Source organism: Haemaphysalis longicornis, unplaced genomic scaffold, assembly GCF_048455015.1.
Source record: "Haemaphysalis longicornis isolate Haplotype H1 unplaced genomic scaffold, Haemaphysalis longicornis Haplotype H1 scaffold_67, whole genome shotgun sequence".
NCBI classification, from domain to species: domain Eukaryota; kingdom Metazoa; phylum Arthropoda; class Arachnida; order Ixodida; family Ixodidae; genus Haemaphysalis; species Haemaphysalis longicornis.
Genome location: NW_027526419.1, coordinates 841628 through 913716, shown reverse-complemented (window position 1 = coordinate 913716; position 72089 = coordinate 841628). Strand labels below are relative to the sequence as shown.

The window sequence follows — 72089 nt, the reverse complement described above, 5'->3', positions numbered from 1 at the left end:
CAACTTGCCCAACAACTTGTTTTACTGAACCTCCTGCGGGTGTTTTTTTGTTCGACCAATTCAGCGAATTCGTCATTTTAACGTATGGGAGAGGTCACCGCACGGAGTTGTGCACGGAGTTGTGTAATAGTAAAGAGCATCGCATTGCCATACGTAAGCTGACACAAGTGACGATTTTTGCCATTTTGATGAAAAAAAAATGAAGGACGCTCACACCAACGCGTAAGACTTCAAGGTAGAGAAGCTGCACGCATCCTTCACGACCATCACAAAAGTTTACGTCCACGATTGCAGCCGATTTGCTACTTCTCCGTTACCGCAATCACCTTCACTCCGTCATTGTTGCTATAAGTGTGAGCTTCTGTCATTTTTTGGAAGGGATAATCCTTGAAGATCACCTCGCAGTGGCGTACGCTATGACGTGTATTTGTCGTTCCGAGCAAGTGTTACCGCGATTACAGAGAAAGCTGGAATCTTTCTAGTTCCGAGCAAGTGTTGTCATGATTACGGCTAACGCTGCAGTCCTTTTGGCAAATGTTCTGAAATATCCCTAAGTGGGTTTGCTTGGCTTGACAGACGTGCGCCGGAGAAACTGGGCGGTCTCCGAGATGCACGCACACAAGCGCACTCGGCATTTTCTTGGTTTCTTAACTGTCAGGTGGTCGCCGGAATTTTGGTCAATCTCCTTAAGGTGGGTATGCTTGGCTTGAAGAACATGCGCAGGCGACGCTGGGCAGTCATCGCGAGGCACGCATACACCAGTGCTCGGGATTCCTTGGTTTTGTATCGCCGCGAGGCACGCACACACGAGCCCTCTGCATTTTCTTGGTTTTTGAACTGTTGGGCGGGGGCTGGAATCTTGGCTAACCTCCCTAATTGGGTATGCTTGGCTTGATGAAGGTGAGCAGGGGACGCGGGGTGGTCGCCGCGAGGCACGCACACACAAGCCCTCGGCATTTTCTTGGTTTGGTTAACGGTTGTGCCGTCGCCATGAGGACCGCGCTCACGTGCACGCGCTTGGCAATTTCTCGGTATTTTTAACAGCGGACACGAAAATTACAATTTCCTACGCAACTTCGCTGTTAAAACACACTTGTGGGCGTTAATATAGATCGTCCACGTGTGGTTTATAAGCGCGAATCTAAATCGTCGTCATGTGGTTTTTTGCAATAAAAGAGCAGTTTGCTTCGAGTAATAATAATCTTTATCTATAGAGACGAGACTGACTGACTGATCAACCGACCGCCTGATTGACCGACTAAATGACTGATACATCAACTGTTAAGCAAAAACCTTGCACCTATATGGATGTGAAATTTTCAGGAAACATCAATGTCATGGCGTAGGAGCTCACAGACTGGATGTTTGGTAATTATACGCGTAAGGAAGTAATACGGGGTAGTTGAGTTTCCACAAAATACCTAATCCCCTCACCCTTTGAGATATCAACCTCGTTCTTGCTGATATATGTAACCCGTACAAATATCTGAAAAGCAGTTTAATGGTTTCTCTTTAAACAAAGGGCTTTAGAAGTCAATCAGGTAAGGTTACTCCGTTCTCAATATAGGGCCGGCCCCTTGAGGTATCACATTTGATTTCGCTGAGAGAACACATGTTAGATATAGAATGCTAAAAATCTAAGAATTTCAACTTAAGACTATGTTGAAAGGGCGAGAGGGATTTCTTGAAATTACTGTTCTACCAGAATAAAAGGCCTAACAGGTAATATCAGTGCACAGCCAAACTGATGGTCCTGGAGCAATGAAACTACTGGAGTACACAACTGTCATTATGTAGAATATCTATGTGGCTGCATGTAAAAAAACATTCTTTAAACAGCGAAATATATTTTTTGTTAATACCTCATTACACCGCAGGCCACTTCAGTTATCGACCTGGTTGTTGCTGGTGAAGGTAGTCCATATACGAATGTATAAAAACTATTTAAATGTGCTTCTGATGATGAACTCGTAATGGCGTGAATCAAGATTTTGTGCAAATTACATGTTTTTACGTATTGCTCAAAGAGTGTTCAGCCGGTTGCTTTATGCAAGTGACTTGGCTGAGACAAGTTACCCAAACGAATGGCACCCAAATATTTCCATACAATGTCTAACGAACATGTAAAAGGGCGAGCAGTATTTTACAATAAAGAACTCCTTAGTGAGCCAACATGGTTAGGACGCATTATCAAGGCCAGCCCCAAGCGCTGTGCCGAGAGCTTTCAATCTTCGTACTTCATTCATATTACGTCGTACGTGCTCTCTATTCCCTGTGCTTCTATTTCTATTTTCTCTCTCTCCCATACTGCGGCATTTTATATAGATAGACGCGAACTTCTGAAACTGCATCCCTTGCTGCATTTATATGCATCTCACTTTTATCTCACCACCAAAAGTCAAGTGCAATGCTCAACAGCCTTGTTGTGGCAAATTGTTAGCTATCTGCATTCAGTATCGCTTTTTGTGTACTTTCTTTGTATATTCTTACCCCTTCTGAAATTTATAGCGTTTTTCTGCCCGCCGATCAATCCCCGATTGTAATGACAAGCCCTTTTCTCTTGCGCTTTCCTCTTTCTTGATGTATCGGGCTTATATGACATTTTGAAGTACGCATCTACTCTGCTCTGATCAAGGCAATTCCTCTTGCCGAAACGTTATGTAAACGTCGTTGCTATTGTTCTTGACGTGTGTCCTACTTTTCAGTAACATTATTTCTGCGCCCTGTTTGGAAGTTATTTCGTTCCTTGGTTTTATATATACTTACATTCATACATACATACATGCATACATACTTGCATACATGCATACCTACATGCGTACATGCTGTAGGGACGCAGCGCCTACGTGCGCCCGCGGATGGTGATTACACTGCAGTGAGTGCCGGACGAACACTGATAGTGGCGTCAGTGCGTCATGGTGCCCGTGCGCGCGTGTGCGATTAACAGTGAGCCGCAACGGACACGTGTAGTGCAACAGAACCCGGAGCATGCGCACAACCAACAGAGTGGCTTAAAAGCGGCGCTCACAGGAGCAGCTGGACAGTGCGCACCGAGGGACACGCGAGAGCAGCTGCGGCCGCGGGCGGCTGCGAGCCACGACCATGACGCCCGGACCGCGAGGAGCAACCAGCGTCCGAGGCGGACGCTCTTCACCCGACGTCGGCACAAGTGACTGAAGACGTCGTCGTGAGTGTACAGCACCATGCTGTACCTTTCTGGACAAGCAGGGTTTCAACCACCGCAATGTTTTCTTTACGCGCTTTCGGCGCTTGCTTGCTGTGCTCTCTTTTTGTTGCCTCCCAACCTGCCTTGTTTGTTTTTTCCTGTTTTGGTTTTCCCGGAATAAACCGGTGATTTGTTCTCATGCGGATCGGCGTTACTTCGTCGGGCAGGTTCGGGCTCGCGAACCCTTTACGCTCGAAGGGGGATCCTTCAATGCATACATTCATACATACACACATACATACATGCATACATGCATATATACATAGTGTACATACATACATACACGCGTAAATACATGCATGCATACACACATCCATACATACATACACGCGTACATACATGTATACATACATACATGCATACAAACATGCATGCATACATTCGTTCATACATGAATGCATACATACATGCATACATGCATGCATACATGCATGCATACATGCATACATACATATACATACATACATACATACATACGTGCGTAAATGCATGCATACATATATATATTTATGAATACATACATACACACATGCATCCATCCATCCATCCATCCATCCATCCATCCATCCATCCATCCATCCATCCATCCATCCATCCATCCATCCATCCATCCATACATACATAGAAACATGTATTCATACATACATGCATGTATACATGCATGCATACATACATACATACATGCGTACATACATGCTTACATATATACACATGCATGCATACACGCATGCATCCATACATACATACATTTGCACATGCATGCATGCATACATACATACATACATACATGCGTTTATGCATGCATACATGCATATGTATGCATATATAGACGTACATGCATGCATACATGCATGCATGCATACATACATGCATACATACATACATACACACATGCATACATACATACATACTTCGCACATGCATACATACATACATACATACATACATGCATTCATGCATGCTTACATGCAACATGCATGCATGCATGCATATACACATACATGCATACATACATGCATGTATACATACACACATACATACATACATGCTCACATGCATGCATGCATGCATACATACATACATGCGTTCATGTATGCATACATGCATACATACATGCACACCTACATACAAACAGAAATTCAATACATGTATGCATGCATACATATATGCATCATCATCATCATCATCATCATAATCATCATCATCATCATCACAACCAGCCTATCTACGCCCACAGCAGGGCAACGGCCTCTCCTATTATTCTCCAATTACCCCGGTCCTGTGCTAACTGCGACCAACTTATTCCCGCAAACTTCTTGATCTCATCTGCCCATCTAACTTTATGCCGCCCCCTGCAGCGCTTGCATTCCTAGGGATCCACTATGTTACCCTTAATGACAAACGGTTATCTTGCCTTCGCATTACATGCCCTGCCCGCATCCATTTCTTCTTCCTAATTTCTACCAATATGTCGTTAACACGCGTTTGTTCCCTGACCCACTCTGCTCTCTTCTTGTCCCTTAATGTTACGCCTATCATCTTCCGCTCCATTGCCCGCTGGGACGTTCTCAATTTAAGTTGAACCATTTTAGTGAGCCTGCAAGTTTCTTCCCCGTATGTGAGTACCAGTAAGATGCAGCTGTCATGCACTTTCTTCTTCAGGGGCAATGGTAGACTGCCATTCATTATCTGAGAATGCCTGCCGAAAGCACACCACCTTATTCTTATCCTTCGGATTATCTCTGCCTCATGGTTGGGATCACAACTTGGCCAAAGTAGATATATTCGCTTACTCCTTCCACTCCTTCGCCACCTGTCTCAAACCGCTGTGCTGGCCCGAGGTTATTAGATGCGAAGCATCTCATGCTCAGAGCTGTGTCCCTCCCTCCCTTGTTGTTGTCCGCCGTCCGCACTCTACTGCGCATGCGCGTGTCTTCAGCCCCGTCAGCGTTTCGGCTGACGTCAGCGCAGTTCACTATAAAAAGAAACAGGCGGCGCCCGGTTTTGATCCCACGACTCTCTGGCCACAACGGGAGGTGCATGGCGCTCTTCCCACTGCGCTACAAACCGAGACGGGAGCATGTGCTACGAACGCGCCTTAGGTCCTTCACTCATTTTTAATATGCATATTGGCGAGAACTCTAAAGCACCAGCCGTACTTGTAACGCTCTCTACATGCACTAAAATGAGAATCTGGTTAAGAATGCTAACGTGTTAGAAGAAAGTTCTCAAAATAGCTGTATATTTTCGTTTATAATTAAACGGCGTCACCATGAACGGGAATGGGGCATGTCCTTGGACGCCGCCGAGGCTCAAGGGCTACAGGCTGCCGTCTGATGAGGGGAGGCGTTTGTGGGATCTCCATCGCCGTGCGTCCCTTTCTGAGTTGGGAACCAAACAAGGTTGCTTATCATCACCATCATCATCACCATCATCGTCATCATCGTCGTCGTCGTAGTTGTCGTCATCGTCTTTATCATCATCATCATATTCTCGTGTCACCACGTTTCCACCGCATCATCATCGCCAGGACAACTCGCGCCCAGGCACGCGAGCTCCAGAAGCGCGAGCAGACCGAGAATCCGCCGTTTTAAATAAAGAGACAAGAAGACACTCGTTCATACCGGGGTTCACACTACGTTCCCATTCGTGCTCCGATAAATGAAGCAACATAACGGCAACACAATGGAACCTCCACGGAACCCCCATGATGCTTCGCATCCTTCTCATGGTTCCCCACGGGAAGATGGTGCAATTTTTTATCATTACTTTGGTTTCGGCATATTAATTTTCAGGCCCACGGTTTTAGTGTTTGTCCAGGGCGGAAAGCATGCTTTGCAATTCGTTGCTCGAGTTACTTAGGAAGGCAACGTCATCTGCAAATCTGAGGTTACTGAGGTATTCTCCATTAACCCTTACTCCCACCTGTTCCCAATCCAACATTCTGGATACTTCTTGTAAACATGCTCTGAATAACATTTTTAGAGATTGTGTCTCCTTGTCTGGCGCCCTTCCTTATAGGTACTTACTGCTCTCCTTATGGAGGATGATGGTAGCTGTGGACCCATTGTAGATATCCTCTATTATTTTTGCATAATGCTCATCTACCCCCTGGTTCGGTAACGCCTGAATGACTGCTGAGGTTTCGACCGAGTGAAATGCTTTCTGATAAGGCCGTGTCTAGAGTGCCGTCCGACGGTAATATAAGCACTCCACTGTGTCGACGTCCACCGGCGTTTTGTGACAAAATTTTCGCGTCTGGCACTACATCGCTCTAGATAACGTAAGGCTAGGCAACGTAACCTAAACATAAGATAAGAAAACCTAACGCACACAAAGAAATAATTTAAAACTCGAAAACTAACCTAAGGCATAAAAATTATAGTTCAATATATAGTTAAAATAAAACAACCGACGCAAGTGGCGGTGTTGAAGCACCGACCTTGGGATGAAGAAGCTGAGACGGATCCTCTAGACTACAAGGACAAACGTTTTGGCTTGTGCAAGCTTAGTCTTAAATATTCGAATGTCGTCGGACGGCACTCTAGCGATGCCTGCAGCGATCAGCTAGAGTGCTGTCGGACGGCACTCTAGACACTGCGTCCTCATAATCTATGAAGGCTATATATGGGGGTTTCGTATACTCCGCGCACTTTTCAATCCCCTGATTGATCGTGTGAATATGGTCCATTGTTGAATAACCTTTACGAAACCTTGCTTGTTCTTTAGGTTGACAGAAATCTAAGGTGGCAGAAATTCTGTTAGCGATTACCTTGGTAAGTACCTTGTAGACGACTGACTGACATATATGCATACATGCGTACATGGATACATACACACACACATACATGCATACATACATATATACATACACACACGCATACATACATGCCCGCATACATACATGTATACATACATGCATAGATACATACATTCATACACACATGCATACATGCATGTATGTATACATGCATACATACGCGCACACACATACATACATACATACATGCGTACCTACATACATGCATACATACAAACATGCATACAGCGTCCCCAGCTTTGCACTAGCGGTGCAGGGCAGGAGATACAGCAGAGCTGGCGCCCCCTCTCCCTTTGTCGGAGACCCGGCTGTTGCACCTCACATGGATTTTCGAACTTGCCGCTGAAAGTTCTTCACGACTGGTAAGCCGACGAGCAAGCCTGGACCACGCCGGGCGCGATCCATGCGCGTGCTCTCGTGCGCTCGGTTTTTTTTCTTTGTATTTTTTTTGCGAACAGATTTTACGAACGCCATCAGACCAATTTAAAGCTCAAAAAGGTCTGCTGTTAAAGCAGTAATTGAATAAAAACAAACTTATCAACTTTAAAATATGCATCGTACACATCTTCCCCCAAAACGAGTGCTAAACTGGAAAGACCCGGAAAAGAACGTTCTCAATAAGGAAGAAATGATATTGAAATGGAGCCAACCATGTGGCGCCCTGAATTTTCCACAACAATGCCTAATTGGCGGAACTAACACATTTAATACCTATAACGGCGTAAATGGAAATACCTGGTCGAACGAAATTTGAAAAGAAAAACGGGAAATAGAAAAAAAAAATTATACAGAACCGAAACGACCAAATCAAAATTATGCATCTTATCCGTCACTCCCGCAAAACGAAAAATAATATAAAAAAGTAAAAGTAAAAGTAATTTCTTTCTTGGAGAAACCAAGGAAGAAATTGCGAAAATGAGCCAACCCTCCTTTTCTGCTAAAAATCCATAGCTGCCGGAAGTATTGATTGATTGTGGGGTTTAACGCGCCGACGCAACGTAGGCGATGAGGCGCGCCGTAGTGGAGGGCTCCGGATTAATTTTGACCACCTGGGGATCTTTAACGTGCGCCGAAATCTCGTACACACGGGCGTTTTTGCTTTTCGCCTCCATCAGAAAAGCGGCCGCCGCGGCCGGGAATCGAACCCGCGACCTCGTGCTCAGCAGCGCAACGCCTTAGCTGCCGGAAGTAACGCATTTATCAGCAATAATAACGTAAATGGAGATAGTTAGCCGAGCGGAATTTTTATGATCCAATAATTACAAAAAACAGGAAAAAAGTGCACAGAAATGCACTCACAAAAGAAAAAAATATGCGTGTCATACATCTCCTCCGAAGATGTAAGACGGATACAAATAGCCTGAAAAAGAACAACAAGAAAACGCGACATCCCGGGCAACAGCGCGAAAAAAGAAAAAAGAAGAAAGCCAAACGTCGATTGCGCTGTGGACAAAGAATATGCGTACTTGGCTAGCCCATGCCGTTATTCTTGATGTTCTGATGTTTTTTATCCATGTTATCAGCACCGTGTGGCCCTCTGTTCATTCTTTATGAGTTTCATGTTAAGGTGTTGAGTGCTGACGATGTGGGGGAGGGGGTACGAGGGAGTGTGTTGGATTTGAATGTTTTGTTTCTCTCTCTCTCTTCGGTTGTAAACGTTTATTTTCCGCGCGGATCGCGTGAATAAACTAGTTGTGAGTTAGCGCTCGTCCATTCCGTTCCCTTCGTCCACGTCTTTTTTCGCGCTGTTGCCCAGAATGACGCCATACCAACTTGCCAAGCTCACCACTCTGTTACAAAGAAAACAGCAAGGAGAAATCGGGAAAACGGTCCAACACAGCACTACACCTTAGATCGGCGGAAAAACGCATACCTGACGAAGTAAAGGCACTTGGTCACTATACGGGAGTAAATTTACACTTTGGCGAATAGATACAAAATAAAACGTACAAAAAAAAACGAATGAAGCTTACAAGCAATAAAATAAAATAACGTATTCGGGAACCTGTAGCCAAATCTGGTGGTAGAGAACTCACGATCTAGACAAGCGGCATAATAATGCTACGTGTTAGTAGACAGTTCTCTATACTTCTGTAGGGTTTTTTTATACCTATTACGCTCTAAGGCACCTTTCGTATCGTTCTACGCAGCGAAGTCGCGGGATAGTTTTAACTGAATTTGCATGTATAAAAATACCGTTAATATTTTTGTCTGAGGCTCACCGGCACTAGCAAAATCTTCGGCGTAGACACAGTGGTGCATTCGTACAACGCTTTTGTTAAAATTAATATAATGATATATTTTAGCGTAGTGCAATTTGGTCTTCACTTGCTTAAAAACCAACATTTACAAGCTATCTTTGTGCTGTAGCAAGTCAGTAAAAGCAAGAACGAGCTGTTTGCGTTCGTGTTACTCTTTTATATAATGGGTGACCCGGTAGTGTTTTTATGTTTTGATTATTGTTTTGTGCTTTAAAGCGTATATTGCGTTTCCAGTTCGGCACTCAACAGCATCATTTATGCCCGTCTGGTGGCATAATTTGAAGTCGTATGATCGAATGCGACATAGCCAAGTGGCTATCTCAAAAACCATTTATACTTCATTCGTGATTCAGAGTGCGGTACCGACACAAAGTTTTTGTTTCCCAATCATCCCAATGCTCGCAGGGCGGTGATACCAAGGACGGCCTAGGGAAGAATTCAGTATTGAAGTGGCGAATTTTCTTCTACGGAACACGGCGGCGCAGAAATTCGTTCGTGGTTTATTCAAACCGCTCCGGTCGTGAATACGCAGCGGCCGCGCCCTTCCGTCGAAGTATTCTTCAATTTTACTTACGAGCACTTCAGAAGAACAACGCACCCAAGTGGATATTTATTTTCATATACAACAAGGCTTTGGTGGAGTGTAAGCACAGTCGAGCACCATGGAAGAGATTTTTAACAACGGAGCTGTTGTACAAGCCGTAAGTTTGGTGTTGCAGGACAAAATACCAAGAAAATGCGGCGCGCTCGTGAGGGTGTGCCTCGCGGCGACCGCGGAGTCCCCGGCTCGCGCAGTGGGTTTAGAGAGTGAATGAGTGAGTGAGTGAGTGAATAAACTTTATGACACGCGGGTGGCGTCGGGAACGAGGCCGCCCACGCGTGGGCGAGCGACGAAGCATACACCCTGTTCCCCCAGCACGGCACGACCGAGACCCTGCGGACGACAGAGCCGCTGCCAAGAGAGAGCAGGGCGAAGCTCTATGCCGCTACACCCCATGACCCACGACAACTGCCAGGAGGACTTAACAGGGGGGCCCAAATCCTGCTACACAAAATAAGAGCAGGTGCTGCTCTTACGGAGGACGTGCTCGCAAAATGGCGGGCATACGTTCCCCGACGCTCATGACACCTGAAAGAACCCCTCGAGAACTCCAGGGAGACTACCATCGTGACCTGCTTCGCGTGTCACGCGCCAACAAGGCCCAAAATGCAGCACATGCTGTGGGAGTGCTCGCAGCTCGCGGCAGAGAGAAGAGCCCATCTTCCGCCGTACATCAAGACCATCCAGGAGTGGGCATCGCCTCCTCTGGGCCGGGCTCACCCAAGAAAGACTGTTATGTCCCTGTGGACTTTCGCTTGTACCACGGGGATACACAAGAGAGTATAGACGCTCTCACCTCCTTTACCGCCTTCCCCATCCCTGACTAGACCTTGAGTCTCCCCTTCCGAATAAAGAATAATAATAATAATAATAATTAAGACGAGCTTCAGGCACTGATGGTTGAGCGCCCGGCAGGTTGGGGGGGGGGGGGGGGGGGGCGCGGTGCGGCTTTCTCTAGTCCGGGAAGTCCCGGTCCGCGGTGGCTGCCCTAGCCCTCTCCACCAGGCTACGCTGGACTGAGAAGTCGGTGCTGGCCAGCTGGGCCGCCAACTGCTCGTACGTTGGGTGAAGATTGGGGGCAAGGGATGGGGTTTTCGGACACTCCCATACCTTGTGGTAGAGGGTGCCAGGTTGGGAACAGAACTTACAGGTAGCGCAGTAGTAGTTGGGGTACGTCGCATGAAGGAGAGGGGCGTGAGGATAAGGATTTGTTTGAAGTCGGCGAAAGGTAGTCCCCTCGGCTCTGGATAAATGGGGATGTGGTGACGGGAACTGTCGTCGTTCGTGGCGGTAATGGGCCACGATGTCTGTGTAGGCACTGAGAGTAGCGTACTTGGGAGAGCGAAGGGGTTGCATGTCTTAGCCTTCTAGAGAAACGGCTCGATGTGTATGAAGGGGCGGGCAGCAGCGTGTGCCTCATTCCCCTCGAAGTCGAGAAAAAAAACACCCCAGGGCTGTCATCAAGCGCTACCGTCTGTGTAATGCTTAGCATGAGAAACGCGACGATATCGCTGCATATGGCGATGACTACTGCTAGCACAGCGAAAAGTAACGACGGAACGTGTAAATAAAGATTTTTAAACCTGTACAAATGCCTGGTGATGCGTACTTCAGTGCTCACGTATAAAGAAATCCTGCAGCTGCGCTCTGGTTCAAGCCTTGCACGACTTAGTGGAAGCTTCACCAGTTGAGCCCGCGGAAGTCTACAATGCTGAGGAGGACTTTGCATCCACCACTCACCGCGAAGAAGACGACAACGTCTTTGATGCACATGATGACGATTACTAGCACCACAACTATGCAAATAAACAATGATACTGAAACTTAACTATGTGTCCGGCAATCCTCACCTACAACAGGTTCGCCATTCAAGTCTTGCGCGTGAGTGCAAGTTTTCCTGAATTTTTTTATCGTAGATTAGTTACATGTCGCCAATGCCTCAGTATTTAGACGGGATGCAGCGTGGGTGACAAAAGTCGCGGGCATCTGCGTCCAGTGGCGGATCCAGAGGGGGGGCGGTAGGGGCGATCGCCCCCCCCAAAGCCTGTGTCAACATCTACCCCCCTCCCTTCAGTGCCGGTGGCCTGGTCAGGTTGCCCCGACACGACTGCCCTAACCGCAGAGGAAGCCGAATGGCTAGAACGGCTGTTATGATCGGCCTTCACGGCTTGAGAGGTAGCTACACGGCAGGCATAACCGAAGTTAGTCTCCTAACCGTGGTTATCGCAAACCGAGCTACGCAAGCACGGTTTACCCTTACAAACCGAGGAGCTGCAGGTGCACCAGCCGTGAACCGGCGCAAGTTAATCGACAGTTTCGCGAAGCGGCGGGGGAGCAGCCGTGCTTGGGCTTCCTCTCTGCCCGCGCTTTCGTCGCGCATGCTGTCGTTCAGGTATATTCTAGTTCACTCTAATTGAAACAAAAAGAGCAGTGACCTCCCACATTTTTGTGTGTTTTTGTATTTATTCAGACGGTGCAATAAGCTGCGGCCGCCACTTCGTAGCCGGGATTGCTACAGCCGCTCTGACCGCTCAGTTTTTTTTTTCTATCAAAATAAACAGAAGTGTAGTGGACGCGCACTCCACGGCTCACTGAAGGTGCCTTTCTCACGCTTGCTCGGGCGGTTCGCGTTACCTGACCCGCCGGATGTATGACACGTGAGATATCGTGTTCCACGCCTGCGCTGCCGCGCCATCGGGGCCCGGGGAAGGGGGGGCGGGGGGGGTCACCATTTCTCTTCGCTTAATAAAGACACTTGAGTTCCAGCAACCGATCGGTGTGTAGGCTTTTATTGTCATTCGTCAGCCGACGAGGCAAGAAGGTTCGGTGGTTCAGTTGGTTCAGTACTGCGGCACAAGTTGAAGGAGATGTGACATGTAGTCGAAGGTGACGAAACACTCACGTGCTCACTACATGACCAGCACGTGATTTCGTCGGCCGAGTCGCATGAATCTGACGACTGGTACTGTAGTAGCCACTTGACCCATCCTGACGACTCGAGGTAAGCGTTGCCCACGCGCAAATATATAGCTTGCGTTTAGAACTTTAGATTTGATACCCGCACCTCTTAATTGTTTCGTTTTTGAGTACAAGAAGACTTTAAACGTGCCTATCATTGCTAACTGCAGTATTCGAGATGCCAGTCACGCCAGTATTCAGCCAAGCATACCCTGGATGTTGTAGTTACTATACTGACCCTTCTAACGCAGTTACGAGGAATGTAGCAAAATCCTATAGAACCCGCTACGACGATATGCATCAGTGATTGAATTAAGTACTTTTTGCAACAGTATAGGTTATTCATATGATAAAACCTCAAGGTACGTTTTTCTAAACATGCGTTTACAAAGAATACGAGCATGTGTTGTTTCATATTGATGAAATGAACACTGCCCACGATTTTATGCTGGGGAGTTTCAAAGGTAGTGAAGAAATGTCACATAGACTGAAATAATTTTGCTAAAGTACAAGTGATTTGATTATCGCAAGCCGATACAGCATCTCTTGCTCAAGCTTAGCACGACATCATGTCGCTACGCGCTTTGTGATTCATTCTTTCGATTACACGATGAAAAGTTCTTTTTAAAGTATTCCGCTGAATGTCCCCTATAAGGTTTACGTAAATATGCCGAAGCACTGCGCCGTTTGCTAATTTTCGTCGTCTGTGATGCTTCTGCACGTTGAAGTTGCTCTCGCTCTGTTTTACTTGTTAAAACGATGCCACGCACGATTGAAGATGAGCAAGTGGAGCAGTGCTTGCGCAATCTCCTGTGTGTATCCATTTATTGTTCGAAGAATTTTCTTTGCATGGGTAAGCTCCCCTGTTAGTAATTTAAGTGCTCATATACTCTTGTACAGATTCTAGGATGTGGCTTTAATTCATGAGTTCTCGTTCTATCATCAGGTCAGCAAATATTACTTTTTGTATTCTGCATATTGATACATGAAGCATCTTAAAACATGAAGCTCGCAATTGCGGCTTGTCATGTACACCGACAGCATTGGACTATCACATTTTCTTTCGTCTGTTTGCAACCCCAAAGCTCTCTCTGAAGAATGAAGAGGGCAAGTTCGCAGAAGATCCACAAGTTCTTCCTTCCTGCTGCTAAGAAATCCCTACATGTTGCAGTCGAAGGCACGGAACAGGCCACCTCATCAGCAGTTGTGCCAACGCTACGACTGGACGAGAAATACGCTAACACCTGTATTCTTCCCCGGCCGGCAGCATGTAGCGCATCGCTACCTCTGCAAGGCGAATGTTCAACCCTTTCTTCTCCATGCGACCAGACTACCGAATTTGAAATAGAAATATTGGACGTGGTATCTCCGAGCATCTCCGCGGAATTCTCGAGTGACATAGGAAAGTTCATCGGTAGGAAAGTCGATGACTACACTAAACGGCGTTTGTTGGAAACGCATTGGTGCCCTCCGGATAACTACAGTTTTCCATTCTCACTTCACCGGAAAAACGGCAAAAATGAGAAGCGATACGTAAGTCGGTCGCATTTAAACAAGTTCAAGTGGCTTGTCCTGTCCGATTATAGCAGGGGCCTGTACTGCAAGTACTGCGTTTTGTTCGTAACAGGTGCGATGGGAGGCTACCAGAAAAATGTCCCCCTCCAAAAACTGGTCACCAAGCCGCTCACATCCTTTGCGAAACTGCTGGGAAAGGACGGCGATCTTTCTGTGCATGAAGCAAGCAAGTACCACAATGAAGCAATCCAGGCTGGGGAGGAATTTCTCGCACGTCTGAAGGCACCCGAAAAAGATGTAGCCAACCAAATCAGCAATCAGCGTCTACATCAAGTGAACGAGAACCGAAACCGCCTGGTCCCAATTATAACGTCTATCATCTTTCTAGGGCGCCAAAACATACCATTTCGTGGGCATCGAGACGACGGAAGACTTCTTGAGCGGTCAAATGAGGCCTCAATGACTTCAAATGAGGGCAATTTCCGCGAGCTTCTGCGCTTTCGAGTATCAAGCGGGGACACTGAACTTCAGAAGCACCTTGCCAGCACATCATCTCGAGCCACGTACATCAGCAAGACGACCCAGAACGAATTGATCAAGTGCTGTGGAGAAGAGGTTCTTGCTACCCTTATTCAGCGGGTGCACGAGTCGGGCGTCTACAGCATTATGTTCGACGAAACAACCGATGTATCTCACACGTCGCAGCTAAGTCTTGCTGTGCGCTATGTACACGAGAACGCTGTACGAGAGGACTTTTTCCAATTTGTTGACCCTCGAAATGACAGCCATGCTGTCGACGCCAACATAACTGAGCCTATCCTGACAGGAAGAGTACTTGGTGAGCGGGTTGTGAAGATGCTGAAGGACCTACAATTCGACTTTGGCAGGTGCGTCGGCATAGCTACAGATGGATGCAGCCTCATGGTGTCAGAGCTGCGTGGCGCCGTGTCAGAAATTAAGCGGTGTGCCACAAAAGCAGTTCACTCTCTGTGTTTTAACCACGCACTCAACTTGTCGATCTCGAAGTCATCGCGCGTTCAAGCCGTAAGGAACGCGGTGGGGGTTATGAAGGAGGTAATTTCCTTCTTCACCGCCTCACCAAAACGAAACAGTGTATTAAAGAACACACTTGGCCACCAGCTGAAGAGCCTTTGCGAGACGAGATGGGTGGAGCGACATGACAGTGTCATCCAATTTCGGGACTCTCTTGTCTTCGTGGCGAAAGCTCTTGACGCCGTCGCCAACTGGAAGGAGCTTCAAAGCGCTGCAAAAGAAAGGACGCTCCGCGTCACCGTTGGCGACGGTGAGTTCATAATGGCGATAGTTTGCCTCTCGGACCTTTTGACTCACACGCTTCCGTTGAGTCGTCTCTACCAGAAGGAGTGCGTTGATGTGCATACAGCAAGGAATACGCTGACAGACACTGTAGCTGCCCTCACTGCTCAAAGGCGTGACAGTGAAGAGGCGTTCACACCTCTCTACGAGAAAGCCGTCGCGCTCGCGGACGAACTTGAAACAGAGCTGCGGCTCCCTCGCATCACGAAGAGACAGTCCTACAGGTCTAACACTCCAGCGCTTGATCCAGAGAGCTTCTTCAGGACATCAGTGTATATTCCTCTACTGGATAATGTGTTGGCAGACCTGAAATGGAGATTCAATTATGATACTTTTGGAGTTTGTGAGCTCTTCCTATTTTTGCCGTCCCAGCTGCTGAATACCATAGCATCAGAAGACGAAGCAAAAGTAGTCAACCAGATTGCCCAGCGGTATGGATCGCTCATAAGGCACGGCCCAATAAGTGCTAGTGTTATTGCAGCAGAACTGCGGTTATGGCGGGAAAAGTGGAAGCGTGAAAGAGAACAAGGAGCCGACATCCCTGCGACTGCTGTTGAAGCATTCTGCATGTGCGACGTCGACATCTTTCCTTCGATCAAAGCACTACTACAAATACTGGCCACTCTCCCTGTCAGCGTCGCCAGCGCCGAAAGATCCTTCTCTACGCTCCGCCGCTTAAAGACGTGGCTGCGATCACAGATGAGTGAGACACGCCTGACCGGCCTCGCCTTGCTACATACGCACAGAGACATCCCTGTTGACTGTGAAAAAGTTATTGATCGCTTCGCCAACGGAAATCGTGGACGACGGAGGTTGGAATTCGTGTTGTAGCATTGGATTGCTCACATTAGAACTTTCAGTAGAAGTTCCCAAATCTACCAACCAGACGTCGTGGTGCTCTAGCTGCACATATTTCTGTGGCATTGTTTCTGCAGTCTCGTACATGAACTCCCATTGTATCTGCAGTAATGCTTGGTTATCAATGGGACATTCACTTTTGAAGTGCAGGTATGTGCACATCATTATGACCCCGGAAATATCCAAGAATTAGTGTAATTCTGGTGACCACGTCGAAAGAGGGAAAATGATTGGACGTCAATCGGCTCATTTAATATGGTTCCGGTGCACCGGAAAGCGCCGTGCCTGTTCACTGTGATCCGGATAATGTAAATACTTGTATAAAGACAGCGTTCTTTCTCACATCGACTGGTCCTGATGACTGCCCGGCACGACACCAACCCGTGTTCGCACCGGCCACGCAACCCGATTCCTAACAAAGGCTTAGCACAGCAAAATGTGCTTACAGTTGAAGTATGGTAGCCGGATATTTGTAGTATTTCTTGAAATTCATTAATATTAGAAAACTGATTAGAACAAATGAGTAGATTACTGTGAGCAAAAATTAACAGTATTTATGCTCTGACGGGGGTTCCTTTGATAATAGTAACTACTAAAAACAAAAGTCACCCTTCCCCTCTTCATTTGTACTTCAAGTGACCGCCCCCCCTAAAATGAGTGGCTGGATCCGCCCCTGTCTGCGTCCGATTCAAATTCCTGGTGGATGAACACGGAACATCGTTTCCAACTTCAAAATTTAACCTCGGGGAGTGCCCAAAACTGCAAGCCTAATAAAAAAAAAGATTTCACTGTTTTACTTTTGTGTGGCCAGTTGAACTTCTCTGAGGAACACCTTTAGCGCCGTGTGATCTATGCCATGACCAACCTCGAAAATCAGTTCGCTGCTATAGCAGCTCTTGAACACACATCGAAACTTATTGTTCCCTATATTTATGGGCTCCCTAACCCGCTTGGCTATGGAGTCGTTTTCACCAAGAATCGTTCAGGCTAGCGGACGTTGTCTTCGAGCAAGAAAGGCGGCCTTGCAAAGCTGGAATTTTTCTCACTTGGCTCACAAACCGTCCTTAAGTTTCCAGGCGTTATACTCTCAATAGCTGGAATGGCCGTTCGAACACTCTGGATTGTCTCCGCAGACGAAAATACAGAACATCACTAATGTATTTGGATCAGTGGTTTTAAGCTTCTTGTTTCACGTAGTTTTGTTCCATCAGCTTAATTCCTGTTCATTTTTCCTTTCCTGCGTTCCATATTCGCGCTGTGTTCCATATGCACGCATGTAGCGTGTATCAGAACTGTCGTAGAGAATAAATTTAAGCATTCCAATTTTTGCGAAGCAATTAACGACTTCTTAACTCAACTGTTCCGTTACTGAAAAAATGTTGTTGATGAGAATATTTAGGTCATACCATGGTAATATAACTGCGTTACTAGGCAGTATCTCATGATCATGAAGTATTTCTTCACTACCGTGATTTGTCAAAGTAGAATGTGTGCAGACGAAGTCTGGACACACGGCGTTCTAATTATAGCTACAGCAAACTATGGACGTCAGCTCTCCGCGCTCTGCGGACTGCACAAAGGTCACTTCGCCTGCTACAAGTGCCGAGCCAGAGTGAGAAAATGCAGTCTGTTGGCCCCCGGTCGACACGGAAATCGAAAATCTCGTACAGTGCTGCAGTATCTGCCTCGACAACAAGACTAACCGGAAGGTGCCACTCCAGCAGCTGGGCATTCATCTAACAGTCGCCGTCAGAGCGCAGGGGAAAACAATGAACCTAGTTTGGAGGTGTGGCAGTCAGTCTACACTTATGCAATTGCGAGCACGTCCTAAGCTACGCATGCCAGTACCAGCCCGTCTAAGCGCTGAACCAGGCGTTTGTGTGTGTTTGGTATTTTTATAAAGCGGGTGGAAAGGCAATCCTTTTAGAGATGGGGTCTGTGTTGTGCGCCTCCTTGAAGCGTATTTCCGTGCTTCAACATCAGCAGGCAACAACATCAATTATGCCTCTTTGGTCCTAGCATTTCCAGTGTCATTGTCAAATGCGACAGAGCCTAAGGTGCCGGTTCCAAATTACCATTTTTAGCGCATTTGCAATTCAATGTGGATGGTACCGGCATGGACGTTTCGTTTCCCAATTATCCAAATGCTCTAAGGTGTTGCTAACACGAACTACATACTTAATAATTCAGGATTAAACAAGGGATCTTTTTCATATGCGATGAGTTACAGTAGAATATTGATAATAATGTCTCCAAGCCTGCAAGGTCAGCAGTAGTTGGAAGCTGCACTTTTCCGGTGAAGCCTTCTTCTCTTTGACGCGAGTGTTTCGAATGAATGACGTACCGAGTTGAATGTATCTGTTAAAAGCAAACTTTTCGTGAAAACCGAGCCGAGCACTATTGAAAACATTTTTGTGGTCATATTTCAAATAAATCGCTCGAAAAGTTCGGTATTTAGCCGTGACACAGCAACGGTGAGTGGAGGCGCCTTCACCTTTTCTTTCGATTTGCATTACGGAAGCTAGGAAGGGTAGCGAAAGTCGTTGCCGGCGTTTGTGGTGAGTTAAAAAGAAAGCCTCAGTGCAGAAAATGATCTTTCTTGTTCTCATTTTGTGCGGCCGGTTGAACACTTTGGACGCAACGATTAATCCTCTGGTACTCGACATAATGGCCAACCTTGATAGGCAGGAATTCGTTGCAATTGCAGCCTTCGAAAACTCTACGAAACTTCTTGCTCCGTATATTTCTGAGCTCCCCAAGCCCGTTTGGCTGTGGACTCGTTTCCACGAACAGTCTTTTAGGCTTCAGGACGCAGTCTTAGAACAAGATAGGCGGCTTTCCAAAGTTTTCATTTTTCTCCCTTGGCTTTTAAACGTTCCTCGAGAGTTTCCAGGTTTTGTAGATAATATTGCTGGAGTGGCAGTTCAGACACGCTGGGTTGTCTCAACGGACAAAGACATGTCGCGGAACTGGATTCCGAAATTGCGAGTGGGAGCATGTCAGGTTGTCTCAGTGACTACCACTCACATCGAAGAACCGGTGAATGGATTCGCTGATTGTGTCCTATCCCGCAGGAACGTTTCCAGTGCCTCGCAAGTATTTAGGAATTGGGAAGCAGATGCCAAAAAGTACCCCAGGAACATTCGGGTTAGGATTATACACCCTAACAAGTACGTTATCGCAGTTCCGGAAGTGGCAGCACTAATGGAAGCGTACGCCGCTCTGAACACAACTCTCATCCCACTGGGCACACGCGTTCGAATCCCGCATTACTGGTTGATCCTGGACCGAAGAGCCGACATTGACGTGGATCCAAAACCATTCTTTAAACAACGCACTCACAATTTTTACTTCTACGCAATGTACCCACCCTGCCACATGTGCTTTTTTACGCGGCTTGTAGCCTCCAAGAGATCTTCGCTTCCGAGAGACAGCGGCGATCTGATCACATTTGTTTTTAGCTTCTTACTACTTGCGCTAGCAATCGCGATTGTCAGTCATCATCTTCATAGCAGAGGCCATTCTGCGAGATTGTCAGCCGTTGTCCTCTTTTTAGCTTCAACTTTTTTGGGAAGGTCGCCTCAAACGCCTCGATCGGCAGGTGCTACTTTGAAAACCTTGCTCGCTTTATGGATGCTTGGGACTTTCATTGTTGGCTCCTTCCTACAAGCGCACATCACCGCCGATATTTCCGCTGTGAGTTTCAATCTTGAGGTGGAAGACTTAGAAGTATTTGAAGAGCTTCTGGATGCAGGGAAGCTTCTCCCGTGTATTGACTATAACTTTATGTTGTATGCTCTGGAACATTTCCAAAGTCCTTTTCTGAAGAAACTGGCATCGGTCATTTCTACGCGTGCCAACGATTGTGTTATTTTGGGTGGAGAAAATGGATGCCATCGGCGGGTTCACCAAGGAAGCCATGCTTACGTCCGATCATGCTGCAGTTACGATGTATCCGTTGCCTTTCAGCAAGGTCTCCGAAAGGGACGTGGAAGCCTCCAAATGTTTCACAGGGCTGTTACAATGCTTCCAAATTTGCCTGAACGACGACAGCATCGCCGACTTCTTTTGGCTATTTCTGAATCCGGGCTGTACTTTGTGCACAAGATGAAAGCCGCTCCTGTGTCCTTCGACGAAGGTAACCTTCTCGTCCCCCACCCGTTCTCCAACTACGTGTCGGTTTTCGCTATCGGATGCATCAGCGCTATCCTGGCGCTCTGTTGTGAAGTGATCATTTTTTGTATGTGTCGCAAATGCAGGCTATAAAGCTGGCACTAAAAGTGCAATGAACATCTAAAATCTCTTTCGCGAAAGCGGTTAGCGATAACTCAGGCATTTGGTATTGCAGGTCGCTTTTTTCTGCGAAATCGTATAAACCGGCTTGGAAATATTCACGTTTTGTCCTCACACGCAACGACACGGGTGCTGAAAAATCAGTGAAAGTGTCTCGTCGAGCAGATGTTTCTTAAATTGAACAGCGTTATTATGGTACAAACTGACGAGTAGCTAACACGGGCTCTCCGGTGTTATTATTCCTCACTTTGCCCCACCTTAGCACTGTTCACTCTACAGAGTGTACAGAATAGCGGAGCTACAAACCCTTCTAAACGTGGTGATAACATTAGAGGGCGACTGGGACAACGACAACAGATAGACGACAGGACAAGAGCTTGTCCCGTCTTCTTTTTTTTGTCGTTGTCCTAATCGCGCAGTAATTTTATCACCATGATGTCCAAACTTGCCCGACAACTTGTTTTACTGAACCTCCTGCAGGTGTTTTTTGTTCGACCAATTCAGCGAGTTCGTCATTTTAACGTATGGGAGAGGTCACCGCACGGAGTTGTGCACATTGTTGTGTAATAGTAAAGAGCATCACACTGAAATACGTGAGCTGGCACAAGTGACCAATTTTTGCCATTTTTATGAAAAAGAATGAAGGACGCTTACACTAACGCGTAAGACTTGAAGGTAGCGAAGCTGCACGCAACCTTCACGACCATCACAAAGGTTTACGTCCAGGATTGCAGCCGGTTTGCTACTTCTTCGCTGCCGCAATCACCTTTACTCCATCATTGTTGCTATAAGTGTGAGCTTCTTTCATTTTTTGGAAGGGATAATCATTGGATATCACCTCGGAGGGGCGTACGGTATGACGTGTATTTGTCGTTCCGAGCAAGTGTTACCACGAATTACAGAGAACGCTGGAATCTTTCTAGTTCCGAGCAAGTGTTGCCATGATTACGGCTAACGCTGGAGTTCTTTCGGGAAATTTTCGGAAATATCCCTAAATGGGTATGCCTGGCTTAACAGACGTGCGCCGGAGAAATGGGTGGTCGCCGCGAGGCACGCACACAAGCGCACTTGGCATTTTCTTGTTTTTTTAACTGCCAGGCGGTCGCCGGAATTTTGGCCGATCTCCCTAAGTCGGTATGCTTGGCTTGAAGAACATGCGCAGGGGACGCTGGGCAGTCATCTCGGGGCACGTATACAAGAGTGCTCGGGATTCCTTGGTTTTGTTTCGCCCCGAGGCACGCACACACGAGTGCTCTGCATTTTCTTGGTTTTTGAACTGTTAGGTGGTCGCCGGAATTTTAGCTAACCTCTCTAATTCGGTATGCTTGGCTTGACGAAGGTGAGCAGGGGACGCGGGGTGGTCGCCGGAGGCGCGGACACACGAGTGCTCGCCATTTTCTTGGTTTGGTTAACTGTCGTGCGGTCGCCGCGAGGACCGCGCTCATGTGCGCGCGCTTGGCAATTTCGGGTATTTTTAACAGCGGACACAAAAATTACGATTTCCTACACAGCTTCGCTGCTAAAAGGCACTTGTGGGCGTCAATATAGATCGTCCACGTGTGGTTTATAAGTGCAAATCTAGATCATCGTCGTGTGGTTTTTTGCAATAAAAGAGCAGTTTGCTTCGAGCAATAATAATCTGTATCTATAAAAAGACGAGACTGACTGACTGATCAACCGACCGCCTGATTGACCGACTAAATGACTGATACATGAACTGTTAAGCAAAAACCTTGTACCTATATGGATGTGAAATTTCCAGGAAACATCTATGTCATGGCGTAGGGGCTCACAGACCGGATGTTTGGTGATTATACGCGTAAGGAAGTAATACGGGGTAATTGGGTTTCCACAAAATACCTATTATCCCCCTCACCCTTTGAGATATCAAACTCGTTCTTGCTGATATATGTAACCCGTACAAATATCTAAAAACCAGTTTAATAGTTTCTCTTTAACCAAGAGCTTTGCAAGTCAATCAGGTGATGTTACTGAGTTCTCAATATAGGGCCGGCTCTTTGAGATATCACATTTGATTCCGCTGACACAAGGCATGTTAGATATAAAATGCTAAAAAATCTAAGAATTTCAACTTAAGACTATGCTGAAAGGGTGAGAGGGATTTCTTTAGATTACGGTTCTACCAGAATAAAAGGCCTAACAGGTGATATCAGTGCACAGCCAAACTGATTGTCCTGAAGCCATGAAACTACTGGACTACACAACTGTCATTATGTAGAATATCTATGTGGCTGCATGTAAAAAACATTCTTTAAACCGCGAAATATATTTTTTTATAATACATCATTACAGCGCAGGACACTTCAGTCATCGACCTGGTTGTTGCTGGTAAAGGTGGTCCATAGGAATGTATAAAACTATTTAAAAGGGCTTCTGATGATAGACTCGTAATGGGATGAGTCAAGAGTTTGTGCAAATTACGTGTTTTTACGTATTGCTCAAAGAGTGTTCAGCCAGTTGCTTTATGCAAGTGACTTGGCTGAGACAAGTTACCCAAACGAATGCCCCCCAAATATTTTCATACATTGTCTAACGAACATGTAAAAGGGCGAGCGGTATTTTACAATAAAGAACTCCTTAGTGAGCCAAATGGTTAGGACACATTATCATGGCCAGACCCAACGCTGTACTGAGAGGTTTCAATCTTCGTATTTCATTCATATTACGTCGTATGTGCACTGTATTCCCTGTGCTCCTATTTCTATTCTTTCTCTCTCCCATGGTGCCGCATTTTATATAGTTATACGTGCACTTCTGAAACTGCGTCTCTTGCTGCATATGTGTGCATAACTTTGCACTTGATTTTTGTTGGTGGTACAATGCTCAACAGCCTTGTTGCGGCAAATTGTTAGCCATCTGCATTTCAGTGTCGCTTATTGTGTACTTTCTTTGTGTATTCTTACTCCTTCTTACATTTTTAGGGTTTTTGCTGCCCGCCGATCACAACCCGATTGTATGGACAAGCCCTTTTCTCTTGCGCTTTCCTCTTTCTTGATGTATCGGGCGTATATGAAATTTTGAAGTCCGCATCTACTCTGCTCTGATCAAGGCAATTCCTCTTGGCGAAAAGTTAAGTAAACGTCGTTGTTATTGTTCTTTACGTGTGCCCTACTTTTCAGTAACATTATTGCTGCACCCTCTCTGGAAGTTTTCTTCGTTCCTTGGTTTTGTATATACTTACATTCATACATACATACATGGATACATTCATACATACACACATACATACATGCATACATGCATATATGCATAGGGTACATACATACATACACTCGTACATACATGCATGCACGTCGCGCTGCTGAGCACGAGGTCGCGGGTTCGATTCCCGGCTGCGGCGGCCGCTTTTCTGATGGAGGCGAAAAGCAAAAACGCCCGTGTGTACGAGATTTCGGCGCACGTCAAAGATCCCCAGGTGGTCAAAATTAATCCGGAGCTCTCCACTACGGCGCGCATCATCGCCTGCGTTGCGTCGGGGTGTTGAACCCTACAATCAATCAATGCATGCTCACACACACATACATACATACACGCGTGCATACATGAATACATACGTACATGCATAGAAACATACATGAATACATGCATGCATACATACATTCATACATACATACATAAATATACATGCATACATACGTGCGTACATGCACGCATACATACATACATACATACATACATACATACATACAAACATGCATTCATACATACATGCATTCATGCATACAGGCATGCATACATACATGCATACATACATACATAAATATACATGCACACATACGTGCGTACATGCATGCATGCATACATACATACATGCATACATACAAACATGCATTCATACACACATGTATTCATACATACATGCGTATCTACATGCATACATGCCCACATACATACATACACATACATGCATACATACATACACGCATACATACATACATACATACATACATCGAAAGGCGTGGGTTCGGTCCCCACTCTGGGCGCGTGTTTTTCTTTCTTTCTTTCTCACGTAATGAATAATAATAAATAATAATGTAACATCACTAACAGTAAAAAATATTCTAACCATTCCCCTATGCCTTCTTTGGCGTTGTAGACTGCCGGCATTTCTTCCTGCATACATACATACATACGTGCAGGCATACATACATACATACATACATACATACCTACATACATACATACATAGATACATGCGTTTATGCATGCATACATGCGCGCATGTATGCATGCATACTGTTGTGTCCGTGCTCCCCAGCGGAAGCGCAGTTCTGTGTCGGCGCCTCCCGACAGCGCGCCGATTAGTGTCCCCCGCGAAGGGGCCCTTTCCCTCCCCGGCGCCGCCCCCGACTCCGCGGGGCGATGGACAATGCACGGGGAGGCACCATGGGACCTTGCTTCACTCCAGTCACAAAAGGCGTGCTCTTCTTGAGTGACTAAACCCTATTTTCAATTGTGCTCGTGCGTTAGCTTGATTCTTGATTCTATGTAGGAGTGACTGCGCGGACATAACACATACATGCATACATACATACATGCGTTCATGCATGCATACATGCATACATACATGCATGCATACATATACACATACATGCATGCATATACACATACATGCATGCATATATATACACATACATACATACATACATGTATAAAACATACATACATGCGCACATGCATAAGTGAATACAAACATACTTTCATGCATGCATACATACATACAAACCAGCATACAAACAGGCATACATACATGTATGCATGCATGCATGCATACATATATGCATCATCATCATCGTTATCATCATCATCGTAATCATCATCAGCCTATCTACGCCCACTGCAGGGCAAATCCCTCTCCCATTAATCTCCAATTACCCCGGTCCGGTGCTAACTGCGACTAATTTATCCCCGCAAACATCTTGATCTCGTCTGTCCATCTAACTTTCTGCCGCCCCCTGCAACGCTTGCCTTCTTGAGGAATACACTCTGTTACCGTTAATGACCAACGATTATCTTGTCTTCGCATTACATGCCCTGCCCACGTCCATTTCTTGTCCTTAACAGGCGTTTGTTCCCTGACCCACTCCGCTCTCTTCTTGTCCCTTAATGTAACGCTTATCATCTCCCGCTCCATTGCCAGCTGAGTCGTTCTCAATTTAAGGTGAACCCTCTTAGATAGCCTCCAAGTTTCTGCCCCGTAGGTGAGTACCGGTAAGGTGCAGCTGTCATACTCTTCCTTCTTCGGGGACAACGGTATGCTCCCATTCATCATCTGAGAATGTCTACCGTATTAATTATGTCTGCCTCATGGTTGAGATCCGGGGTCACAACTTGGCCTAAGTAGATACATTCGCTTACCACTTCCACTGTCTCGCCACCTATCTCAAAGCGCTGTGCTGTCCCGAGGTTATTGATCATTACTTTGGTTTTCTGCGTATTAGTTTTCAGGCCCACGGTTCTACTCTGTCCAGTGCGGAAAGTATGCTTTGCAATTTGTGTCCCGAGTTACTTTGGAAGGCAACGTCATCAGAAAATCCGAGGTTACTCAGGTACTCTCCATTAACCCTTGCTCTCACCTGTTCCCAATCCAACGTTCTTATACTTCTTGTAAACATGCTGTGTATAACATTGGAGAGATTGTGTCTCCTTGTCTGACGCCCTTTCTTATAGGTATTTTACTGCTCTCCTTTGAGGATGAAGGTAGCTGTGGACCCATTGTAGATACCCTCTATTATTCTTACATAATGCTCATCTACCCCCTGGTTTCCGTAATGCCTGATGACTGCTGAAGTTTCGGCCGAGTCAAATGCTTTCTCATAATCTATGAAGGCTGTATAGAGGGGTTCAGTATACTCAGCGCACCTAAATCACCTGATTGATCGTGTGAATATGGTCCATTGTTGAATAGCCTTTACGAAACTCTGCTTGTTCTTTAGGTTGACTGAAATCTAAGGTTGCAGAAATTGTTAGCGAATACCTTGGTAAGTACCTTGTAGACGACTGACTGACATATATGCATACACATACATGCGTACATGCATGCATACATATATACACACATACACACATACATACATACATACACACACGCATACATACATGCATACATGCACGCATTCATGCATGTATGTATACATACGCACATACATACATACATATATATATGCATACATACATACATGCATGCACGCCAACATGCATACATACATACATATACGCATGCTTACATGCATACACGCATACATACACACATACGTACACATACATACATACCGTACATACATAGATACATATGTACTTGCATACATCTGTGCGTGCATGCGTGCAAACGGGAGTAGGAATAGCTCATAGCTTGACTATGTTGGAGAACCTGCGGAAACCGGGGATTCGGCAAGGCGGCTCTGCTCGTGTTTTCCTGCTCATGGTGGCTCTAAGATAACCCATCTGCGCTATCGTCTCCAGATGTCTGCTTATTGAAAAGTGAGAACCACAACTCCAGCCTACCCCGCATCGCCATTGGCCTCGACACCACCCGGGCAACAATAATGGACTGCGTCCTAGGGACAAAAGAGCCGTAACCGCGAATGAGTGCATCACAAAAACGTAATAATTGAGTGTGTTATCAAAGGGCTTGTTTGCATTCTCGTTGTTTGTATTCTCGTGCTTATTAGGTCGCTTTTCTTGATTCTATGTAAGAGTGACCATACGCGTTTTTTTGTAGTTTTGAGTGCTGTGAATAAAGTTTGTTTTGAGTCAATGCCCAAGTTGCCATTTGTTTTCTGGCGTCTTGTGGAGGCCTTGTGTTCGATTCTCGTAGCAAATTTAAATTTAAGCCATTTTCCGGTAAGCTCAATCACTCTTTTATCTCATTCGGGATACTGCCCACTGCCCATTTTGACTGCAATTTCTTGGTTTTGACGTCCCGTGATTTCCACCTTACCGAGTCAGTAAGGTTTTCGCATTACCAATCGTTTGTAAGAAATTCTCTAACTTCAGAAGGTATATTTAACAAATCATACACGTACCGAAAAGCAAATGCAAAAGATGCGGTTAGCAGTTGCTGTAGCGTGAAAATTTTTTGGATAGAAGCTGGCGAACTATCAGAAGACGAAGGATACTATGGTGAAAGCCAAGAGTATGGAAATATCAAGTGCGGATGGCAAAGTAGAATCACCGGAGTAGTTACGGAATTCAGAACGAAGGAGGAGAGTATAACATACTGCCTTTAGCATTGTGGAGATTGAAAAAAATTGAGAAGTTAGAGTCGGACAGAGAATACTTCGTAATAGCAATGGTGGAGTTATGTTCTCAATTTTCAAAAGCCCTCAAGAATGCGAACGTGACACAGGGTGTAAGAGATTGTATGCGTGAAACTCAAGGTTGCCTTCCAAAAGTATGCTTATTTGTGCGGGCGCGCGGGATCGAACACTGGTTGCAGGCAGTTCATGAAGTCGAAGATGCAGTTTGGGGCAAAACCGAGCCTATGCTTTGCATCCCACCTTTGCTGTTCATGCATGCCATATTTAACGTGGTTGCGTTGCTTGCCAGGCTCCTACAACAACCACTGCGTGTGGAGGGGGGATGTTTACAATAAAAAAGACGGCAACAGTCTTCAAAGAGATAAATGCATGTCACCAAAGCAAATCATTCACTACAGCTAGAACCATAAGTTCTTCGCTATGTTGAAGTTGCTTGTGCATATTGCATGTCTTGGGAGTTGACGTCGTTGTGCCTTAATGCGTCCATATCATGGCAGTGCTCGTGTCAGCAAACGGCATCCGTGAACCCGGCTTGCATGGGAAGGTAGCCCGGAATTGGTCCATGCTTTGCACGGGAACGTCGAATCTGTAATGATACGCAATGCAGCACAGAGTGAATGAGTGATATCTTGACAGATTGAGAGGCCAAGCACTAGGATTCATGCGACAGTGATGCATTAGCTCAGCGTCTATCTCCTTTGCTTGACGCGTAGGGTGATCACACCCACACTGATTAAAGTTTTCAAGACAATCTTTTGGCGAGGGCATTGCCAAAGGGCGTTGTCCTTGCTCAGCCCTTCTGCCAGGACGCCTTCATCTCATAAGCTTGGTATTCTTTCATCGACATACGGGCCCGCGTCCACATGCAAACCCTATTGCCACGCGTTAAAAATCTGCGGACAATATTTTATGGTGCTAAAATGATCGGCTTCAGCAGCTGTAGACGACTGGGAAATAAAGTAACCGAACACGGATTTCACATGTGGACACGATTTCGACAGTGTTGCAAACCATTGCCGACAGCCAGCGTTCCACTTATCCCAAAGCAGTCTAACACTCATCCAAAATTACCCTAATGGCAATTAACGTAGAAATTCATGACAAATTGGCTTGTAGGGCGGCTTACATGACGCGAATTTGACCGACAAACTTGGCTCAGCGGGTGCAGCCGTCGGGACGCAATGGCGAACATTCGCCCGCCTAAACCCCACATACCGTATTGGCACGATTTTAACGCGCCCCGATTGTAACGCGTTGGTAAGTGTACTTATTAAAATTAAAAAAAAAAACAATAATTCACCGACGATTCCAGCATGCGATGTAATACATGATACCATATACCCGGAAGAAGACCTTTTATTTTACGTACAGAACTAAGGCAACAGGAATCCCTTGTACTTCATAAACTTGCTGATTGAGCTTCTACTGGAATCAAAACTAAAAAGAGGCAATGAAAGCCGTTTTCGGCTTTGAGCCCGATTTGAACGGGCACGTAAATTTAAAGCTACTTTTAACAACAAATGGCATGCTTGAGAATCGTGCTGGTACGGTATTCTAGTTCACTCTACCTCGAATAAAGTTATACTTTCATTTGTCTAAGATCAACGACGAATTGCCTGTTTATAGAGTAGCAACTCCACCTGCTTGTCGTCGCCGTGGCCACCTGGCGGCCGCCGCCGGGTAGCATTCGCCGTTTTTTCGCCGTATCTTCACTCCATTGAGACGAACCAGAACCCATAGCCCACTTTACAAAAGGCGCCAAACAAGTTGACCGTCAAAAACAGGCGAAGACTTCGTGGTTGTACTAGCCCGCACCGGGAGATGTCGATCGATATCTCGTCGAACACCATTTATACACCTTCGCTCGGTCACGTAGGAGGGTTTGCATGTGCTCTGGAAAAGGTAGTGCTCTGTGTGTGAGGACGACCCTCAGTGGGGCTATATCTGATTCATGGAAAGCGCGCTTTTATCCTCTTTACATATACTCCGTGCACTCCATGCGCATTATGATTGTCTGAAACGAGTGAGGACGAGCCATCGTAGCCCGATTTTGAGTTTGGTTTACCTGGCTCTAAAGGCAAGTGAATCATGATGTATTATGAACATAAATCATGTAGAAAGAACCTCCCGAGCTGCTAGGGCTACGTCAAGTAAATTTAAGCGCCTTGAATCTTGGTCCCTGCTTCAAAACCTGACGGAAAAAAAATTTCAAGTCAAAGTGACCCTTCTTGGCTAAGAAATATTTCTTGGCTGAGAAAACATTGGCTATGAAACTTGGCCAAAAAACAGATTGGCGTTTCTTGCCGAAGCCCAATGCGCCTCACTGCAGTGGGCACTCCAGCCGCCTCTCTGGAGCCAGCGTATACTGCCCAGCGTTCAGGGAATACCATGTACACCCTAATGTACTTGCGGAATTCGCGTCGGGAGACATGCAAACCATAGAATTTTTTGACCCACAACACAACCACAGCAAGCATGCAATGCTCAATGCCTCGGAGCAAAAAAAAAAAAAACGAATTTTGGCTGCACGCCCAATATCGGCGTTCTCTAGACTACATTTAACTTGCATAATCACAAGAAGCTTTCGACGATGTGGGCGCAAAATGAACCTTCAAGCCTAAACCGAAGATTGGAAGAATCGGTGGAGACCGTCGTCTGGGAAGCGTTGTCTCCATGTGCCACCACATCAGCCTACCTCATCGTATACTCTCTCTCACTCTGACGAACGCTTATGGCGCCTCATTCAAACCAACATTTTTCCCTGTCGCACCGGACTGCACCTAACTCACCCCACCCTGTATCAATCCTCAGCTGCCCTGCATGTGGCTTGAAGGACACGATAATTCATGTCAAGTGGGCATGTAGCAAAGATACCTTCCCGGTATTCCGTACAACCTAGCAATGGAAGGGGTGCTGGGTAGCTCAGACCCGAAGATACCGAAAAGGTTGGCGGAATGGGATGCCCTGATCACCGTCGAGGTGTAACTCCTGGTCACCGCCCCCTCCTAACCACCATTTGCAATAAAGTTTTTTTCTCTCTCAGTCTACCCTAGCTCTTTCTCGTAACATGTACGATCGCAAGGAACTTCCTCCATATTCACACGAGGAAAACACCAAACCGCCACTCCGCACCGGCCAAGGGGTATCCAGGTAAATTTCCTTTCGCATGGGCTGATATTCGTGGAGGAAAGAAAAGCTTAAAAGCTTAACAGAGGACCTGACGTTACCTCTACTGTAGCCGGAAAAGCCATTTTTTGGGCGTCGCCATTGTTTGCTTGCTTTTTGCGTGCACGTGCTACCTCTTCGCCATCGCTCGCTTCACTGTCGTCTGCTTCGTCTCGTTATGCCGACCATTGGATACCCGCTGGGCCACGCAGTGACGTTGGGCCTCGGTGGGCCATTGTTAGGACACCCAATCAGTGGGAAAAAATTACACCATCTTCCCGTAGGGGAACCCTGAGTAGTATGCGAAGCAGCCATGGGGTCGACTGAAGTTCCCATTAGTTTTCAGAAAAGTTAGTCGTTTCCGTTGACGTTCAGCTTCGTGTGCCTTTGTTGTATCAGTAGCTTCTTGACGTACTTTGAATGAGTGAAGGACATAAGGCGCGTTCGTAGCACATGCTCCCGTCTCGGTTTGTAGCGCAGTGGGAAGAGCGCCACGTACCTCCCGTTGCGGCCAGAGAGTCGTGGGATCTAAACCGGGCGCCGCCTAACTGTTTCTTCTTATAGTGGGCTGCGCTGACGTCAGGCCAAACGCTGACGGGGCTGAAGAGACACGCATGCGCAGTAGAGTGCGGACGGCGGACAACGACAACGACAACCAGGGAGGGAGGGACACGGCCCCGAGCTTGAGATGCTTCTCATCTAAAAACCATGTGGCTTCCTCCACAGCAGCTTACGGCACTACTGCTCACCTCATCGAGAGAGGCCCGGATCACACGACGGCCCGTAAGCGCTCCTGTAACGCTGCGTCGAAGAGACGCAGACTTGCTCATGCTTCCCACAGGCACCTCCTGGTGCTCGCACTGCCTCTTCCATGATGGCTTTGTCGTCTCCCTGGAGGAAGAAGAAATATTTATAAACAAATATCAGCTGTCTGCGGGCTGCCTCATCTGTCGCAGGCCTAAACTCCTTTCATGGCGTCATAACCGAACAACGACAGTGGTGTGGTGTTGCCATGTCTACGGCTCCGAGATAGCTCTGTCTCTCTACCCATGAGTGCGCTAACGACACATATCATGGTAACCTGGTTGGTGGCCCGGGAAACCGAGCAGGGACAAACCGGTGTGTTATCGGCCACATGTCTACCCGCGTGTTCACCCTTATCACGTGTTTCGATCAAGGCTTAGGTATGCGCTTACATTCTACTCAGTATGATGCGTGTTTGGAAATTCAGAGGGCGATCACTCTAAGGGAGGCCTCGTTCGATTAAGCTGTGCCTAATGCAACGGTATCGGCTTAATTATGGCTGAACAAAAGCCTTATTATGCTTGCTGTGGAGCGCGTAACTATAAATGTTCAATAAAGGCCATGTTTTGGAGACGTCGTCGTCACCATGATTGATTGATTTATTGTAGGGTTTAATGCGCCGACGCAACGCAGGCGATGAGGCGCGCAGTTGTGGAGGGCTCCGGATTAATTTTGACCACCTGGGGATCTTTAACGTGCGCCGAAATCTCGTACACACGGGCGTTTTTGCTTTTCTCCTCCATCGTCGTCACCATGGGGTGCTGCATACCCGTCAGAGATAAAGCAAGTGCCGTACCATCAGCAGAGATTGCGCCGCAGTAGAGATGTACGTTTTCATGAAATTTTGAAAGGCGCGGAGAAAAGATATTTTCAAGCATTTTTTTCAGAAAGATATGAAACATTGAAAACACATGGTTCCACACAAATCTACAAAATTCGACAAACTTCGTAAGACGAAAGCCTTAGATGTCGCATCAAACGCGGAAAGTGACTGTAGTTGCTGGCGGCTGCATTAATAAAATCAAATTATGGTCGCTGTAAAAAAAACTAAATAAAACACACAAAGGAATTTATTTGCGCTCGAATAGGATTTGTACTCGTGTCGCCAAGAACCGATGTTGCTGCGCAGTGCCCAGAACCCCGCTCGTTTCTCAACACCTATGTCATGATGCGCACTCCCCAGGATGGCCAGATCTTCCACAGCTGAGAGATTTCGTAGCCTAAGCTATACACTGGCCGAGGGTGAGCAGTTTCGCGTGGACCCTGAAGGGCCGTGCTGCGCAAGCGTGAGGAGCACTGGATTGGGTTTGGATTGGATTGGATTGGATTGGAAATCCAGTCCAATTGGAGTACGGGTGTGTAGAGAATTGGGTCTGCACATTCGCCGGTGTGCGCATTCCAGAGGAGTGACGTCATAGCCGCGGCAGACGCACTGGCGCCGGAGCGTGCCCAGCTGTGCGCCTCTGTTGCGCAGTAGCCAAGTCTGACGCTGCGCCGGAGCCGCTGCGCCGGAGCCGCTTCGGTCGACCAACCAGTCCATAGGGAAATGCATTATTGTTTTGACGACATTGGCCTCACTAAAAAAAGCTTTCGCTTTAAAAATTGGGCCAAAACTCCCTAAGTGAAATTTCCATATACTGAAGCCGACCTTTTTTTCGGACTCCGAAAATTCCGACTTGCTGGATATTCCGGACTTTCCCGAGGAACCGGCAGTTGTTCCATAGGAGTAATGACTCGCCGATTTTTCGGACTGCTCTTTTATTTGGTATATTTTTCGTTCCCCTCCAGGTCCGAAAAATCGGTCGTCTACTGTAATGGTTAACATTAGCAGTGTAATCTTCTCAAAGATGAAAGCGCGAAAAAAAGACTCGAGTGCCGGCGAGACGAGGACTGCGCTGATCCTTATTCTCCTGCCCTCCAGCTCAGCGCACTTCTTGTCTCGCCTAGGTCAGTGTCGTTTCCTGCGGGTTTTTTTTCGTCATGCACCAACACGCCCAATTCGCCATTTCAATCAACTTCCCACTTTTTCACGCGAAAGTGTTTTATCCCCGAAAACACGAAGATTTCGCTGACTTCATATCCGTCACGGAAGTGACGCCTGTACAACGAAGCAAGCGGCCTGTAAAGGGCGCAATCCTTCACACAGGGTCTTCTTGCGGGGAAACAACCTTTAGTACCAAAGAGTACGTTATACTTTGGGTTGTTCGTTTTCGGGTGTGATATTTTAACAACAAAGTGTTTTATGCCACGATACCCAAAGATTTCACTGACGTCATATCCGTCACTATAATGACGCCAGTACACCTTTGCCGAAGCGACCCGCCACAGGACGTCGCTCGTCAAGAAAACCCACAAGACAGCCGCCGACCCGCAAATCATGCTTAGCTACAGATTTCGCTGCACATTTCACTTTCGTGGTTTACTGATTCCTATCACAGAGTAATCAGCCACAGTTTCTCAAACAACCGGCCGTCCGGATATGTGCGGTTTAAGCCCTCCGGACGGAGTTGCTGAGGAAGCTTTCATCACTTTACTTTTGCTCAATTTGGCTCCGCTTGCAAACGTGGGAACACATTTTTTTCCTTTTCTTTTTTGTTGAGCTTTTATCAATCATCTCTGTTTATTAGTTATAGAATTCTCCGAATTGCGGATACTTTGGGTACTATAGCAACAAAGTGGTTCCAAACACCAGCTCAAAACAAGAGAGCCCGCTCAGAAGCAAGCAGACACATTCTACAGCACGAATATTCTGTGAATTTTGTTTGTTCGTAATAAGAATGGAGTAAAAAGCGAACGGTGGGCACTTTACGTCGTTTACTTATTATATCTTTAGTGAACCGGTAAGGAAAGCCTGGTAGCTATATGAGTCAGCAGATTCCGATGAAACGTCTGGTGAAGTTCGCACTTGATAGCCAAGTAGGCAGATAAATTCTGTTAAGCGTTTATACAACATTAATGATATTACATTCTTGAGAAGCGCTTATAGCCAAACGGAAACAATTTTATAAGCGCCTCAATGTGGCTCTTGTGCACCGTGCATTAAAAGGCATGCCAAAACTACGCATGCGTCGTAGAGGCAGACCCATGTGCACGACGGACATTTTACATACGGGTACTTTTTGCCAAAGAAAAGGTCATTTAGTGTTGGGAGATCGTAAGGCTGACTATGAAAATCCCGATGTGGCTCACGTATTCCCGTGAAGGGACAGAGGAACGGACGGACAGGTTTCTGGAAAGCGCCGGCAAAGAAGGCCTACGCATTAAAAAATTGCAGGTGGAATTTGCCTCTGGTAACTGCCTGCGTGTGGCTCTGGAAAAGTACTCGCCGAATCAATTGAGCGAGCTTCCACCTTACTATACTTTATTATCTACAAAAAATGTCATGAAAAGGTCTACTCACCCAAAGCCACCTTCTGCGCGGAGCAGGTCTTCGTCACGTCGGCTGGGCTGTTGTCCCCCGTTGGGGAGGCTGCGAACAAACGTGTTTTAAGGGTTCAGGGTCTGCTTGTTTGTGTTTAATGATTGAAATTTAAATGAATGTAGTGCAGAATGCGTAGGCTATCCTACCGGGGTTTCTGGCTGATTTACGCCCATTTTAAGGAAGAAAAAAATTCACAGCATATCCAGGGGGTGAATGATGATGAGTGGGCGAAGCTCCTGAGGGGAAATCATCGGTAAAACCGTGACTCTTCAGTGAAAGTTCGCCCACTACATCTGTGTCCGAACGTAACGTCTAGAAAGTCTCGCTTAAACCGCGCGTCGGCACCTTGGGGCTGAGCTCGCCTGATGCGTTTTGCAGACGCCTCACGAGCTCTCACTGCATCGGGGTCTGCCTGCCGATACGCGCGCTTTCTCGCCGCTTCCCGTTCTCTGACATTTTGGAGATCCTCTTCGCGCCGCAGCCGTGCCGCTTCGCGTACGGCAGGGTCCTCGCGCCGTTGCCGTGACGCTTGGGCCTCTCGTTCTCGAACGGTGGGATCTTGGCGGCGTCGTCGCGCAGCCAGACGACACGCTTCGGCCTCCCGATCTCGTACGGCAGGATCTTGGCGGCGGCGTCGCGCAGCTTCACGGAGCGCTTCTGCCTCGCGGGCTCGCACATCTGCAGCCTTATCCATCGGGCGACTCCGAGCGCGCGCCAACAGCGAACGGATTTTATTACAACGCTCCCCGCCATCTAGTAAGCAATCCAAGAACTAAACTAGAGGTAGCCACGCCATCTAGTAAACAATCCAAGCGCATCTTTTCATCATATACAAGTACCGCCATCTAGTAAACAATCCAAGAACTAAACTAGAGGTAGCCACGCCATCTAGTAAACAATCCAAGAACTAAACTAGAGGTGGCTACATACATACGTCGAGGATAGACAGACCCAGCCCTAAGGAGCTTCGCCCCTAAAACGCGTTCGAAACTGCCGTTTCCTCACACCCTCCTCCACGCCAACTACATGCTTGCATGTCCTTATACAACCAGTGCGCCAACATGCCAACATGCGCCAACAGTGTGCCAATGCGCCAACACTGCGCCAACCAGTGCGCCAACATGCCTGCAACCAGTGCGCCAACAAAGAAGTAATATTACCCGTGACAGTGACTACAATCGAAATCTTGGAGATTTCAGATAGCGTGAAGTTACGGTGAAAACGAGTTCGACGACACATTACGGTAATTTGTCCGGGGTCTGCGAACGGCGCGGGTGCTTCTCCTTCTGTCACCAGTTGTTTAGGAAGTATGCGCGTATACTCACGCTAAATTGTCGAATATTTGATCACATAGGAAAGCTGAACTATTGTCACATACCTTTTTGCAGGCAGCCTCGAAGACGACGAAGACAGAGAACCTCGGGAGCGCAGAACAGGAGGGGAGGAGGAGTAGGGTCAATGGGAGTTGAATGCCGAGCCCTGTCGCTGGCAGGCAGACTTTCTTCAATGGTGACCGGGGAGAGGCTGGGCTCACTTTCGGCGGTTTGCGCCCTCTCCACGGTGATGTCGCTGAGAAGGTGGCCCCGGTCGGCGTCACGTCAATTGCTTGGAAAGAGAAAGAAAACTTTTATAGGCCCGAATAAGTGAGTCGTGTGGGCCGTTGGGAGTGGTGCCTTATTCACTGGAGCACGTATGACGTTCGGGCCTCCTGTCGACCAACGCAAGGAGTGTCTGCAGTGAGGAGCTGGAAATCGAGATCTCCAAATGCTCTCAAAGTGCTGGTGGCGGAATAGGAGAGGGGTGGATTTTTTGAGCTGAACTTTGACTCCTCAGTTCTGTGGCGGAGTGATCCTGCTTCTGTACAAAATTTACATTCGGCAGCGTGCTGCTCCAGGAGCATTAGGCGCTGTTTAGTTTGGTGGGGAAGCATCCAGATTGAGTGAGGTGAACGACTGTTTATTGGTCTCAAGAAAGGCTGCAGGGTGAGGTGAAAGGAGTGTCCATCTTTCAAGCCGATATTGTAGTGCGATTTATCTGAAAGTGATGAGCAGGCAGTACTCACGCTTTTATCCTCAGCCTCAGCTGCCGGCGGTCGCCTGCTTTCTATGGGCTACGTGGGAGTATTGCAGGACTGCTTGCAGACAACCGGCTTCCGGAGGTGCTGATATTGCCGTTTGGGTGCCTTCGGTGGCAGTCATGGACTTCACCAGACCGCCGTTGCTCGCGCCTGCTGGCCGGATGCTCCGTTCTTCCAGTGACCCCCGTGGAGACGGCACGATCTCGTTCTGCGAGATAAAAACACGTCGGTGGCCTACTGAAACTGTTGTTCATGCAGCGCGTCAACCCTGGCCGCGTGGTGATGGCTCAGTTTATTTTTTATTGCGCCATTTTGCCACAGGGCGCCAAAGGAACTGAAGGCCAGATACGTGAGCAGATGAAAAGAAAAATAAACAAAATATGGAAACGTGAAGGGATGCAGGTGGCTTGATCTACTAAGGAATACCGTATAGGTCAGTCTGTGCCAAAATGTCATGCAGTTGCTGGTACCGAGGTCCATGCATCCACTGGTTAATATCGTGAGGACGGCTAGTGCGACGTCCTGTGGCCCCCATGTGCCAGGTTCTGGCTGATCTGAGTCCTGGGCCCGTTCTTACGCACGCATAAGTTACCGCTTGCAATAATATGGCAACTGCCGACTACAGTAAGTCGAAGTCGTACTTGGCAAATAAGTCGGTTGCCGGAAAAGACGACGGAAATGCCTAAGCATCCGCACTCTTGTTTCGATTTCGAGCAAAGGATTTATTTCTTATGGAGCGCTTAATTCGTAGTTGCTAAGTTATTCCCCGGCTTATCGCGTTCGGGCGAACGAGCCCCGGACATGTCCCCAGGAGGTGGTTCAACGCCACTTCCGCCACGGAAGCAGCCTCAGTTGATGCTCCTCAATTTAGACTGGCCACAGAGCAGGCAAACGAAACAATGGACCAACGGAACGTGCGCTTACTGCATTAGTTGACACCTAAGCACCCATATCCGCATCTAATACCCTCAGGCCGGCGTTACGTGTTGCGTGAGTCGTCGAAGGACGGACGCAAGCGGTTGCAGTGTTGTGGTCTGCTCATGGGAGAACTGCTGACCACTGAACACCTGTGCGGTTCACCGTCTTGGACACGTACGCCATGACTTCATCCCCGGTCCACATTACCTGTGAACACCCTGCTCATTGGTTGGCCAAGAGGGGCCCTCCCGCTTGAGCTCCCTGTCGCTTAAAAGCAGCTGCCGGTGTTTCCCAGCCTCGCTTGTGTTTTCACTGAGCATGTTCGCTTGCCTGCACACACTGATCCACCTCCATATGCCTGCATGATTCCCTGTGCCGTACAGCGACTACGTCGTGTCACCATTCATTGATGCGCTGCTCACGCGACGCGCCACCCTTTCTCACAAAGCTGAGACGTTGAATAACAGGATTTCTACATTTTTATTTATTTGCTCACGTATCCTTTGTGCCCAGGGGCATTACAGAAGGAAGTGGGTGATGTGAAAATTATTTCAGAACGATACAGGAAATAATATATTAACAAACACTGTTTACACTATAAGGCTTGACACTGCGATCGTTGTATCAGCAGCAAATAGCTGTTTACTTAATGAAGCATGCTTTGCACAAGTTGGTGTAAGCAGCGATTGGACTGATATTTTCTCCAACCGATCTTTACTGCATAAGTTGGGCTGGCGACAATACAGTTACAACTAACCTTCTTTAATTGGGAAGGGTAAATAAACAGTGGCCACCGCGTTCCGCTGCCTGCGGCATGCCAGCAGCTGATTGCGGAGGCCACGTATAAACGCTCCCCAAGTCAGGGTAAGTAATACCATTATGACAAACCTATTTTCAATCCAACAGTCCGGATACTGCCCAAGGAATACTGTCCGCCTAAAAGCCCCGACGTCCAAGGTTTCGGCAACTGCACCTGGTAGTTGGTTCCAGTTAACACACTATTATTATCATTATATAATTAAGCATACAATTACTATATGCTTCCTTAGTATGTGCTAGACGTGGTTTGTTTATTTTTTTTTTAGAAAATAAAAAGAGACACGAGTTTTTTCTGGTTTTGTGCTCCGAGGCTGCACTAGTACTCTGCGAGCCGTAGAGATGGGCTGCCGGTTAATATAGAGTAAAATATTACGCGGACAACGCGGGATTCTACGGTTCTACGGTTCATAAGCTTAAGTACTCCGTTGCTCAGCGAGCGCTCAGCGACGACGCAGTGCCATGCTCGATAAAATGCTGATATGTTCCCCCAATTTAACTGTCTGCGAAATAAGCTTGTTCTCGCATGGTGGCATGACAAAAACGCGTTCTTGTATGGTTTTCTGAGTTCAGAAAATGTCAGTAATAAAATATCGACTTAAAAAAAACAAGAAAAAGAACACTTGCCTTGGTTCGGCACGGCATGCTTCTAATATAAAAAGAGAACCCCGAATACATAACGCTAGTCCTCTGAAAACCAGTTCCCTGTCTTTATCGGGTGCATGTCGCTGAATAAACCGATTGAAGCGAAGTTATCTGCTCCCCCATATCCCTAGACACTTCAAGAAAATTCTGCTGCTTAAAACGAGGACGCGGGTTCGATTCCCGGCTGCGGCGGCCGCTTTTCTGATGGAGGCGAAAAGAAAAAACGCCTGTGCGTACGAGATTTCGGCGCACGTTGAAGATCCCCAGATGGTGAAAACTAATCCGGAGCCCTCCACTAAGGCGCGCCTCATCGCCTGCTTTGCGTCGGCGCGTCAAACCCTACAATCAATCAATCAATCAATCAATCAATCAATCAATCAATCAATCAATCAATCAATCAATCAATCAATCAATCAATCAATCAATCAATCAATCAATCAATCAATCAATTAGTCAATCAATCAATCAATCAACAAATCAATCAATCAATCAATCAATCAGTCAACCAATCAACCAATCAATCAATCAATCAATAGTAATAAATAATAGTACTAACGATTAATTACATAATTACATAATTATTTGATTATCAATTAATTATTCAATTAACCTATCAATCCATTCTTCAATCGATCAATCGATCTATCGATCCATCAATGAATGAATGAAGGAATGAATGAATGAATCAATCAATCAATCAATCACTTCGAGAAAAAGCAATTTTTCAAAATTTGGTGTGCCCTTGAACCCAGTCAATCACCCGCAATGCATTATGGCGGATAAACATTGCCTAGGGCTTCGTACTACCCTCAATTGGCGCCATGTTGCAATTTTGTTTCATTACCTTAGGAGGTACTAAGGCAAGAGTGGTGAAAGCTAGAGCTTTCACGTTGCTTTTTCCAATCAAGAATGCGACTGATGCTGGGCCATGCTTTAAACTACTACGCAACTGGATAACTGCTGGAGATCATTGCAGTCTGACTTTTCCTCGGCAGAGAATGAATCACTCACCGCCACGAGGCAGGGTGGTGGTTCGCTCAGTCCGTTTCCGGTTGGCTGCAAAAGAATCATGCACGAGTACAGGCCCTCCCTCCCTCCGACATCCATAATGCAACACCTTTACACAGCCACCGCAAAATCACGTTAGGGAATGCAAAACAGACCGAGGTATTTTTTATACCAGACCATGGAGTGGCCTTTGCCAATTTTTAGTTGAGCTCAAGTCGTCCGTTTCGAATGGTGGCGTAAGTTTTGTAGTGTTTTGGTTCTGAGCCTATGCTACGCAAGTATACAAGACCCTTCCAAAGTTTGTCTTGTACACGATAAAGACAAACAGCTCTCGTAACTCCTCGCGCTATTTGGCGCCACTAGCAGCAGTGTAAATTATAAACCATATTTTAAGATTTACTATATTCAAAATAAACAGCAAAAAGTAAAGAGGTACATTTAAAAATATATTTACAATAACACAGTCTAATACGTAGCAGGGGAAATTTGTCGCAGGAGTTACGTGCTCTCACTCCCGCCGCCATAGCATCCTAAAGTGTTCTTTTCATGCTTGGTCTGACTTGCGACATGCCTTGTTGTCCCTGACGACAAGGGCAACAGCATGAAAGGCTTTTTGTTCAGGTTGCAAGAAGGCTTTAAATATTAATGAAAAATCCAGTTTTTTGTTACGTTTTCTTGTATATAAAATAACTTTCACTACTCTTTTAATAACTTTTATTACGGTTCATGCAGTCACACGGAACTTTTTAGATAGTTGGCCAGCCATGCCAAGTAACGATGGAACGCTTCTCCGTTGTATACTTGACGGCACGCTCGTTGAAGCGTGGCGCCCGCACACACTAGCGCGAGAGTTCCCATGTGGCATATATCAGTATGCAAGTGCTTACAATCCAGCTTTTCAAACTTAAACTACGCACATAGTTTAATACGTAACCACCACTAACCTAACTACTAAACTAGATCACTACTTCAGCATCTCACAGTCTGTGCAGAGTTTTATGCTCGCCAGACAAGGAACAGCACTTACCGGAAACGTGCAGCCTCGTGGTCTCCCGTGGGTCCTGCGCAGTAAAAACGTGGAAATATGCATGCGGTTCTATCGTCAATATTTGTCAACGTCATTTACTCTCGTGGAGCATCGCGAAAAACAAAGCGATGATGATGAGGCCATCCCGCGAGCAAGCGAACGAGGTGCACGTGTCGCTTCAGCTTACTCATCTCACTAGCGGCATGAACATCACAAAAGACAGCGATTGTCACGATGACGGCATGACGTAACATAGTACCGGCCAACAAGGAAACATGCTGATTTTAATTACAATGCCCTCTCACGCAGGATGGTATTACATTGGGGGTGGGTGGCTCAGACATAAAACAAATATACACGCGCATTCAGGCAGTGCAAACAAGCAGAAAAGCCACAAAGAAAAAAAATCAATAGTGATGGCAGGGCGCTGATACGTGTCTTCAAGTCAGCCTCTGAGAACTTCTCGATAATTGTATTCAATCCCCTCGTATGACAATTCCTCACGTATGTGTAAGAAGTGCCTCACTGTTGTCCTGTGCAGATCAGCAGTAGGAAGCCTTTTTGAATTCCTCTCCATTATCGTGAGCTCGAAGACATCACTTCCGCTTTTGTACCACCTGCCCCAATTTTTGTCCACCAACCTCGCCACTCTGTCCCACTAGACCGCTCTAATTTCTCCCACCATCCCTCCATTCCCTCCTCCCACTTTGACCGTTTTATTCTCGCAGAGCCCTAAAACCAACAGCTGATAGTAAGTGGCGATACAGGGGCTTGCCGGGATAGGGCAAGGTAGGCTAAAAACGACATTCGTACTTCTCAAAACTACTATCGACGAGCGTAACTCATCCGACTTACGGAATGAAGGAAAAAAAAATATTTATATCCCTTCCACTCAACGTGAAAGCTGTCGGAAGTGCAGAGCAGTTATTCGCCATAATGGGCTGTAGCGCCGCTATCCGCTCACTGCTACCACCCAATGCAATTCAAATTTCCCGCCTTCATAGTGGTCGTGCGCCCCCTGCCTGAAACTGCTCCAGCGGGAGTACTGTTCTTTTTGTGCGTCCTTTTCCTCCCGCACGTGCCGGCGTTGCACTGCCACTTTTTTTCCCGCGTACTATCGTAAAAACCCAGCCCAACCAGCGTTCCTGACTAAATGAACGCCGGCGCTGCCGGTTAATTACATATAGTTTACCTTAAATAAACCTACAGTTTTCTTTCCACTAAACAACGGGGAGATGTATGACAAGCGCGAATGGTTCACGAGTTTCGAACACTTATGGCTTGGCTTTCGAAGCCTCTGGGTTACGGCGTGACGACAGCCGCTACGACGGAACGCCGTGTGGCTCTACTTGGGTCCAGCGAGCGAGCTACGACGACAAGGCCAGCCCCTAGAGTGTTCTGCACTTAAAAAAACCTTACACCCAAAACAAAGCAGCGTCGACCAATGACGACCAACTCATTCGGGAAAGTAACCTGAGGGCCACAGCCACCGTGAGGCAGGGAGGAAAGCGCTGAGATTCATCCGGCCACAGGTTGCAATAATGTTGCACAATCATGAAACGCCGAATGTGTATTGCGCGGGTACCCAGCGAGCCCGCCACGGCCGCCTTTCCTCCTACGACTCAGCTTGAAAGCGCGCCCCAAGAAACCCTAACCCTGGTCCAGCAGCCTTCAGGGTGACACCAATGTGACACCGAGTTGCATCGAATGTGCATCGCGTAGCTGCATATCAAGGCGAGCCAACGGCTACCTACTGAAAGGCACAGAAATTTCAGCTTACCAGGGCTGGACGTCCTTTGGCGGCTGAACGGAGCGTTGGGCCCCGCCGCCGAAGCGAGCCCTAACGCTTGCCTTCGAACAACTGAACCCGCCGCACGTGAGGCTTTCGCCGTCGTCATCTCACGAGCGGAACGCGCTTTGGGAAATGCAGAGCGGTGATGACGATAGTGGGGAAACTGATGATGACGAAGATGAGGATCTATTGGATTGTATTTAGTCACTGGAATTCCGAGGAATGGAATAATAATTGGGAATTCGAGGTTTGTTTCCAGTGGACTTCCTTTCATTTCGCGCCCCTTTTTTCCTTCGTGGAGAATGAATTAAGCCTTTGAGCTTTAATCCGATCTTCGAAATTCTCAGTCGTGTCCGTTTCGAACATCTCCATTTCGCGCCAGTTTCAGTAGTGACGTAGTTACTCTTGCGAGGCCTCGGACCTAGTGTTGCGCAAGCTTCCGCATGCGCTTACATTCTACTCAAAATGATGCGTGTTAGAAAATTCAGAGAACGATCACGCTAAAAGATGCCTAGTTCGATGCAGGCTGCGCCGGCTGCAACGGAATAGGCGGATATATAGCTGCACAAAAGCGTTACTATGCTCGCTCCTGAGCGCATAACTGTAAATCTGTTGATAAAGGCCGCGTTTGGAGACGTCGTCGTCACCATGTGGTGGTGTATGCCCGTCAGAGATAAAGCAAGTGCCCTACCACCAGCGGAGAGAGCGCCGCGTTAGAGACGTAAATTTTCCAATAAACGTTTTTTTGTCAGAAAATTATAAAATGACAGATGTATAAAAAAATCAACATACTTCCTAAGGCGAAACCCTTACATATCTCATCAAACGCGGAAAATTACCGTAGTTGCCGGCGGCTAGACTAATGAAACCAAATTATGGCAGCTGTAAAAAGAAAAGTAAATAAAATACACATTGAAAGTTATATTGGGTTGGAATGGGATTATTACCGGGGTCGCCAAGAGGTGCGCCCAAGTGTGGTAACTACAGCATTGACCCTGTACCGTGCCAGGATGGAACAAAAATTATGCGGATTCGTGCCGCATGACAGAACAATGTGATGGCACCGTAAACAGCGCGCAGCAGTGAGGAAGTCTTCGACAATCGCAGGCTTTCGCCGTCAAATCAACTGAGAGACTTCACCATCCGATAAATTTTTCCGTTAACAGGGAAAAGAATATAATTGTTATGTGGTGTATCCTAATTAAGTCCCAGAAGAGCTAACGCTCTCGAAATGTGCGCACGATTTCACGTCCAATTATTGATTTCAGAAAGCGTTTCTCGCACTGCAAATTGGTAATACCACAATAAATGTCCCCGGAGAAGCTCTGTTTGCTTTTCAACGTTATCCTGGTTGAAAACAAAAATGAAAAACGTTTTTTTCGTAATCCTTTTTTTGCTTTTTTTTATCATCCACTCACATCTAGAGAGAAAGCTTTAATGAATACTGAAGGGGTTATACCCCAGAAACGGCGGGTCACTCTAGAGATAGCGCCGCAGATTTACCCAGCGTTCCTCGCGCGGGAGTTCCTGCTTGACGGAGGCGGCGTCAGCGGTACGACTTTGTCGTCCGCTTCAGCGGCGGTTGTTTTGAGCCCGTTTTGGTGCAACTTCGCGTCCATTGCGCGGTGCCTTAGCACGGCTTGATTAACTTGTTCGACAGCACCTCCAGGGTAACCCGCACCCGACGGAATTAAGTGGTCATACGGCAAACACACGTTAAGGATTGGTTTGCAGGGCGGGAAAACAAAATGTACAAACTACATGCAGACATCTAGCCGCTGGAGTAACGCTACGTTTTGCGCACTGCTTGCCACGAATGGGACTCCATTTTCTAAATTGATGATTACCAACTCGGTTGTGTTTTAAGAGGTATTACAAAAGGCGAAAGTAGCAAGAGGTTCTCATAAATTATAAATTTTAATTATACAATTTGTAATTATAAAATTTCCCTCAGCTTTCTCGCAATTCTCAAACTTGCTAAACTAACTATTTTAAATCGGTATAAATAGGAATCACTAAGTCCACATTCCGAATAGTTTCGGTGTCTGCGCTTGTGTCGCGCGGTGGTGTAGCCCCAAGCTAGCACATCAGGATGGCTAGGTTACGCTGGCTCACCCTTCGAAAGACGCTCCTCTCCGTTTTCTTTCTCCCGACTCACGGCCGGGCTACAACGGCGGCGTCCGCCGCTCTAGCACGGCCGTGGCCGACGGTGCTGCTACGTTCGGGACGCCGCCCCCGCGCATCCGGGTAGCGGCTGGCTTTGGTTTCGCCCCACCTTCACAGTGTGGATTGGAGCCAATTTTTTCTGTCTTTCCTTCACAGCCGAAGAGAAGTAATGCTGTAGCTTTCAAAACCACCTTGTAATGGTCGCCCAGTTCAGGTAGTGGAGGGCTAGCACCTAGAGTCAAGGTAAGTAATCACCTATTCGGATTACGACTAAATTTAGTATCTACAAGTGCAGGACGGTTTTTTTAGCAAAACCCTTGCAGGTATGGAGTGCGGCCTTTCCCGGAAGTAACCATCATCCTGGATACGAGAGGCTGCATTAGATTGGTGCAACCATGCTAGAAAGGCTCTTAGGGCCACAAGCAGCACTGTCTTACCCTAGAAGTATCTGGTCACCCTGGTGTAGTAGTTGGCACCACCTTCCATGACTGACCAACTCTACTGTCGGTCCTCAGTCCCCAGTAGCTGTAGGGCACCTCACCCCGGCGGCGGTCAGGGCAACAATGAAAAAGAGCGTGCTGAGAATATCTGGGTTTGGGTGGCTGCCATTTGAACTTGAACCTGGCAACGTTCAACGCAGCAACCCTGTCTAGCGAGGAAAGCCTATGTATGTAGTATTAAAGGAGCTCTCGGGTATTAAGTGAGATAATTCTGGAAGAACAAGAAACGGCGTAATGGAAATGACTAGCAGACATATCCTGTACTACGAAGAACATCAAGAAAAGAGCGACGGGGATTCTTAATCTACAGAGAAATAGAACGGAACGCGGAAAAACACTTCAACTTTAAAAAGGAGTCGCAGTGGTTCTTGTCAAACTAAACAAGCGACATACTCCAAAGATTGTCTAAGCCTATGCGATAACAACGAGCTACGATGATAAGATTGTAGACAGATTTTACAGGAACGCCGAAGCAGCATGCAAGAAGGACACAACACATTTCACAATTGTAATGGGAGATTTTAACAGAAAAGTAGGTGGGAAACAAAGGGGAGTAATGTAAATGGGAAACCCTGGAAATAGGCAGTTGCAATATCTGAGGAGACAAACTGGTGGGAGTAGCGGAAAGAAAAAAAAATCACGCATCTCCACGAAATGAATCATGACGAGGGGGCGAAGCACGGGGGGTCGTTCTTACCGTAAATCACCCGTGTCATTGCCCACTCGTGCATGTGAATGAGTGACAACGCGTGTGTACAGTAAATACAATTCCAATCTAATACAATCCGTTACAATTCAATTTAATCCAATCCAATCCAAATCAAAATCCAATCCAATCCAATCCAAACTAATACAATACAAACCAATCCAATCCAGTCCAGTCCAATTCAATCCAATTCAATTAAATGCTCCTCGCACATACGCAACACTGTGTACACGGACGCCAAGGGACAAGCCACATACAAAGCGAGGTCCTAAGGTGCTTCGCCTCTAATAACCTGAGGTTAATGAACACATTCTTCCGCAGACAAAATTATAGGAAGTGGACAAGGAAAGGTACGAACGGTTAATCAAGGAAACCAAATTGACTTCATTTGAAGGAGCTCTGGAGAAGTTCTGAAAAGCGCTTTCAATCTTTCTTTCGCCTCTGGTATCATTGTGAAAGCTATCGTTATCGACAGCACGGAGCGGCACTGCAAGATTTGCTCGTCACATCAGACCAGCCGTCCGTTCCTGCTTTACTTTTGTGGCGGTTTTTTAAGTAATTACCGAATGCGTTTAGAGCCGCAACTGAGAGGTAGCTGGCAAATAGTTATTACACCACTCTAATGACGAAATTTGAGCGCCCGAGGAATACCAAAACCGGTAAACAGAGAAAATTTTCTTGAGTGAGTTCCTAAATGATGTGATAGGCATGGAGAAGTAATTTTTGGCTTAGGTACTTCATGACCTACTATTCTTAGTACAGGATGTGGTTGTTGACTACTGTCTGAAAGCATTTAGGATTATGAAAAAAATGGCTGACGATTACTACACTTATTTCTGCGCAGCGCGAACTGCAGTCTTTTCGGTCACGGCGCATAGCTGGTGCATCTCAGGAAGTGATCGCGTGATGAGCGCACGCACGGCGGCGAACTCTACTCTGCCATTATCCCGTAGCCCGTCGCCGCCACCGAGTTTGTTCTAAATCGTGTTTGAACTACCCGCGCAAGTGTCACGGGGTTCGGATAAGCGACGCAACGGGGAGTTGAGAGTGGCTTGATTGAAAGAGAAAAATGCCACAAGGGAACGCCGAAGGTCCGATGTACGAACATTACGCAGAGCGTACTGGACTTCTGTGGCACCGCCTCTGCATACCGCCCTCCCCCGCCTACTATCGCCACCCTTTCCTTCTCTGTTTTCCTTCTGACTTCGGTGTTTCTTTCGTTCGCTCGGTTACGAGGCCGACAAAGCCGCAATACCACAGTATCGGACGCTTAAGAGCTGCGCATTAAAAAGTTAATATAAGTGGTGCAGGATTAGTTTAGGGGAGAACTCAGATATTGTGCAGGACATGGAGGTGCTAGAAAAGATTCGGAGCAACGATCATCTTATATTAGATTCTCGGCCGCGGCGGCCGCTTTTCTGATGGAGGCGAAAACCAAAAAAATTCCCCCGCATTTCCCCGAGGGGGAGAATGTGAAAGTGCGAATGCACGGTTGTCGGCCCGCTTGCGGCGCTTGCGCTCGGCCCCCGCAGCTCGCCGCCTTCTCTTCCATCTCTTCCATCGGGTTTGTAGTATCACGTGTACACCACGCAGTTATCAAGCCGCTATAACGCCGCTGAGTCGCCAACGCACGCCGCTGACGACGTAGTTTGAATGCGTTAAAGATATAAGGCGCGTCTAACACTGATATCACCGTCGCGTCTGTGGAATTGTTCGCATATAGCCCAGTTGATGTTGAGCGCTTCAAAAATGAGGTTACGAATGCAATTAAAGATCTCAACCCTGGAAAGTCACCTGGGCCTGACGGCCTCAGTGCAGCCTTTTACAAGGCCTTAAGAAATGAATTAGCGCCAATTTTGACAGATGTGTATAATGAGGCTTACGATATTAATGTTGTGCCAACGTCTTTTACCGTTTCACACACAGTTCTTATTCCTAAAACCGAGGACCCCGCAATGCTGCGTCAGTCCACATCATATAGGCCAATCAGTTTAACCAATGTTGACTATAAAATATTCATGAAGATACTAGCTAAAAGGCTCCAAACAGTAATGACAGAACTTGTGGGACCACACCAAACGTGTGGTATTAGGGGACGCACAATCTCCACGAATATCCACACAGCCCGTTGTGTGTTGGAATCAGGGTGTCGAACCGGTATTTTTTCGGGTTCGGTTCGGGTTCGGGTTCAAGGCTTTCGGGTTCGGTTCGGGTTCTGTTCCGGAGCCCCATTCCGTTCCGGTTCGAACCGGTTCGAACCGGTTCAAACGGGTTCAAACGGGTTCGGGAAAAAATAGGCATGAGTTTTTTTTGCTTTTTTTGTGCGCTCGGTTTTCATTTCTCTGTGACGTCTGTATAAAAATGAAGTCATAATGTAGGTTTGTTTGTGGAAATGTTTTGCTTTGGCCAACTTAAAGGGACCCTGAACACTTTTGTCAACTTTTTTTCTAAATCTTGAATGCTTGCAGAACGTAGACAACCAACACATCCTGTACTTATGTTACGGGGTCGCGAAGTACCTCAGTCAAAAATTACTGCTCTTTGTCCATCAGAGAACTTAGAAACATGCTCAAAATATTTATTTCTTGTTCCCAGTCTCGGCGTTCTTCGACCGCTGGAATTACGTAATTACAGGGGTGTAGCCGCTATTTGCCGGCTTTCCCTACATTACAGCAAAGAACGCACTTGATAGCCAATTTAAAAAGAAGGTCGCAAAATCAAAGCAGAAACGAAGGCGTATCCGCCGTGACGTGCAAATCACGCAGTGCCGCCCCATGCTGGCAATGGCTATAGATTTCTCAGCGCTTCCAGAAGCGACGTAAAGAGTGAAAACGTTTATAGAAAGCGTTGAAGAGTCCTGTTAACTGTACAATCCACTGCAAATTGTTTTCTATGGTAGGTCATCGATTACAACACTAAGTGAAACGAGATAAAGGGTTCGCTGGGATACTTAAGGCTGCATATGTGTAAGCAGGTGAAATCAGTAGTCTTTATGGCCGCAGGTCTATTTTTATTTATTTGGTTTCACTTATTTGTAGAACTTATTTTAACTTTATTCTTGGCTCAGAAACCCGCAGTTTCATATACTGTAGTTTTCTTGAGGAAACAAAAAAAAATGGCTGACAATTATGATACTCACTAATGCGAAATTTGAGTGCGGCGCGAACTGCAGCTTCCTCGGCGACGGCGCATAGCTGCTGCGTCTCAGGAAGCCTGTCGCGTCATCTGCGAACGCAGGACTGCGCACTCTATACTCTGTCGTTATCTCTTTGCGCGTCGCCACCGGCCAGCATGTCCCTTCCCCTCACACTTTCGCCGTACTTTCATCCTCCGCTTTAATGCTTATTCTACCTTCGGTGGCCTTTTCGTTCTCTCGGTTACAACGAGGGCGACGCTAAGGGAGTACGCGAAACCACAGGAGCAGGCGCTTAAAAGCTGCGCTCTAGAATGTGGCTCTACTTAGCCGTCGCTGTACCGCCTTGGGATCCACTCCCCTCGCCGACGAGTGACGGGCCGCACATCGTTTCCAAATGATGTATCCTTACCTCAGTCTTCTGGAAGGCAAGCATGTAGCCTCCTTATCAGTTGGCAGCACCCCGGTGCCTCCGACTCCTCCTCCTCATCTTCCTTGGTGTGGCTCTCTCGCCAGAACCTACTGGCAGTGTACAGCCTCCCAGCAGGATGTCCATTGCCCCGTCCGTCCACTAAGCAGACGACCCGTCCGTGCACCATCGTTTTTAGATGCGACGCTGAGAGCATCTCTTGTCAGCGGCCCTGTCCTTCCTGCGTGCGTCCGTCGTCGTCGTCGGCGTCGTCGTCCGCACTCTCCTCCGCTCACCCCCTCTCCTCTCCGATAGCAAACACTCTCTCGCGAGGGGCATTGGATTGGATTCGATTGGCTTGGCTTGGATTTGGATTGCATTGGATTAAAGTGGATTGTGTTGGATTGTGTTGCGTCATAGTCGCGGCAGACGCACTGGCGCCGGCGCGTGCCCAGGTGAGGGCGAACACTCTCTCTCAACATCTGCGGGTGTGCGGCCCAGCGCGCTCTCACTCCGCCGGAGGGCGGCGCTGCGCGCGGTGCTGTGCATGTGCAGTACTCTCTCTCTCCGCGGTCTCCTCTCTTTCGGGCGCGCTGCGCATATAACCGGTGTGCCTCTCTCCGGCGGCCTTTCGGTCGACGGTTGCTCTCCGCTTGCGCTTGAACCCCCCTCAGCGTCGCATCACACCAGGGTTACCGCGAGGGGAGGTGGGCGTAATTTTTTTGGTACCCTCGAGTGTCTCCGTGGAGTGGCTTCCGCCCTTCCACCCCCCCCCCCCCACCCCACTAGCCGGTGGGCCAACACCACCTAAATCATTTAGGTGGTGTTGGGTGGGCCACCCCTCGTCTCCAAATCTCCCAACCCCGCCGGAACCTTCTGGCTGGCCGGCAGGCAGGCAGACAGACAGGTAGTTTAGTGTCAAGCGGGAAGCCTCTTTTTGGGGCAGGAAACGCATCTGGGTAGCAGAGAGGCTGTACGCCCGCTGTCTATTTTACTAACATCAGATGTCGACGCATGCACGCACGCACGCGCAGGTATTTTCGCACGGCGAGGGAATTTCACATTTAAAATAAGTTCGTTGGTCTGTTATGCTTTTTACTTACCCATAGTTTCAATGGCGTTTTAGCTTTAACACGAGATCATTAGCAATGCTCGAAGTCGAAAAATGTCCCGCGTCGGCGTCAGCCTCCACTGTAAACCGTTGCAGGTGGCGTTTAAAGGGATGTCATTCTCCACACCTTCCATCTGCTAACATGCCGGTTAGACGGAAGGATAAGGGCTCACTGACCAGCGATTACAACTTGCTAATGACACTTCAGCCGCAGGTGGCAGCCATTGGGTTCTAGGAAAGATAGTAACTTAGTGAGGTCGCAAGCAGTGATAATGGTCGCTTGTAGAGAGAAAGATAGAGAATGAACTTTAATTAAATCGAGGAAAAGTTTCAAAGAGGCGTCCTCATTCAAGGACGCCTTGATCTCGGGCCGAGTCGACAGCACTTTCGATCAGGCGCAGCTGATCTTCGAGGCCTGAGCTGGCCAAGGGTTTCTCCCAAAGCTCCGTAGAAAGGTGGAGGTTTTAAGGGGGGTGGGGGGGGGGGGTTTCTAGGGAAGATTTGTTGCCGCCGCCCACTAGGTGTCTCAGGGTCTGAGGCACTCGACACAGCTTGGGACCCTGAAACCGCCATTTTCCTCGGCTGCCATTTTCCCGTAGGTGAAAATCGTTTTTACTTATTTTCACAATAAGCAGGCAAGTGCCGTCGTTGTTCCCGGTGTCAAACAAAATAGACCACAAAATGCAACCTTTGTGTGAAGTTTGACCGCGAACCGAGCAGCGGTTAATTCACAAATTTTTTTTTGAACTTCCCAATTATCGTCGTAACACCCTGTATATTTGTTTTGAAAACCTTTAGATGAGTATAAAATATGCGTTAGGTAATTATTTACTAACTTCAGTTCGAGATGTCACTCTTACACTAGAAACAATGCAACAGCGCAAAACGTGCTTAAAGAAAGACATTTTATAGCATTCAGGTGGTCGTGACATAACTTTCCGGCTATTTTCTGCGAAACTAAATTTTCTGATTGGTCGAGAAAGAGACCGCTGCAACATTTACAAATACCTAGGACCACAAAGGTATCGTGGTTGGTAGGACCCTCTAGTTCACCTTAACCGACGCTCTAATTCCTCTCATCCAAATTAATCAACACACCAATCCCACTAATTCTCACTAGCTCATCCACTCATCTCACAAATCCACTCCAGTCTGCCTGCTAATCCGCATTATTCGACTTTTTTTCATGCTACCTTTAACTTTAGGGTAGAGAAGACTCGAGATAATACAGAAATTCGGTCGCATCTACTTTGAAAGTGGAAATTAAAAAGCCCCACATTTTTTTTTTCAGTTCTCAAGCTCTCTGCGAGCACAAGGTACACAACCGCACTCTACAAGAAAAGGTACCGATGACTTGGAGAACTGGGAGTGTTTTTCTCACCGCTGTTTTTGTATGAACTGCCTATTCCAACTAAAATGAGTGGAAGATATGGATTTATTGTTGATAATATCACTGAATGCTTTCGCAAGGAGGCAGGAATTCACTCAAATGAACAACACATTAACAAGTTTACACAATATTAAACACCATGCCGATAGAAATCATGAGGAACAATCCATGATGTGCTCCTTCTGAATACACGTTCGAGCTTAACCTTTTTCTGAATGAAAAAAGCAAACTGAGGGTGATAAGCAGTATCTAAAGCAAACTGATAGCATATACGGTCAACTACATTAAATGAGGGTAATAATAAGCAGAGAACCTGGTGGGTTATTGTGCTACGGCAGACTATGCAAAATATTTCGTGGTGCTGTCGGGCGAGTGGTAAAAATATCTTCAAACAAAAGGTGGCACCATAATCGAAAACTAGAAATTACAGTTTTGAAGCCCCGGAACCGGTTCGGAACGGTTCCTTGAATTCGTTCCGGTTCGGGTTCAGTTCCAAAATGGCAGAAAAATAACGGTTCCGGTTCAGCTCCGGTTCCGGGTGAAAATACGGGTTCAGTTCCGGTTTTCGGTTCGGTTCCGGTTCCGGTTCGACACCCTGGTTGGAATGCTGCGATGCAACAGGAACCAACGTAGCGATGCTTCAACTAGACTTAGAAAAAGCATTCGACAGAGTTCCCCATGAAATATTGCTGTGCATTTTAGACTATGTGAATGTTGGCTCTGTTATTCGGGAAGGTGTGGCCATGACGTACAGGTGTTGCAAGACGCGGTTAATAGTAAATAAGGCTGTGGGAGAAAGCATAGAAGTAGAGCGCTCTGTACGCCAGGGATGCCCACTTAGCCCGTTACTTTTTTGTTTATACATTGAATCACTTTGTTTAAGTATTATACGCAGCGACAGCGTACACGGATTTCGGCTGCATGGGGCAGAAGTTAAACTCTTAGCTTATGCGGACGATATTGCTGTTTTTTGTTCAGATGTCGAAAGCATCAATGCGGTAGTGGAAATCGTCAAACGATCCTGTGCGGCGAATGGGAGTGCCGTAAACTGGAAAAAATGCCTGGGGTTCTGGAATGGAAATTGGCCATCAACCCCTAGCATCTTCGCTAACATGAATTGGGTCAGCACACCGGCAAAGTACTTAGGTGTGCCTTTGGAATTTTATAAAGACAGTGATCCGTATTGGAGGAAGGAAGCCGAAGTAATAAAAGAAAGGGCAGAAAAGTGGAAAGGGTGGAGCTTATCAATATTTTCAAGAACGACTGTGTGCAACTTATTTTTTGTAAGCAGACTGTGGTATGTCCTTCAGGTTCTTCACTGTTCCCGAGCAAATGTTCAAAGACTGCATCGTGTATTCGCTGTGTTTATATGGGGGTCAAACTGGGAACGGACAAGCCGGACAAACCTGTTTCGTAGGGTCAGGGACGGAGGTTTGGGACTAGCACACTTGTTTGTACGTCAAATTGTAAACCGTTTCTTGTTTCTCCGCGATGTTAAGGACCCAACGTTAAGAACTATCTGTCAATTGCGCTTGGGTAGAGCGTTACCGGATATTATAGTCACGTCCAATGTTATACCTGGCGGCCTGCATGGTTTTATGAGAGAAGTTGTACTGTCATGCCGTTTCTTGGCTGTTCGATTTTCTTGGGAATACTTGTGTCAAGTAAATAGGAAAAAGTTGTATAAAGACGTGTGTGATGTAGTCCTCCCTGAACCAATGTACCGGTTGATTTATAGAGTAGGTAGGGGTAAAGATGTGCTTAAAAGAGTTAAGCGTATGCAGGTACCCCCTAGCGTAAAGACTTTTTTCTTCAAACTGCATACTGGAACCCTCTCTGTTAAGACGTGGATGGCAGAAAAAGACTTGTTCGTTCCATGGGGAATTGACTGTAACATATGCAAAAAAGCTGAAACTATTGAGCATGTATTCATCGATTGTTGGGATGCTGTGTTCCTGTGGGATGTGCTCCAACGAACTCTGAAAAAGGATCTGCCTGTGGATGCCCAAGGCATACGGTACTTGCCTGTTGAAAACGAGGATGGTATGCCTTACGACCTGATCATGCTTGTTGGATTGAGCTCTATTTGGAAAGCAAGAATGGCCGCAAGGTACTCTGACATCGATGCGCGAAGCGCGAGACAGTATTTTAGAGAGGCAATGAGTGAATACGTGGAAAATCAAAAATATGTGTCGAATCCGCCCGAATGTCTTGCAGACATGGAATCGTTGGTACACCTAAGGGACTTTTAAACACATGACGTCAACCAAAGTCAGGTTGACGGCTGTCTGTGAATGAATGTCTGTGTTCTGTATGTGCCAAAGCAGGCAATAAAGAAAAAAAAAAAAAGCGTCTGTGGCTTGGTCGGTAGCGCGTCGCGCTGCGGCCCGCAAAGTCCTCGGATCGAAACCTGGCGCCGGATGCTGTTTTTTCTTTAAAGAGCACTGCGGACGCCGCCGCCGACGCCGGCGGTGGATGGTTTGGGGTCGCTTATAAAGAGCATTCGCTCTTAAAACGCTCGTGTGTACGAGATTTCGGCGCATGTTAAAGATTCCCAGCTGGTCAAAATTAATCCGGAGACCTTCACTACGGCACGCCTCATCGCCTGTGAAGCGTCGGCGCGTTAAAACTGTAGAATCAATCAATCAACGATCATTTTATGTATAGCCGCAAGGTAAGGCTGTATCTCTGAAGAGAAAGAAGGAAGCTTGGGAAAAGTAAAAACACAGCATGGAGTCCGTCAGAGCCAGGGCACAAGAATTTAAGATAGCCCTTCAATACAAATTCTCGCTTTTAACTGTAGAGAACCAGGATAGTGTCGACATGGTAAATGGCAACACGACAACGGTAATTAGACAATCAGCAACAGCTGTGGGAGAAGTAGCCTCTGGGAAACAAACTGGGAAACCAACTCCGAAAACGATGGAGCTAATTGCGAAAGGTAGGAAGATGAGTGTCGAGCCCGGCGGATGAAATCGAATTAGACGAGCTGTAGAAATGGATTGACAGGAGTAAAACGAACGACATTCGTAAGTACATCATAGCAGTGATCGAGGAAACGCCTAAATTAGAAGGATGCTTAAGATCAAATAAAACAAAGCTAGCTATCGGCAAAAAGTTTGTAGGCACTCAGAGACGAGTAGGGAATTAGTACACATGACACAGACAAGAAATAAAAGCCGCCGAACGACCATACATCAGGTTACACGCCAGCGACGTTATACCAGGGGGAACTAATGAGCGCACAAGTTTAGCTCGTGATGTCCCACTACTACCACAGACGAAGTAGAAAAGGTGCATGAAAGGAGAAAAAGCTGCAGGTGATGACGCCATAACCATGTATATTTTAAAGGAGGGAAATATATTGTACTAGCAGTGCTTGCTTAACTAGTTTCAGAATACTAAAGGACATGAAAGTGCCCACAGCCTGGGAAACGCCAACAGAATTCTGGTTCGCAGAACGGGGACACCAAATTTTCAAGAATTACCGACCTACTCTCAGTTGTATACAATATATTTCCTAAAGTAATATTTAACTGCATAATTGACTGCCGACATTCCCAACAACACAGCAAAACGGCTGGGTTTATAACCATATACCGACCACTGAATCACATCCATGTCGTCTATCAAGTGATAGAAAAATCCCCATTGTATAACAAACCACTTTACATAGCATTTATAGACCATGAAAAAGCGTTTAACTCAGTGAGCACCGCAGCAGTTCTGGAAGCATTCAATTTCCAGGGAATAGAGGAGACCTACATAAGAATGCTAGACGATCTATATAAAAATTCTACGGGCAGGGTTTTGCTCAACAAGCAAAGCGACAAAGTCCCCACTGGAAAGGCCTTACAACAGGATGATACTACCTCGCCAAAACTGCCCACAACATGCCTGGAGGGGGTATTCATGGTGCTTGACTGAGAAAACAACGGGTTGCGGATAAACGAAGAATACTTGAGCCATTTGCGGTTTGCAGGTGATATAGCCTTTTGCAGGTGATATATCTGAACACCTGCAAAAAATTAGCAGTGGCTTAGCTCGGCTGGGCCTGGATGTACGTAGCGTGAGCTAATGTTCAGCTGGTTATTCTTAGGTTTCCTGGTTGTCTGGGATTAGCTTGATTATCATGCTTACTGCTGCTAAAACGATTTCCACTCCAATACAACCCAGTCCAGTCCAGTCCAGCCTTCTCGTCCAGTCCAGTAACTGCTCCTCGCGCATGAGCAGCACGAATCTCCAGGAGCCACGCGAAACCGCTATCAAACGGTTCCGGCACACCGTCAGACTTGGCTACTGCGCAACGTAGGCGCACAGCTGGGCACGGGCCGGCACCAGTGCGTCTGTCGCGGCTATGACGTGAGTCCTCTGGAATGCGTAGACCGTCGAATGTGCAGTCCCAATTCTTTCTAATCGAATGGGATTTCCAATCCAATTCAATACAATCCAGTCCAAACACAATCCAATCCAATGCTCGTCACGCTTGCGCAGCACGGCCCTTCAGGATCCACGCGAAACTGCTCAACAACAGCCAGTGTAGCTTAGGATAGAAAAATATTTGAGGAACTAGAATTGGAAAGCAGGGCCACAGGGTTAAAGTAATTACGAATAAATCTAAAGTAATCATGAATGAAGATGCAGAAAGCGCCCCTCCCCCCTTCAGCATATGTAAAAAAACGCGAGATCAAGTACCTCGGGAAGGCTGTCTGTGCCGATCCCAACCAGGCGGATTATGTGTGGCGCAGAATAGGTATGGGCTGGAATGCACTCGGCAAGTAGTCCCAAATAAGGAAAAGAAAGCTGCCTCTTTCACTCAAAAGAAGATATATACAACCAATTCGTCCCGCCGGTGATATCTGTGACGCGGTAAGATGGCGCCTTACTAATAACTCAGTATGTTGGGGGAATATGGGTTAAAACTTTTGAAACGTTGGAAATGCGTCGCGCAAATGCGAGGGTCAGATGCTCTTTGGAATGCCCCTGCACACCCGCCACTGTGGCTCAATGGCTAAGGCGTTCCGCTGCTGAGCACGAGGTCGCGGGTTCGATTCCCGGCCGCGGCGGCCGCTTTTCTGATGGAGGCGAAAGCCAAAAACTTCCTTGTGTACGAGATTTCGGAGCTCGTTAAAAATCCCCATGCAGGTGGTCAAAATTAACCCGGAGCCCTCCACTACGGCGCGCCTCATCGCCTGCGTTGCGTCGGCGCGTTAAACCCTACAATCAATAAATACCCCTGCACTGCTTCGAAGAAGTTTAGTTACTAAAATAAACGGTCGAAAGGTGTTTGATGCGGTTCAAAATGGAAAACATAGGATTGCGCGCATAGCATACTAAAATTGTGGCACTTAGACGTCTCCTGCAAATTAATTCACACCTACTTACAGAAAACTTGCGTCGCATCGATGACAAAGCGTAACAATACAGTGTAATATTCTTCCCACTCCTATAGCACACAGTGCTAAGGGCACAACAAACTCTCCATTCCACATCTCAATCAAGGTTGTCAATATGATACAAAATGTACACATACACACACACACGCACACGCACACACGGATGCCAAATGAGTAACGTGTCTGTCGCCTCTGCTCTTAGTCCCGTCCCTGCGCTGTTCAACGTCATGTGGGTGATTCCTCCGTCGCAGGAACCCGTAAAACACGAAAGTGAAATGTACAGCGAAATCTGCAGCTAAGCATGATTGGCGGGTCAGCGGCTGTCGTGTGGTGGTGCTTAGCGAGCGACGTCCTGTTGGCGGGTCGCTTCGGCAAAGGTGTACTGACGTCATTGCCGTGGCGGATATGACGCCAGTGAAATCTTGGTGTTTAAGTGTAAAAACCACTTTCGTGTTAAAGTGTAAAATCAGTAAACGAACAACCTTAAGTATAACGTATTCTTTGGTCGTAAAGGTTGCTTCTCTGCGAGAGGACCTTGTGTGCACGGGTGCACCCTTTACAGGCCGCTTGCTTCGTTGTATTGACGTCACTTTCGTGACGGATATGACGTCATTCTTATGTTTGTGTATTCGGGAATAAAACACTTTCGTGTTGAAATAATTACTCAGTACAAAGCAACGACACAGTGAGGTGCATTAGTCGAAGTGGCTAGATTAGATCAACCTGTTGTTTCGCTCAAACACGAGTGCAAACACGATCGTAACATTTGCTCTGATGTCGTGCTCCTAATCTTTACAATTAACAGAATGACCATTTTCGCACTTTTATTATTGATTTGAGACCAGTTTTACGAAGTAAAAGTGCCTATGCATCGATCATGCTTCAAGGGTAGTCAACAAAAATTTGTTATTACAAAATTTTCTACTTAGTTATAATGTACGCACCTTACTTAACGAAAAGGCCGGCCCTTCCGGACTGCAGTCGTCATGAAGAGCACTCTGTTTTGGATTGTCAGAACGAAGTTGGCTTCTTCTTTGCTTCCTAAATACTCGAAAGGAGATACATAATATTCTGAGTGGTGTACGCGCGTTCTGGCAAAAAAAAAGAAGAAAATCTGCTCTTGCAAGGCGCCCGATAGTAACGTTACACACACGCGTGTTGCAGGGTACCATGCCTGTGGTTCTTACGTTTTGAATTATCGCCTATGTCCCGCTGGTAGCATATGTTGTTACCAGAAGTAAGGCATGAGTCCCTTCAGGCCTTTTAACGATGCCCGTATAGGTCAAATTCCTTCAATAAATTGCACCAGATATCCTTTGCAGGAGCACAAGTGCTGCACCACGGGCGCCACGCTGTACCAATCCGATTTTGTTGCGCAACCTCGTTCCAAAAGGCAGTATTGCGTCGAAACTGCCTCGAAGCGGCGCCGTTAAATGTCAGGCAACTGTGAGGTGATGTTCTATGCCAGTGCGCGTTGCGCGGGAGAAGTCAGTAGAGAGTCATTAATTGCGTTTTACTCTTGCGGCTGCGGAATACTCTTTACAGCTAGTACGCTCGGAGTTACTCGTGACAATTGCCTCCGGGTGAGGCAGCGCGGTTTCGCTGTACCTAATAATGCAATTCGGGGTGCGGGAAGTGCGGAAACTTTGCCTGGAAATGGAGCTTTACCTCACTGCACGGTGCTCCATTCTTTGTGTTCCGCCGTCATTTTAGTCTTTCCGGTTAGTGCGAGATAAAAAAAAAATTATGGATCAGTCGATCCGTCTGTAGATAGCCAAGTATCCTCAACAACCCTGACTGCCGCACCCCAAGATATTGCAAGCCCGCATACAACCGATCAACACGACGTTGCTGAAAAGTTGGAGGCACTGCTCGTCTACGAGGATCCGGAAAACCAGAACAATCTGGTGAACCTGACGAAGACGGCAGCCACTGACAGAGGCTTCCTAAACTGAGTACACTTACCACCACGGACCGACAAGGACCAAGTCCTAGCTAGTCTTTTCAGACAATAAACGTTTATTTCTCTCTCTCTATCTCTGTCACACACACACACACGGAACCCCGCCATTCGAGGTTAACACGAGTGCGCTTGCCATTCAAAAGGTTCGATGCCACTCTGTCGTGCCGTCTCGAGTAGGACGATATAAAAGGCGCGGCTCTAGCGAAACCCAGACGGGGGCTTCCGTTAAGGAAGACGCGATTTGCAAGTAATCAGCTCCGTAGTTTTGCCTTGCCATACAGCAATGTTTATTTATTTTTGTTGCATGTGTCCTCTATAACCAGTAAGCCCAATGTTTGCAGTTAATAAATTTGATAGTTCACGGTATTTTTTGTATAAATAAATGAAGGTATTACCCAGTCTATAGTGCAGATAATACGCTAGGATATTTTTGCCTTTTGTTTTTGTGAACGTGAACATCGATATTTAGGTTCTCTGGAGTCAAGTGAGGTTTGGTCAAAATTATCTCTTGTTTCATTTCATTATTTTTCTTTTTAATTACTTGCTCTCTTTGTCTGCGTTAGTTCTTTTATTTTTCGAGATTCTTGTTAGATGAAGAATGAAGGCAAACCTTTAATCTTCGGTGCAAAATAGACTATTTCGTCTATCTGATGTTTTCTTTGGGTTGTTTCTCTTGACTGTTATTGTGTTGTAATAACAGGAACAAGTGTTTTCACTTGTTTGAAGTATAGTTAGGTGTAGCAATTTAAAGCATCTATAACCACTGGTTGTTATCGTTATTGCTCTGTTAGCTATGAGGCTTTAATTCGGGTAACAGATTTTTCTGACTTGTCAAAACCATATTCGGCTCGATATCGATGATATGTTAACGGATCCATGAAGACGGAATACAAGTTTGTTTTATTCAAAAGGTGTCATGTTTTATAGTGTCCTCAGCGCTTGTCCGGATGCAAACGATGTTTTATTCACTGAGAAATTAATCAATTTACGTTAAAACTTTGATTTTCCCGCTAAATCGTGTGTTTCCGTGGTCTGCAACGACATCACGGAGAACCGGCCGCTGTGCAGTCGATTGGAAAGCCTTTGTGCAGCGTTAGTGAACCTAGAGGGCGCCACCATACCGTGGCAAGCTGTTTTCTGCCTCTGGTTTGTTTTGACCGTATTTGACCCTGAATTGTTTTTGTTCAGGGAGAAAATAATCGCTTCGTGAAACAGAGTGCTCGCTTGACAAATACGGTCACGTAAAACACCATTGCCTGCACCAATCGGCCAGGGTCGTCTGAGACAGCCCCAAAGCCCCGCAGTCCTATGCAGCTAAACCAAGCATAGTGCGTGCAGTACCAACAGCAGTACGCATCCGCACTTCTTATGTTTACGCGTGCTTTCGTAACTTCCACTGTCGGTCTCACCATTCTTACTGCTTTAAAAAGAATGTGACCTAAACTTAAGCGCAAAAAGCTCGTTCGGCAAGCTTATAAGCTCTGCCTAATTTGCGTTTGCTTTCGCCGGCCTCCGCCAATCGCAGAGCCGGCTCGAATGACGTCATAGGTTCTGTAGCGGGAAATGAGCTAGTGGGTCGGATGACTATTCCCTTTTGCCCTAATTATATAGCTTATTTTAGCGAACTTTACATTAAAAATGGTGTCAGTATAACTCTAACAAGGCAATCTTTTTAATGAACCAAACTTGTCTTTTGTCTTCATGGCTGTTTTTAGTAAAACCAATTTAATCTGTTTTGTGCTTACCAACAATAAAAATGTCAAAGAATTGATGCTTCAATCCAACAATATGTTCCGAAACTGGCTGCTACAACATTCTTCTTTTGTCGCTCGAAAGCTGCTCGAAAAACCTTGTTTTGCTGCTCCAAAGCTGCCCCAAAGCGGCATTATTCCTTTTCCCTGAGCTGCTCGGAAAGGCGTAAGCACGCTTTCGCACCTGCCTTTGTTACCAACTGTAAATCCTAGAGACACAACCGGCATTGCCCTTGCACACTTTATTACTATTTTTTTATCTTAAAGTTGTCCTCCGTATTTTATTCTGTTTGCAATTTATTCTCGCATGCTTACCGTGGTTTACCTGCTGTCATCATCAGCCTGTCTACGCCCACTGCAGGGCAAAGGCCTCTCCCATTAATCTCCCAATTACCCGGTCCTCTGCTAACTGCGACTGATATATCCCCGCAAACTTCTCGATTTCATCTGCCCATCTAACTTTCTGCCACCCCCTGCCACGCTTGCCTTCTCTAGGGATCCACTCTGCTACCCGTAATGACCACCGGTTATCTTGCCTCCGCATTACATGCCCTGCCCACGTCCATTTCTTCTTCGTAATCTCTACTAATATGTCCTCAACACGCGTTTGTTCTCTGATCCACTCCGCTCTCTTCTTGTCCCTTAATGTTACGCCTATCATCTTCCGCTCCCTTGCTCGCCGAGTCGTCCTCGATTTAAGTTGAACCCTCTTAGTGAGCTTCCAAGCTTCTGCCCCGTAGGTGAGTACCGGTAAGATGCAGGTGTCATACACTTTCTTCTTCAGGGACAATGGTAGGTTGCTGTATTGTTTGCCAAACTTTTGCAAGCGACAGCCTCCCGCCTTTCTGAAAAGAAGCTTGAATGGAGGAAGCAGGCAAACTCCAAATTAAACACCGCCAGAAAGTGCATAGAAGCAGAGAAATTTATGTGGACAACGTAAGCAATATATTTATTTGCCAAAGTATAGGCTCCCTCACAATTGTTAGGACGATTCGAGGAAAATTTGTGCCGGAAATTGGGGTGACTCCAAAAGATGCGTGTGGCTTATTGCGCATATTGCCAGTGGGAAGAGACGCCTTGGGAAACTGATGAGTCGTTACCACATCACGCAGCGGTCCTGGTCATTGAGCCGCATGAAGGAACCCTGCTTGCATTGGAAGGCGGTGGTAAATTCTTCCATGTTCTGCATTGGAATATTCACTCTGTTGAGACGCGAAAAAGAAAAAAAGAGAGTATATATCGCCTTTGTAATAGAAAAAAATGATGAGCCATTCATTTCCCTTTGTTAAGGTGGATTAGCAAGAAAGCCTTTTTGTACACGGCATTGGGTTACCCCGAATATAGGCGATAAATGTGAACAATTTTTTTTAAATCTTGAGCGTTGATGAAGGTAATTCGAAATGAAGGTCAATGAATATTTTGTTCACGCTCTTTACTAGTGAAGGTTTCCACCTGCCGCCGCGGATTACGTTCTCGCATTCCTTCTCATCGTCGGTGTTCATAGGCGCTCTCCTCTTCGGTAGTTCGCAGTTTACGCGGCCTCCCCTTTACGATGGTAGAAGAGGAGCCGAATTCGAAATAGACAACGGCAGCTGGTCGAGTTAAAACAGTTGCGCATCTAAATAAAACGAACAAGCACGCAAACCAACGATAATAAAAACCAACAAACGCACATAAATCAACGCCCCGTTGTTGCACACACATACCAGTAGGTTTTTTTTAAACGCCTTTCTATATAGTACACCTACCTCGTCAGAGACACGTGGGTCATAAGAAGTTTTGGTTCAGAGACAGAAAAATGAAAGAAGCTCACACTAACGCGTGAGACTTTGAGGGTAGCGAAGCTTGACGCAACATTCAGAGTCATCATCATCATCATCATCATCACCAGCCTGTCTACGCCCACTGCAGGGCAAAGGCCTCTCCCATTATTCTCCAATTGCCTCGGTCCTGTGCCAACTGTGACCAATTTATCCCCGCAAACTTCTTGATCTCATCTGCCCATCTAACTTTCTGCCGCCCCCTGCAACGCTTGCCTTCTCTAGGGATCCACTCTGTTACCCTTAATGACCAGCGGTTATCTTGCCTTCTCATTACATGCCCTGCCCACGTCCATTTCTTCTTCTTAATTTCTACTAGTATGTCCATTAACACGCGTGTGTTCCCTGATCCACTCCGCTCTCTTCTTGTCCCTTAATGTTACACCTATCGTCTTCCGTTCCATTGCCCGCTGAGTCGTTCTCAATTTAAGTTGAACCCTCTTAGTGAGCCTCCAAGTTTCTGCCCTGTAGGTGAGTACCGGTAATATGCATCTGTCATACACTTTCTTCTTCAACGACAATGGTAGGCTGCTATTCATTATCTGAGAATGTCTGCCATATGCACCCCACCCCATTCTGATCCTTCTAATTATCTCTGCCGCATGGTTGGGATCCGGGGTCACAACTTGGCCTAAGTAGATATGTTCGGTTTCCACGTTCACTGCCTCGCCACCTATCTCAAACTGCTGTGCTGTCCCGAGGTTATTGATGATTACTTTGGTTTTCTGCATATTAATTTTCTAGCCCACGGTTCTAGTCTGTTTCTCCAGTGCAGTGAGCATGCTTTGCAATTCGTCCCCCGAGTTACTTAGCAAGGCAACGTCATCAGCAAATCTGAGGTTACTGAGGTATCACAGTCATCACGACCGTTTAACTCCACGATTGCAGTCTATTTACGTCTTTTACGCGGCCGCAACGATCTTTACTCCAACATTGTTGCTATAAGTGGAAGCTCCTTTGATTTTTTTTGGAAGGGATAATTATAGGCATGACCTTGAAGGGGCGTGGTGCTATGACGTGTCTTTCTCCTTCCCAGCCAGTGTCGCCAGGATTACGGCGAACGCTGGAGTTTTTTTGGCTAGTGTTGGTCAACCTCCCTAAGTGGGCATGTTTGCCTTGGCAAATGTGCGCCGGAGACACTGGGCGGTCGCCGTGAGGCCCGCACACGCGAGCGCTCGGAAGTTTCTGGTTTTTTTAAGCGCCGTGTCTGGAGTGCCGTCTGACGGTACTATAAGCACTCCACTATATCGACGTCCAGCGGCGTTTTGTGGCAAAATTGACGCGTCTGGCAGTACATCGCTCTAGATAACGTGAAGCTAGACAACCTAACCTAAACATGACATAAGATAACCTAACGCACACAAAGAAATCATTTAAAACACCAAAACTATCCTAAGGCATAAAAATTACACTTCAATAAATAATGAAAAAAAAGAAAGAAAAACAACCGAGGCAAGAGCCGGTCTCGAACCACCGACTTCGGAATCGAGAAGGTAAGACGGATCCTCTACACTACAACGACAGGCTCTTTGGGCAGCGCTAGCCTAGTGTTAAATATTCTAATGCCGTCGGATGGCTTACTAGCCATGCCTGCAACCATCAGCTAGAGTGCCGTCGGACGGCACTCTAGACACTGCGTTTTTTAAGTGCCGAACGGTCGCCCCGAGGCACGCGCTCACATGCGCGGCTCACGTGCGCGCGGTCGGGATTTTCTCGGTATTTGGAACTCTGGACAGGAAAAATTACGATTTGCTAAACAGCTTCGCTGTTAAAAATATACCGAACACTAGCCACGCAACATTAGCTTAAAAATCTGCAGTCAATCATACGTGGTGTTATTATTATGGGCGTCAGGGGCTGTAGTCGATTGAGGTACTAAATACCACGAATAATTTCACACGTGCGTACGATTGAGACACTGTTGCAAATTATACTGTTCAACGTTAGAATGGGGACTGTAATCATATGTGACACTGAAGAGATTCAGCAGTACTGTCCGTGTTTCAGAAAAAAAAAATGGCTAGAAATGTTTCAAAACTACCCAGGTAGCTTAGCAAAAACTTAGTCGGACTCTCGGTCGGTCCATATCCTCTAGAACCTCGTTTTGAACTGCCCGCCACGGCCTTCAAAATTTGTTCGCACCCAGGGCAGCACCCTCCGAAGCTCGCTCCGCTCCCTCACTATCACCAGGAGTCGCTTTCAACATTGGTCACGCTTCTATTGTTAAAGGGGCCCTGAAAGGCGTTTTGAGCACACTAAATGAACTAGCGCAATCGTTAGATTGGGTCGTCAACGTCATCTGTGCCAAGTATTACTCTTTTACGCGCAGCGGAAAGCTCACACTTTTGTTGCAAAGTTTGTCGCTTTTTTCTCACCCTTTCCTTCGTGTTTTTGGACGCCGCCATCTTCACATGTCTACATCATCGATTCCCAGATGTTCGTCATGAGCTAGACATCCTGCTATTGGGCGGCTTTTTCACGCACTTCCGGCAAAGAGATGAGTCGTCTGCTCAGCGTCGGCTCGCCGGCTGATCTGCCGACGGATGTGCCGGAGTGCTTGGACATTTTACGACAAACGAAACAAGTGTAAACAAACGTTTAACCGTTTGTATTAAATGCAGCACGGCCATAACACGACATGGATATTCCCTTACCTGAGTACGTTCCGTAAAGAAAGCGTTGAAGCCCCGTGGCACTTCTTTCGTGCAATCGCAGAGAACGCCCTGAGCCGAATGCCCGGGTTTAACGCATACATTTTATTCTACTTCAAAACATTCCAGAGATGGGTTTCGAACGAACACAACGTCACAACATGCGTTGCAAGTCTGAACCGCGATTAAAAGACGATGGGTTGCCTCCTCCTGCCCGTCGTAAATTCGGCACTTACCTCGCGCGCGGTTTGCGGGGACGAACAGCAAGTCACTTAACTCCGGCGCACAAGCCGAGATGGCTTTTAGCCACGCACACTGCACATACCCCATGCGAAGTTGAGTCGTACGTCGCTCGAGAAAGATAACCCAGACCATGGGAAGCACTATCCAGCCGCAGAAGCACAACGTCGCATTGCATCGCGAAACAAAGACGTCCACAACACACACACACCATCGCCTCCTGTAATGTCAAACGCATCTCGCACTTCCCAATGGGAGTGGGCGGTACGCCTGCAGTGCCCACATGTCGTGAGGTGGGGCCCCAAGCTGAACCGGGATCACGGAACCGTAACTGAGTTCTACAGTAGTTTGTGCCTTGTTGTCAAGGCAACCGATGTTTGAGATTCTCAAAGAAGTGGCGCTCGCTCCAGCGCTAGAAAGCTCAGAGCCGCGGTGGAGCATGCTTTGCCAACGTTGCCGCTCTCCACCACGCGTCGCCCCAAGCTGAACTGGTCACATGATTGAAGGGTTTTGTGCACGGGTTCTGTATCGATTTAAAATGTCTTTTTCCCATGCCGCCGGCAGGAATTACGACCGCCGCAAAATAAGACCCGGCACCAGCGGGGCCACATCTGATACGGCACTTTTTGGATAAACAGTGTCGGTGCATCAAAGGGAACGAGCGCACGATCTTCGCCGTACGGCTGCGAGATCGCCGCCGATAAAAAGTCACGTGCCACCGATAGCAACTGCACCAACGAACACCGCGAAAGGGCAAGGCCAGGCCGCCGCACACATGCGGCCAGATTTTTCGTTCGGTTTTCCAGCCTTGAGCGAAGTGCGGGATTCATGGTGTCAACAAAGCTTGCCCGCAGCAGACGACAGTAGCAGCGCAATAGCGGAAGTACGTCACCGCTGCGGAGCGCAGCATCATGGGAGGCAAGGCTTGCGCGCCGTCAACAGCGGAGAGTAAGTCGAAAAAAGGAGGAAACGCGGAGCGACGATAATGCGCGGTTTTTTATTTACGATTTCACAGCTAATACTCATCGCTTTAACAAAATTCTTGCGGGAGGAGATTGCAAATACATTGCTTTATTTGGGTACATGTACATCCATGCATCGGCGGAAGGTATTTCAGGACCCCTTTAAATACCTCACCTCTCGCGGGTTAAACATTTACGGAGTCGTACAGGACTTTCGCCCCGAGAGAGAAGACGTCATCGGAGTCGGGGACCTGGAGCCCGATACCAATATGTGCGGGTGCAGAGATTTCCAGAAATCGGTTTAGCCTTCAAAATTTTCAACACTGCCATGCTCAACTTCGCCGAGTAGGCAGCCCTCAATTTGTGAGATTCATCACCCAGCACACACCTGAAATATCACGATATGTAAACTAAGAGGATCGTAGGAGCCTTGCAATGTGAACTCGAACAAATTTTTAACGTATTTGATGTATTCAGAAACCATTGCCTGCCGTCGTGTGTTCAGCGGGCACTGAATAGGTGCCACCATCCGTCATGGAGATAAAAGTAACACTGTACAAATATAGTATTCTCCTTTTCGCGCTACTAGTATCATGGGTGTAATCGTTCATGGAAACTTCAAGCATCAACTCACTTAAAATAAATGGAACCTCGTTCCAGTAGTAAGAATGCTATGTAATATTAAAAATAGAAGCACGGCACGAAAGAGTAAGATATGGTTCGTTTGATCCAAGTCTTCCCGTTTTATACATACCGTATACCTGGGACACCTTTAAGATGTTGAAAGCCATCAAAATAACAAAATAAACAATAAGAATACAAGCAAGCCCAATCGCTAAGCCAAGGTAGAAAAAGTAACGACTTGCTGCCACTTAAACAACAGGAGACCACAGAAAAATGTTTAAGCTCAACTCACTGCACAGAGATTCTACCTACTCCGTACTGCCTCTGAATGCCAGTTGCTCCAACATCTTTGCTATTTACTACCACATGTGTTTGAAACTATGCCGGACGCAGGACATTGGGTGAAGACAGGCAATGTTCCACTTCTAAGGACCATGGTTCCTCAACGCTTCGAAGGGAGGGGACGTGCCAGAGGCTTCCAAAACAATTCAAACTTGCAGCGTGCTTGAATACACGTACGTCGCAACCTACGAGGTTATAAATGCAAAGGCCGCGTCTTCCTAGTTTCCTCGCCACGGGCGCAAGTATAACACAATGTGACGCATTCCAGACGGAAGACGACGTGACCATATTAGCTATTCATCATCATCATCATCATCATCATCATCATCATCATCATCATCATCCTGTCTACGCCCACTGCAGGACAAAAGCCTCTCCCATTAATCACCAATTACCCCGCTTCTCTGCTAACTGCGACCAATTTATCCCAGCAAACTTGTTGATCTCATCTTCCCATCTAACTTTCCGCCGCCCTCTGCCACGCTTGCCTTCTCTAGGAATCCACTCTGTTACCCTTATTGACCAACGGTTATCTTGCCTTCGCATTACATGCCCTGCCCACGTCCATTTCTTCTTAATTTCTACTAATATGTCCTTAACACGCGTGTGTTCCCTGATCCACTCCGCTCTCTTCTTGTCCCTTAATGTTACACCTATCGTCTTCCGTTCCATTGCTCGTTGAGTCGTCCTCAATTTAAGTTGAACCCTCTTAGTGAGCCTCCAAGTTTCTGCCCCGTAGGTGAGTACCGGTAAGATGCAGCTGTCATACACTTTCTTCTTCAGCGACAATGGTAGGCTGCTGTTCATTATCTGAGAATGTCTGCCATATGCACACCACCCCATTCTGATCCTTCGAATTATCTCTGCCGCATGGTTGGGATCCGGGGTCACAACTTGGCCTAAGTAGATATGTTCGGTTTCCACGTTCACTGCCTCGCCACCTATCTCAAACTGCTGTGCTGTCCCGAGGTTATTGATGATTACTTTGGTTTTCTGCATATTAATTTTCTAGCCCACGGTTCTAGTCTGTTTCTCCAGTGCAGTGAGCATGCTTTGCAATTCGTCCCCCGAGTTACTTAGCAAGGCAACGTCATCAGCAAATCTGAGGTTACTGAGGCATTCTCGATTAACCCTTACTCCCACCTGTTCCCAATTCAACGTACTGAATACTATTAGGAAGGTTTAATTCAATGCCCTAATCAAATGAATACAAACCTTGGTACCATTGTTTTTTGTGTGTTTAGCAAATCGTAATTTTTTCGTGTCCGCAGTTAAAAATTCGAAGAAATTGCCAAGTGCGCTCACGTGAGCGCGGGACTCGCGGCGCCCGCCCGGCACTTACCAAAACCACGAAAATGCATGGCGCTCGTGTGTGCGTGCCTCGCGGCGGCCACCCAGCGCTCCCGGCAGACGTTTGTCAAGCCAAACATACCCACTTAGGGAGATTGGCCAAGATTGAAAAAAAAAAGAACTCGAGCGTTTGCCGTAATCGTGGCAACATTTGCTCGTAACGAGAAAGGCTCCAGCGTTCACCAGAGTCGTGGCAACACTTACTCAGGACGAGAAACAGACGTCGTAGCGTACGCCCCTCCAAGGTGATGTGCAATGCTTATCACTTCTAAAAAAATGAAAAAGTTCACACTGATAGCAAGAATGATGGAGTAAAGGTCGTTGCGGCAGCGAAGAAGCAAATCGGCTGCAATCGTGGACCTAAACCTCCGTGAGGTTCGGGAAGGTTGTGTACAGCTTTGCTACCTATTTACGCGTTGGTGTGAGCTTTCGTCATTTTATGCTGCACCTGTTTTCAGTGCAATGGTTTTAATTGGTTGTATTACTATGTATCTATTTTTCATTTTCCAATTGTTAAGCCGTGTTTTTCGGTTGGTGTTTTAAAATCAGTAGGTTTGTTTTGCTTGCTTTATATTGATTTTGTAACTATTATTATGGGAGGACCCGCCTGCAGAGTTTATCTTGGGACCTCACTCTGTTTTTCCCATTGAGGTATTATCTACACGCTTTAAAATGCAATTTACAGAATTTTTGCAATTCTAAGCACCCCACAAGTCTAAGTGCCCTCCCCTACTTTAATAAAAAAATTTCGAAAAAAAAGTTTGTATGCGAATCTGAGTACCCCCTTTTCTAAATAACCACCGCAAGGTGGCTTCCAGATATGTCGAAACATGTCTGAGTTGTGGCCAAGTCATTTATGAAGTTTTCAATGGCAAGCCACTTCAACGGAACAGAAGACGACCTGCTGGGGGATACAAGAGCGGCGACCCAAGCAGCACAGTTGCCTCGGATGGTAGTGAGGGTGACTGAGAATTAGACGGGAACGGTTGGTTCATTGCCTGTACATGTTTTTTATTGTTTTGCAGATAAAACAGTATTGCTATCTCTCGCCTCGTCGAGATACGCCGCAAAAAGAAAAGTGGCGGGGTGGGTATTTCAGGTTTCTCGATTCTAAGCACCCCTCTCACTTTCGGAATCGCAATCGTGAAAGAAAGGGTGTGCTTAGGATCGAGTAAATACGGTTAGTCAATTCAATTTAATCTACAAGGTTATGAGTCCTCATGTGATCCTAGATTTGCGTGGCCACTAATCGATATCACACGAGTAAAGTCAGTTTTCAAATAGCCATAGTACACAGATCGGGCTCCGCTATTACTTTGGAAAGAAACATTTTGTGTCTCTCTCTGCACCAACACAGGAAATCTGTTAACGAGAATGGCCAAAATAAACACCTTCGTATATGCTGTGAATGTCGGGTTGCTTGGCTGCCGGTTCGCTTAAGTAGTGGCCAAGTTTAATGGTTTGCTTTCAAATTTTGTATTCTGAACGTATTTTACAGGCGAAGATGAGCTTTTTTACCCACCTGTATATATGGGGTGCATGTTCATCATGCAGTATTTCCGATGTAACCACCTCTCTTGTTTCGGCCATGCACCACAGCTTCAACAACAACAAAAAAAAGAAACAGACATCGATATTCATAAATGGAAAGAACAATTAAAAGACCCTTTTTAGGTAACCGTACTTTGAAAATTTTCCAGAAAGAGAGACACATGTCTATGAGAAACTTTCTTGCTACTTAAAGTGCCAACTTCC

At 46.7% G+C, this 72089-nt stretch overlaps 1 long non-coding RNA gene across 1 annotated transcript; it reads right to left on the bottom strand.

The window, feature by feature from the left end:
• Positions 1-28421: 28421 nt before the first annotated feature.
• On the bottom strand, positions 28422-41055 carry LOC144144226 (uncharacterized). The gene is made up of 6 exons (XR_013317201.1): positions 41005-41055; positions 37600-37822; positions 36916-37142; positions 35517-35585; positions 32062-32203; positions 28422-28733 (listed from the first exon to the last, which is right to left on the bottom strand). It is a non-coding gene; the product is annotated as an uncharacterized LOC144144226 (long non-coding RNA).
• Positions 41056-72089: the final 31034 nt, after the last annotated feature.